The 67,036-nt window shown below is 40.8% G+C and overlaps 1 protein-coding gene across 4 annotated transcripts; it reads right to left on the minus strand.

Annotated features, from left to right (window-relative positions):
• Positions 1-7,483: 7,483 nt before the first annotated feature.
• On the minus strand, positions 7,484-52,991 carry Ubxn2a (UBX domain protein 2A). 4 transcript variants are annotated; one of them, XM_029553951.1, is made up of 7 exons: positions 52,795-52,990; positions 41,976-42,027; positions 35,431-35,527; positions 25,511-25,617; positions 19,923-20,060; positions 18,555-18,713; positions 7,484-8,420 (listed from the first exon to the last, which is right to left on the minus strand). In XM_029553951.1, the coding sequence occupies exons 2-7, from the start codon at positions 42,014-42,016 to the stop codon at positions 8,231-8,233; spliced, it is 732 nt and encodes a 243-aa protein (XP_029409811.1). In that variant the 5' UTR covers positions 42,017-42,027; positions 52,795-52,990; the 3' UTR covers positions 7,484-8,230. The 4 variants fall into 4 exon arrangements, with proteins under 4 accessions (XP_029409811.1, XP_008847069.1, XP_008847067.1 ...); XM_008848847.3 differs by having other exon boundaries at positions 35,389-35,527; positions 41,976-42,024; positions 52,795-52,988; XM_008848845.3 differs by having other exon boundaries at positions 35,389-35,527; positions 52,795-52,987.
• Positions 52,992-67,036: the final 14,045 nt, after the last annotated feature.

The following is a 67,036-nucleotide window of genomic DNA, read 5'->3' on the forward strand; positions in this document are numbered from 1 at the left end:
GATATTGTTTCTAGTGAAACTTAGCCTTGCTTGCCTCTATTTGGTCATTTTTATATGAATCTGGTGGTTATGGTATTTAGCTAATGTTGATAAATACAGTGGATACTTAGAACTGTGGTACTAATAAAAAGAAATACTATCTCTAAGAGTAAATTTCGTTTTTTGTAATTTTATTATTATTATTTTAGGGTATGAGTGTATTGCCTGCATATGTGTATGTGCACCTGTGCCATTCAATGCCCTTGGAGGTCAGAAGAGGCCATCAGATCCCCTGGAACTGGATTTATGGGCAGTTGTTAGCCACCATGTGGGTGCTGGGAACTGAACTTGAGTCCTCTGCAAGAGCAGCCAGTGCTCTTACCCACTGAGATGTCTTTCCAGGCCCTAAGAACACATTTCTTACAGAGCTGTATCCTTTGGGCCCTCTGTTAGAAAAGTAAAATCAAGTCTCAATGGCTTTTAAATTGTACCCTCTAGTATTACAATGTAGTACACTACTGTATAATACCTCTATGAATGTAAAATATCCTGTACCATCTTTATGATGCATAGTAGTGACCCTGCTTTATCAGAGTTGTTTTTAATGCTGCTCCTCACAATGTTTTCTTTGCAGACTATGATTGAGAAGCTTATTTTTAAAAATGGTGCCAGGGACTACAAATGTAACAGAACTGTGCTGTTTTCTGGGATTTTGATTTTCACACTTTTTTTTTAATAGAGTGTGCTGGATGTCTTCAATTTTGTTCAAATAATTGCAGAATCAATGAACGTTGTTGCTGTTATTGATATATAACATACTGTTATTGTTGTTCTTTTTATATAAACATATATGCATATATAGAGTATGAATTTTAAAAAAATTTGTGCTATTAGCTTTGCAAAAAAGTATCCCACTTTGCTGTGTTGAATTGGCATTGTGCAGAAATTAACAGCCATAAAGGTTTAGAAATGTTAAACTAGATTTTTTTTTTCCATTTGTACAGTGGTAACACACTGTATTCAATATCTAAGGTCTTATCTACATGAGCTTGATTACAGAATAAAGCATTCTATAAATCAAAAAAAAGACAAGTGTGTTCTCTCACAGCATAGGAGAAAATATCTGCAAATTATATATGCATTTGTATTGGGATATATAAGTAACTTTCATAACTTTAAGAAATTTTTATTTTAATTTTATGTATGTGAGTGTATTGCCTGCATGTATGTAAGTGCACTGGTGTTGTGTAATGCCAGTGGAGGTCAGAAGAGGGTGGTGGATCCCCTGAAACTGGAGTAACAGATGGTTGTTAGCTGCCATGTGGGTGCTGGGATTCAAACTCAGGTCCTCTGCAAGAACAGCCAGTGCTTTTAGCTGCTGGGTCATCTCTTTGGCTCGGTAACTTTCATAACGTAATAACAGAAAAACAATCCAATTTAAAAATGGATAAAGGAATATTTATCTAAAGATAGACAAATAAACTATAAGCACATAAAAAAGGTGCTCATGTCCCTAGGGGAATACAAATCAAAACTAAGGGTATTCCTCCATTGGAACTATTCCTTCTCTCAGTTTTTGTCATTTTTCCTTAATCAAGTCTACTTCTTTCAGAAAATGAAGTATCCTACTCCAGGCTGTGTAGTGTACTTTTTGGGATTAGATGGAGTTATGATATAAAATCCAAACTAACAGTTAAGAATAAATTTATTTCCAATGTAAAAATCCAGAGAAAAGGAGTTCATGACTTGTATGTTAACTCTATGAAATTATCCCATATTGTTCATCTCAGACTTGGGGTGGCTCAGCAGGTAAAGGCACTTAACCACCAAGCCTGATGACATGAGTTTGATCCCCTGGACACATGATGGAAGGAGAGAAAATGGTCCTCTAATCTCATGTGTGTGCTGTGGTATGGGCATAACCACATATGTACACACAGATAATAAATGTAATAAAATGTTTTCTTAAAAATCAGAACTATAAGACATACCATTTTACAACAACTAAAGAGGGTATAATAAAAAGAAAAAGAAAAACAGGAGCTGGAGAGATGGCTCAGCAGTTAAGAACATTGGCTGTTCTTGAAGACCAGGGTTCGAATCCCAGCACCCACATGGCAGCTAACAACTGTCCATAACTCCAGTCCCAGGGGATCCAAAAGCCTCTTCTGATCTCTGAGGGCATTGCATGACACCGGTGTACTTACCTACATGCAGGCAATACACGAATACATATAAAATAAAAATAAATTTTTTTTTTAAAGTTAAAAAAAAAAAGAAACAGATAACAAGTGTTGGAAAGGATGTGGAAAAAGCAGAATCCCGCTGGGCGTGGTGGTGCATGACTTTAGTCTCAGCACTTGGGAGGCAGAGGCAGGCGGATCTCTGTGAGTTCAAGGCCAGCCTGGTCTAGACCATAGTATGGTCTACATAGTGAGTTCCAGGACAGCTGGGGCTACAGGGAGACCCTGTCTCAAAAAGATAATAATAATAATAATAAATAAATAAATAAATAAATAAAATAGAATCCCTATAAACTGTTGGTGGAAATGGAAACTAGTGCAGGCCCTTTGGAAACTTGTGGCAGTATCTTTAAGATACTACGCAGTTACCACATGACTCAATCCATGTCTATATCTATATATAAGATCCTAGAGAAATGAAAACACGTTCACATAAAAACTTCAAAAGGGGGCTGGAGAGGTAACTCAGGTTACGAGTGCTTGATGCTCTTGCAGAAGACCAAGGTTCAGTTCTCAGCACCCATACTGCTGCTCACAACGGTCAGGCATTCATGTGGTGCATGTACATGCAGGAAAAACACTCATATACATAAATCTTAAAAAATACTTCAACAATCCAGGTGTGGTGGTGCATGCCTTTAATCCCAGCACTTGGGAGGCAGAGGCAGGCGGATCTCTGTGAATTCCAGGCCAGCTGGGGCTACAGGGAGACCCTGTCTCAAAAACAAACTTCAACAGGAATGCATAAATGGGCACATTTCATATACATATATAATAGCCAAAAAGTGACAACAACCCAAATGGCCATCAGGTTATGAATGGATAAAATATAATACATCCATAAAATGTAATACATCTATACAAGGGACTACTATTGAGCAATAAAATCTAATGAAGTCTAGATATGATAATGTACAGCTGTACTCTCAGCACTCTGGAGGTTGAGGCAAGAGGATTTCTGTTTTAGGCTAGCCTTGACTACAAGAAAGACTCTGTCTCAGAAACAACCCAGCATAGTGGTTCATGCCTGTAATTCTAGTACTAGGGAGGTAGAGGTAGGAAGACCAGGAGTTCTAGGCCATCCTCAACTACATAGTGAGTTTCAGGTCAGCCTGGGCTACAGTGAGATTCTAACACACACACACGCACACACGCACACGCACACACACACACACACACACACACACACACACACACACACACACGGGTTGACAGATGCTATATACCACAGATTAATCTTGAAGACATTCATTAAACTAAGTGAAAAAAAGTGAGTCCCAAAGACCACATATTGTTATGATTGCACTTGAACCATCTAGAATAAACAAAGACTGTAGATTGGTAGTTGCCTAGCGTTGGGGCAGAGTTTGAATAATAGGTATGGAATTTCTTTTAGAGGAATGAAAATTTCTAAAATTATATTATGGTAATAATTATGAATATATAAAAAAAATCACTAACTCCCCCACTTTTTTGTGTTCCTGGCAATGCAACTACCTTGAGATCCCAAGTCAACCTATGCTAAGAATACCTTCAGAATATATGTATTTTATAACTTTCTATAATATTAAAAATAAATTTAAAACAAATTACAAGAGCCAAATATTAATCTAACGAATAAGCCACTTCTAATTGAGTATTTAGTGTGAGGAGCAACTTTTTCTTTGAAAAAGAAAAGAACAAAGGAGTAAACACTATTAATAAGCCTTCATGCTAAGACACAGAGGATGATTTTAAAAATAAACACCACCATTGGATTGGTACTAAAAATAGCACATTTTTACATTTCTTTAAGTGAAAATAACATTGATTAAAACAAAGCCATCTAATAAATATTTGTTGATTTTCAAAGTGAATGACTTGGCCAAATAAAAAAATGACAAATGCATCCACATGTAGCCATTTTATAACAAGTGTAAATTATTTCACAGATCCCTTTAACAAACAGTATTTTGTCCTTAAGAGAACAGTTTCTTTAACCATTAGTAAAATATTGCATTCAAAATACTTTTAAGGCACCAAAATAAATACATACATCATCAAAATACAGGAACATCATGAAAATTATGTTGAATAAACTGTGAAAAAAATGAGATTTTTTTTTGCTTTGACAATGCATAGTAACTTAACCAGAAAATTAATCTTTGTAAAATTAGATATGTACTTCTATATATCCATCTTTTTTGCAAGAAATAGATGGCAGTTTTGAAACAATGACTTATGTCAAATTGCATTCTAGTCCTAAGATGTTTGCTTATTTTCCCGTTTTCTTTCCCCGGCAATTTATGATTTCCAGAGTCCACATGCAGTAAGTAGTCAATACATTAACAACTTCACAACTTTTAAATCTTCATGTAAACAGCTTTATCAGATGATTATCTTTTAGAAAACTTTTGAGAGCATTCTTTACACTAGCAAACATTTTCACAGTTTAAAAAATGCAAGTTATTGCTGGTGAGTACTTCCTCAACTGGAACCCCCCCTTGCATGTGTCCTATGTGGACACACAAGAAACCCTCTTGTGTCTTTTGGTTAATTATAAACCAGGAAATCCAAAGGAGACTTTTTTTTGTAGATACAAGAGAAACAGTCTTGTCAGAGGCCCCTCATAAAAATACACAGAGGATTCGATATTGATAATTATGTAAATAAAATCATTTAATGATAGGCCTTTGTGAAACATTTTCTTATAGATTCCTGAACATATTAACAATTATTTAAGTGACTACATTTGAAAGATGTTTATTTTAATTTTTTTTTTTTTTTTGAGACAGAGTCTCCCTGTAGACTCAACTGCTCTGGATTATAGAGATCAGCCTGCCTCTGCCTCCCAAGTGCTGGGATTAAAGGCATGTGCCACCACGCCTGCCTAATATCCTTTTTCTTATGGTAAGAAAATTATTTCAGTTTCACTATAGAGGGCTCTCATACTGCTGTGTAAACATTACTGCAATAAATATTTTATTTTTTATCAATCACGTACCTGCTCATTTCCTAGGTAACAGGCAAAATGAAAATTCTCTCCTTTGTCCTCTATTCCAATAAAAAGACAGAACTCTGGCATGTGGAAGGCTGGGAGCTAAGAAAGCAAGCATCCTTAAAACAGACTGCAAAACAGAGGGCTAAGCCAGTACATCAAGTCATAAACATAGGTTCCCTTTTGTTATTCCTGAGCCTTTAGTAAAAAGCTCATTCAAATGCTCCAGCCCTGTCTCATCTGTGCTGTGGGAGACAAGGCACAGATTTATGCTATGATTAGTTTAGGTTAAAGGGGGCACAGCCTGAGTAAACTATGGAGCGAAGATAAAGCTTAGAGGTGAGGAAGCTACATCTTGGTGGAGTCTTCCACTGTCCATGGACACACACACATATTTTCAAATGGCAGAGGCCTAGTGCACAATTTTTCTGCAAAGTGGTAGATATACTACATCCCTATGACTCACTCAAGATTCCAAACAGAGCTGGCACCCATGATGTTTGTGGTAGGTAGGAAGCAAGAATAGACTTTATTGTTTTGCTTTTCTAAGCATCTCTTATTCTGTAGCTAAGGCTAGCCTTGATCTCATGTTAATCCTCTTGTCTCCACCTCCCTCCCAAGTGCTGTAATTACACATGTGAACCACCAGTTGGGCCAGAAATTGGCCTTTCTGAAAAGATTCCCAAGAGATTCTTTGTCAAAACTTCTTTCACAATCATGTGTTATGTGATTCTTTCTCATTCTCATGAGTGTATGGTGGTGTCTTCCAGAGACTGATATGTGATTTTGCAAAAGAGTGAATACAGAAACAGATATGAGAATCCATTTAACTTCATTAAGTCAGACAGTAAAAATATCTGCAAAAGAAAAATGTCACTTTTTTCACTAAATCTTTCTATGCTTTGGAGGTTACTATTAAAGAGATGGGGTTTGGAAGTTATTGTAAGTAAATACAAATTTGAAAACTTTGATTTATTTTTTATTTTTATTTTTGAGACAGGGTCTCCCTGTAGCCCTAGCTAGTTTGGAACTATGTAGACCAGACTGGCCTCGAACTCACAGAGATCCACCTGCCTCTGCCTTCTGAATGCTGGGACTAAAGGCTGCACCACCATGCCCGGCTGAAAACTTTGAATTTTAATACTAATACATATAACCTACATAAAAGGTTTTAAGCATATATCCAGTACCCTATGAGCATTACTGCTGGTATGGGCCACTTAATCCTTGGCACAATGTATGCTTCACTTTTTTATTAATTTAAAAAATATTTTATTGCTGGGCGTGGTGGAGCACGCCTTTAATCCCAGCACTTGGGAGGCAGAGGCAGGCAGATTTCTGTGAGTTCAAGGCCAGCCTGGTCTACATGGTGAGTTCCAGGACAGAGGCTACAGGGAGACCCTGTTTCAAAAAGACCAAAAAAATTTTTTTTTATTTTTATTTTATGTGTATGAATGTATAGACTGCATGTATGTAAGTGCACCCATGTCGTGCAATGACTGAAGGTCAGAAGTGGGTGTCTAATCCCCTGGAACTGGAGTTAAATGGTTGTTAGCCACTATGTGGGTGCTGGGATTCAAACCTGGGTCCTCTGCAAAGGCAGCCAGTGCTCTTAACCTCTGAGCCATCTCTCCAGCCTGATTTTTTTACTTTATATTGTAAACACATCACTTTAAACTTAATTCAACAGATCATTTGCAAAAAATCTCATTAAGCTTATTTCAAAGCATGGGGATTTAATCTGTGAACTGAAGCATAACTAGCTTTAGTTAAGAGTACAAGACACACAGCATATTTTCCTTTGTGACATCAGGATGTAATAATACTTTAATGTATACACAGATTGGAGACATGAAACAGGAAATTCATACTTTATGATAAATTTTAAAAGCACTCACATATGAGTAATATGTTGGATTAGATTCTAAGTGAGTGGCAGCAAATGGATGGCTAGTCCCAAATGTTAGCTAAAACCAGAATTTTTAAAATTTTTATTTTATATGTATGAATGTTCTGCCTGCATGTATATATGTGCACCCATGTCATGCAATCCCTGTGGAGGCCAGAAGAGGGCATCAGATCCCCTGGAACTGGAGTTGTGGTGGGTTGTTAGCAGCCATGTGGGTGCTGGGAGCTGAACACAGGTCCTCTGCAAGGGCAGCCAGTGCTTTTAACTGCTGAGCCATCTCTCCAGCCTTAAAAATAAAATCTTAATTTGGGGGTGGGGGGAGTAGAAAAAAAATTAACTGTTTCTTAGAGAATTTTCTGTTTTTTAAAAATTACATAATTAAAGGATTTCTTTTTGGAGGTTGTGCTGGAGATTGAATCTAGCCTCATACATGCTAGGCAAGCACTTTACCACTGAAGACACATCCTCATTCTATAAAATTACATATTTAGAAGGTACAAAAATGTGTGTAGGCAGATGAATACCAACGTCATACTAAGCTACACAAATTTACCCTTAAATGATAATATATCTTAGATATTGTTGCCAAATGAATACTTGAATCTATCTTGCCAACAGAGTGAATACTGAGAATGCTTTGGAGTTTAGGCACAGCCGGAGTGAAAATAAGTCTTCCTAGCCTTTATTATATCTGAGTTTTAAAATAATTTCATTGATGCTTCTAACTTGCCATGTATTTTAATGTATTGCTATTTAAAAACCAAGATAGCTAAGATTTATATATATACCTGCTGTTTGGAAGTAAACTTTGAATGCTAATGTTGCAAACACTTTTGCTAATTAAGACCACATTAAGATTCTAAATGCTAATAACAGCTGTTTAATATATCATATTAACCAGTATTTTCAAATACGCGTTTTTCCGAGTAGCTTTTTGAAAAAAGTGCACTGAATACAGTCATATGTTACACTATCTTGTGGTTATTAAAAATCTTCTGATCAGGAGTTAAACAGCACTCAAACCACAGGTTCAGTGAAACTGACTTCTGTCTCCCACTTTAGCACATCCACTTCCAACCATTTCTCTGCAAAATTCCTTAAGTTCTCAAAAAATCAACACCATCAAAGTCTTCTAAAAGGTTCGGCAGTTTTCTTGAGTCTCTGAATGATCACAGCATTCTGCAAATCTGCTTCTTCCAATGTGAGTGTCTCATCCAGCAATCTGAGGAAAGGAAGAGCTGTTGCCAGGCAAAAAGGAGGGCTTCTCTGAGATCCCTGGTATTTCTCAATGAAGTCCTTGATGTGGCTCACTCTGTAAAATACCACAAACTATTAATTTTATGAAAATCTGAACTAGTTCACTGAAAGTAATACCAACTTGTGTAGGTATTTAGATTTGTTAAATACAGAATAAATTAATCATTTGGGCTTTCTTTTTTTTTTTTTTTTTTGAGTGCTGGGATTACAGGTCAGTGCATAGTTTATGGGTATGTGCCACCATGCCTAATTTATGTGGTGCTGGGCACTGAACCCAGGGCTTTGTGCATATGAGGCAGGTACTTTACCAACTCAGCAACATCATTACATCTCAAGTTCCCCATTCTTGTTTGTGTGGGCTGTGGATGAAACCCAAAGGCTCATGCATGCTGCATGCTACTCAAGAAATCTACTACTCGGCTAAAATTCAAGCCCTTTTAAAATTGACCCCTATATGTTTATAAGAATGTACTCTACCAAATGAGCTACATTCCCAGCTTATAATCATTACAATTTTGAATGTAGCTCAAAGTTATTTATCCTCACCTTTGTATGTGTTTAAGAGATTGCACAAGTAACTTATCAAAATTAAGATTTCATTAACTTTTACAACATATTATTATTATTATTTTTTGTCTTTTTCTGAGACAGGGTCTCTCTGCAGCACCAGTTGGCCAGGAACTCACTATGTAGACCAGGCTGGCCTTGAACTCAGAGAGATCCACCTGCCTCTGCCTCCTGAGTGCTAGGATTAAAGGCATGCACCATCATGCCCAGCCTAATTTAATTTTCTTGTTAATTTATTATTTTGCATGTTTATGTGTTACTGGGGTATGGATTTGTACATATGAGGTCAGAGACAACTTTCTGGAGGTGGTTCTCTATTCACTTTTACTTGGAGTTCTAGGATCAAACTCAGTTTGTCAGGTTTGTACAGCAAGTGCTTTTATCCACTGAGCCACCCCCTAGCTCTATTAATTTTTTTTTTTTTGTCTTTTGAGACAGGGTCTCCCTGTAGCCCCAGCTGTCCTGGAACTCCCTATGTAGACCAGGCTGGCCTTGAACTCACAAAGATCCGCCTGACTCTGTTTCTGAAGTGTTGGGATTAAAGGCATGCCACCATACCCAGCTCTATTGTTTTTAAACCAAAACTATGACTATTTTCTTTTCTTTTTTTTTTTTTTTCCTTTTGGTAATGGTGGGGATCAACCCAGGGCCTTGTGCATGTTAGGCAAGTGCTCTACCACTGAGCCACATCCCCAGTCCTCAGAATATTTTCTTACCACTTGTAATTTCTGTCTTTATGTTTATTGAAACTGTGTGCTTTTAGACTTAATTTCACAAACATTTATCAAATCATATAATTTCAAAAATGAAAAATAGAAGTAGACTTAATAAGCAAGCTGATTGTTCCTTACTCTTGGATATTACTCACACTCATCCCCAGAGTCATTTTTGGTTCAGTCATCAGTGCACGTTTTTCCATATACAGGTATGTTAGTGATACAAACTTTCTTTTGTATTTTTCAATACTGGGAATTGAACCAAATGTTTTGTGCAAGAATTGTGCCACGTAGTCACACTCTTAATATGATATAAAATAGATTTTTTTTGAGACAGGAGTTCATGTAGCCTAGGCTGGCCTCAAACTTGCAAGCAGCAGAGGATAATTCAACTTCTGATTCTCCTGCCTCCAATTCCTGAGTGCCTGATATATATAAGATTCTAGCCGGGCGTGGTGGTGCACACCTTTAATCCCAGCAGAGGCAGAGGCAGGTGGATCTCTGTGAGTTCGAGGCCAGCCTGGTCTCCATGGTGAATCCAGGACAGCCTGGGGCTACAGGGAGACCCTGTCTCAAAAAGACCAGAAAGAAAAAAAAAAGATTCTATTGCAAAAACAAACGAACAAAGAAAGAAAAACTGTATAAAAGATGAGAGAAGGTAATGAAAAATTATAAATCTGAGTTTTGTAGCACAAGATTGTAATCCCAGCTACTGGGGAGGCTGAGACAGGAGGACTGAAGCAAGGTCAAGGCCTGCCTGGGCCACTTTGTGAGACCCTGCCCCAAAGTTAACTAACTCATGCAAGTTGTTCCACCCATACCTCCACACCCATACCCACTCACTCTCTAATTACACACACACACACACACACACAAACACTAAACAGCTATAAGAGGATGAAAATAGTAATGCCTGTTAAATAAAAAGAATGTAAGAAGAAATTTTTTAAAGAAACAAGAGAAACCAAAGAGAAAAGATGGTAACTCTAGACCCCACTTACTTCAGGAAATTATGATCACTTGGGCTGGCAGGATATCTCAGTGGGCAAGGATACTTGTTATATAAGCCTGACACACCATGAGTTCAATACTCAGAACCCATATAAAGATGGAAGGAGAAAACTGAGTCCACAAAGTTGCCCTCTGACCGCTCGACATCCTCCCCATCATACACAAAGATATAGAGTAATAAAGTTTAACAGGTTGTGCATGGTGGTGCACGTCTTTAATCCCAGCACTTGGGAGGCAGAGGCAGGCATATTTTTGTGAGTTAGAGGCCAGCTGGTCTACATAGCAAGTTCCAGGCCAGCTAGGGCTTCAGGGAGAACTTGTCTCAAACAAAAGACCGGAAAAAAAAAGTTTAACAAACAGACCAAACATTCTAATGGAGGGGGTATCTAAAGCTGGGTATGGTGGCACATAACTCTAATTCATCTAATTCAGCATTCAGAAGGCTGGGGCAGAAGGATTGCTACAAGTTAAAGGCCAGCCTGGACTATATAGTAGACTACAGAGTAAGACTGTCTTGAAAAACAAACTAAAACAAAAAACTAATTTTATCTGGGCATGGTAGTACATGCTCATAATCCTGGTACAAGGGTGTTGAAGCAGGATTGTGAGTTCAAGGCCAACAGGGATTACACAGAGTTTCAGGCTAATCTAAGATACCCACCAAGCCCCTATCTCAACAAACAAACCAAACAGCCCAAGCAAGGTGATTAATCATCACTTAATAAAAACTATAGGCCTTTTAAAAATTGTTATTTTTTTATATGTATGAGTGTTTTGCCTGCATGTATGTAAATTCACCTGTATCATGCAAAGCCTGCAGCAGTCAGAAGAGAATGTGGGATCCCCTGGAATTGGAGTTATGGGCAGCTGTTAGCCGCCATGTGGGTGCTGGGAATCGAACCCAGGTCCTCTGGGGAAGAGCAGCCAGAGCTCTTAACTGCTGACCCATCTCTCCAGCCCCTCTCACCCCCTTTTTTGGTCTTTGGAGACAGGGTCTCATTTGATAGCCTGGAACTTACTATGTATACCAAGTTGGACTTGAACTTACAGAGATCCACCTGCCCCAATCTCCCAAGTGCTAAGATTAAAGATGTGTGCCACTACACCAGACTCAACCAAGAAATTTTTTTAAAAACTTTGAGAATTTCATACATGCAAATAAGGTTTTGATCAAATTCATGCCCACTCCTTCCCCTCCAACATCTCCCATATCTCCCTATCACTTTATTCTGACAACTTTGTGTATTCTTTTTTCTTTCTTTCTTTTTCTCACTTTCTCTCTTTCTCTCTCTCTCTTTCTTAATGGAGCTTTTTGCTACTCTTAACATCCTCCCCTCTGAAGAGGTAACCCTAAAATCTTTTAGGAATTAGATAAGAGCTCCCAAATACTTTTGACATTTTTGGCCTTTGGAACAGAGTCTGTTCCCAAGGACATTTTGATTTTTTAAAAAACATTTTATTTATTATTTTTATGTGTATGAGTGTATTGCCTGCATGCATGTGAGTGCACCCGTGTTGTGCAATGCCATGGAAGTCAGAAGAGGGCTTTGGATTCCCCTGAAACTGGAGTTAAGGACAGTTCATGTGGGTGCTGGGAATCGAACTCGGGTCATCTGCAAGAGCAATCAGTGCGTTTAACTGCTGAGCCATCTCTCTAGGCCCCAGACATTTTTATTTTTAGCTAAGAAACTAGTTACTTTTCTTTGGAGTCTTTTTACCCTAACTGCCTAGCCAATTCCTACCTCCTATTCTTATCACACCACCCTCTGAAGTTACCCAGCTTGTCACAAGATAGGGAATCGGGACTCAGACCACTCTGGCTTCTTCCATGCTGAACAGGGAGGGAGGCAGGGTGAGACAATTGGAGTACCCCTTCAGTGGGTCTATCTAAGACTCCCAAATTGCATAACTCTTATCACCACGTTGGGGCAGGACCCAGGCACTCTCAAGAGGATCCCTAAGTTCTCAGCCGCTAGCCAGAGGAAGGCTGGAACAGGCACTCTGGTGGTCTGCTGAGATCTCAGCTTTAACCTACCAACCCTCTGCCAGGGGCCTTGGAAGGGGCCTCACGTAGTCCCAGTTAGGGGGTTGGGTACAGGGCAATTTGGGGAAGCTCACCACCACGTGGGGGCAGGATCCTGGCCTCTCAGGTGGGTCCCCTGATTTCTCAACCCCTAAGCTAGAGGGAGGCCAGAAGAGGCACTCTGGCAGTCCGCTGAAATCTCAGTTTTATCCTACCAAACACTCAACCAAAAATTTTAAAGTAGACATATTACCCATGAACCTATTTATGGCTGAGGAAGAAATAGTGTCTCCACTATAAGGTAAAGTAATTTAAAAGTTACTAATTTTATCTCTGCTGAACCTAATTATATAACTTTAGATCTATACAGCAAGCTGGGTGTGGTGGTATACTTGTAGTTCCAACTACACTAGAGCTGAGGCAGGAGGATTACTTGTGTTTAGGAGGTCAAAACCAACCAGGGCAAAATTGTGAGACCCTTGTTCAGAAAAAGCCACACAGACAGAGATGGGGTTGAGGGGAGAGAAAGAATGCTTCAGCAAACAAAGAGACTAAAACATAAAATAACCAAATCCCTAACTATTGTAGGAGATTTTAGTATAACCTTGTGCTGGATAGCTTTAGTGTCAACTTGACAAACCTGGGTTGAGGGAGCCTCAATGAGGGAATTGCCTCCATTGGACTGGCTGTGGCCATGTCTGTGGGGCATCTTCTTGATTACTGAGTGATGTGGGAGGGCCCATCCCACTGTGGGTGCTGCCACCCCTGGGCAGATGGGCCTATGTTGTATAAGAAAGCAGGCTGAGCAGGGGCCAGGGGAGCAAGTCAGTAAGCAGCGTTCCTCCATGGCCTGTGCCTTAGCTCCTGCCTCCAGGTTCCTATTTGAGGTCCTCCCTTGGGCTCCCTGATGAACTGTGACCCAGATGTATGCCAAACCTTTTCTTCCCCAAGTTGGTACTGGTCAGAGTATTTTGTCACAGCAATGGAGAAACAAAATAGAACAACCTTCTTGTAACTGACAAAATAAGCAAAAAGTGATGGATATATATCATATATGATATAGCATGATATATGATATAGTACGATCTAGTTCTAGGGGAAAAAGAAAACTTACAAAGCAATGTGGAGTTGGAGCTGACAAAAGGAAAGACAGACCAATGAAATACAGAGTGGAGAGTCTAGAACAGATCCAGACATTTGATTTACGAAAGGATGCCAATGGGTGAACTGAGGACCCAGGTTCGGTTCTCAGCACTCATATGGTGGCTAACAATTACCTGTAACTCCAATTCCAGGGGATCTAGCACTCTCTTCTAACCTCTATGGCTACTGCATGCACATGGTGCATGAAAACATTTATACACATAAAAAAACAAAAATAAATATACCAATGGGCCCCAGGGAAAGGAGTCTTCTGTACAAATAGAACATGGCCAGGTGTCATATTGTGGCCCAAGGGCATTATCAAGTGACACAAGTAAACTCTTCAATGGGGACCTGCCTCTTGTGCTTCTGGTCCTTTGATGGTTAAAGAAGGTGGGAGACACAGTAAGGACCTGCAGCCCTACAAATGAGTCCTGCTAAGATTCATATAGCTGTATCCAGAAACACAGGAGAAAGAAAGACTGATTATTCTCTGGCACAAGATTTTTATGATTTTACTGAACAATAGGAAAACTGGCATATTCATATAAACAAACATGGACTGTTACCAATAAAAATAAAGTGAATAAATAACATGTGTGAGGTCCCCAGCAATGACGAAGGGGGAAGAGGGAGGGGGAGGGGACCTAGCTGCAGTAAATACATTGTTGAGTGCCCGAAACATAATACTAAGTTCTATAAAGTTATAAATTACATACTGTATTTTATATTGTTAGAAGAACAATTTTTGTTTCTTTCCTAATCAATTTAGTTCAACAACCTGGCAATGTTGGTGTATGCTTGTAATCCTAGCACTTGGAAGGCTGAGGCAGGAGGATCAGGAGTTGGTTATGTAGTAAGTTTGAGGCCAGCCTGGGCTAAATCAGACCCTTATAAAAAATAGGGAAAGGCAGGTGGATCTCTGTGAGTTCAAGTCCAGCCTAGTCTAAATAGCAAGTTCCAGGCCAGCTGGGGCTACAGGGAAACTCTGTCTCAAAAAAAAAATAAAAAATAAAAAATAAAAAAATAGTAGGAGGCTGGAAAGATGGCTCAGTGGCTAAGGGCACTTGTTCTTCTTGCAGAGGACCTGGGTTCAGTTCCCAGCACCCACATCACGTGGTTCAAAACTATAACTCTAGTTCCAGGGATTCTGACATCCTCTTCTGATCTCTTCATCCATTGCACACGTGGTGTACATTCACACACTTGAACACGCACATAAAATGAATAAAATTTTTAAAAGCAGTGATATGCTAAAGGTAGATCAATGTTAAGAGTGCTTATCTAGGGACTGGAGAGATGGCTCAGTGGTTAAGAGCACAGAAGACCCAGGTTCAGTTCCTAGCACACATATGCAGCTAACAACCACTTGTAACTGAAGTTATAGGGGATCCAACATCCTTTTCTGGCCTCTGCAGGTACTGTACACATGGGTACAACTTAAATACATAGAGGAAAGGCACTCATACACTGCATATTTTAAAAGAAATTGAGCTAAAAATACAGCAAAATGAGTATTCTTTGGAAAGAAATTTGACACCAAATGTTGGTTTGCCACTGTGCAAAAACTATTAGAATATTTCTTTCATATGTACCAAAGAGTTATTATTTTAAATTTTTCTTTATTATTTTTATGTATATGAGTGTATTGCCTATATGTAAGCACACCTGTGTTGTGCAATGCCTGTGAAGGTCAAAAGAGGGCATCATCAAATCCCCTGGAACTGGAGTTACAGGTGGTTGTTAGCCACCATGTGGGTGCTGGGAATTGGAACCTGGGTCCTCTGCAAGAGCAGTCAGTGCTCTTAACTGCTGAGCAGAGCCATCTCTCCAGTCTCTAAAGAACTATTTATTAAGTTAAAAAGATTTCATATACTTTGTTACTATAACAGTGATTTAAGACCTATTGTGCTGTAATCAACATCATTTGCCTGATAATTGGTGGTAATGGCTCTTCCTTCACAGAACTTTCTGACCTTGGCCAGAGTCTCCTGCTTTAGGAGTTCCTTTAGTGGTTTCACTTTGCTTTTTATTTATTTTTATTTTATCATAAAGTGTCGGTCCCTGTCCATCCCCCCCAGCCCCGCCCCATTTAACCTAAGACCTTGAGCAACATTCTCTAGATTCATTCATTCTCAATGCAAAGCTTCATCAATTGAGTCTTGGGAGTCTAATAGGTTTCTCTCTCTTTTTATTATTTTTTGACTTTTTAAAAAATTTTATGTGCATGAATGTTTTGCCTGCATTTATGTAAGTGTACATGCATACAATGCCTGAAGAGGCCAGAAGAGGACATTGAATCCTTTGGAACTAGTTAAAGACAGTTGTCATGTGGGTGCTGGGAACCAAACCTGGGTCTTCTGCAAGAGCAGCTAGTGCTCTTAACCACTGAATTATCTTTCTAGTCCCTCCTCCCTTTTGGGACACATGTAAGGCTGGCCTTAAACTTGCTGTGTAGCCAAGAATGGCCTTGAACTCCTCATCCTCCTGCCTCTCCCACCTGAGTACTGGGATATAGGTGTGCACTACCAAGGCTGGCTGCCTTCTTCATTTCTTTGTGAATTAACTTGAGGTGCATCACTTTTTTTTTTCTGTTTGTTTGTTTTTGTTTTTTTGAGACAAGGTCTCCCTATAGCCGCAGCTGGCCTGGATTTTCTAATGGAGACCGGGTTGGCCTCGAACTCACAGAGATCTGCCTGCCTCTGCCTCCCGAGTGCTGGTATTAAAGGCATGTGCCACCACGTCCGGCTATTTTTTAATATTTTATTTATTTTTTTTTAATTTTTTTTTCAGTCTTTTTGAGACAGGGTCTCCCTGTAGCCCCAGCTGTCCTGGAACTCACAGAGATCCGCCTGTCTCTGCCTCCTAACCACTGGGATTAAAGCGTGCACTACCACATTAGGCTTATTATTTTATTTTATGTGTATGTGTGTATTGCCTGCATGTGTGTAAGCGTATCTATGTTATGCAATGCCTGTGGAGGTCAGAAGGTGTTGGATCCTCTGGAACTGGAGTTACAGATGGTTGTTAGTTGCCATGTGGGTGCTGGGAATCGAACCCAGGTCCTCTGTAAGAACAGTCTGTGCTCTTAACCATTGAGCCATCTCTCCAACCTCCATACATCACTTTTATATCAAGAGTAACAAACAGCATTTTTATGAAAGAATTCAGTTTGGGCTACAAATTACCAACATTTTCTTTCTTCACACTCCTTGAAGTTTTCTGGTTTTTCTTTTGCCTCTTTTTGTTTTGAAACAGTCTTGTTATGTAACCTATGCTGAACTTGAACTAAAGATTCATCTTGGTCTGGTTAGTAATTGGAACTTACTTTTCCTTTTCTGGTTCATGTGAAGGATATTACAAAGTTAAAGATGAAGAAACACACAGTTTTGGTATGAAGCAGGGACACAGAACTTCATACTATGTATTGCAGGCCGGCCTCATTATACCACAGTAAGTGGTACAACTCATTATGTATCCCAGATGGCCTCAAACTTGTAATTCTCCTGCATTAACCTCCTGTTGTTCTGGAGATGGCATGTCACTATGTTGTCAAGTTGGCCTTGACCATCTGGGCTCAAATGACCCTCCTGAGCATCTGGGACTAAGGTGCATGCCACCATACTCACCTTGCAGATAATGCTAATGACTGATTTTAAAACATATTAAAAACTGGGGCTGGCATCACATCTTTAATCCCAGAACTCAGGAGGCAGAGGCAGGCGGATTTCTGTGAGTTCCAGGCCAGCCTGATCTACATGGTAAGTTCCAGAACAGCTAGGGCTACAGGGAGACCCTGTCTCAAAAAGACAAATTAAATAAATAAATAAATAAATAAATAAATAAATAAATAAATAAATGCTGGGCATGGTGACACAGGCCTGTAATCCCAGCTTTAGTGAGACAAACACAGGAGGACTGCTGTAGGTTTAAGGTCACCTTGATCTATATATGACAAATTTTAGGCCAGCTAAAGCTATATACCAAGATTGTAGGGGCTGGAGAGATGGCTCAGCAGTTAAGAGCACTGGCTACTCTTGCAAAGGACCTGGGTTCAATTCCCAGCATCCACATGGAAGCTAACAATTATCTGCAACTCCAGTTCCAGGGGAATCTGATGTCCTCTTCTGACCACTGCAGGCATTGTACAACACAGGTGCACTTACATACAGGCAATACACTTATACACACACAGCCTGGGTTACATAGAGCCTGTCTCAAAAAAAAAAGCAAAAAATAATTATTTTCAAATTACATATTTAGAGATGGGTATAGTAGTACATGCCTATGATCCATCTACTCAAGAAGCTAAGGCAGGAAGACTGAAAATTTGAAGCCATCCTGAGAAAGATCTCATGTCAAAAACATACTAAAAGCAACCAAATTTTTCATATAAATATAGTTAAACAGAAACTAATCAAATGGCCAGAAAGAAAATACATAAAACAGACTGAGAGCCAGGCACGTTGGGTCATGGTTGTAATCCTAGCACTTAGGAAGCCTAGGCAACAGAGTAAGATCATGTGCCGCCCCCCCCAAAATCTCCCAAAATAAAACACCCCAGATATAAAATATATCAGAGAATTCTATTTTAAATTGACACATTAAGTTTAGAGAGTTATTAAAAATCCTTCATTAGTTCTCAAAAATCAGTGTTTTCTAAACTTAAGAAATAGATCTTAACACTTGGGGGAAAAAAATCTGACAAATACAGAAAAGGAAGACTCACCTATGAGAAATGTTAAATTTCTGGATGATTCTTTTCCCATTGGCTAGCCAGATCTGTACACTGGTGATGGGTTCCAAGTTGTTCAGTGAAACAGTAGACATAGCATTTTTATTTTCAACTTCAATATTCTTTGCTTTAGAAACAATTTTTGGTGTAGCACTAAGAAAATCCAGACAACAATATCAGATACATACTGTTACATTATTATAAAATTTTTACAGTAGTTTTTAGGAAGTCATAACTACTTCCTCAATAATAATATGTTAGTTGTGTCCACAATATATAATAATTCTAGGAATCTAACGAAGTTATGCTCATCCAACTAATCTGTAAGCTTACAAAATGCTATGTAAATTAGCTTTACCTAGGGTCCAAGATAGATTCCTGTTCTCTATAGAGGTTAGTCCTTGAGTTATAAAGGAATAGAAAGTAAACAAAGTATTTTGAAAGGTATTTTCAGATATTTCTGTATGCAAAGTTGAAAATGTATGCACCTTACTACAGGGAAGTGTAATATAAGAATTCATTAAGACCAAAAAAAAAGTGAAAAGGTCCAGGTGTGGTGGCCCATGCCTTTAGTCCCACCCAGCACTCAGGAGGCAGAGGCAGGCAGAGCTCTGTGAGTTCAAGGCCAGCATGGTCTACATAGTGAGTTCCAGGACAGCTGGGGGCTACAGGGACACTGTGTCTCAAAAAGAACAACAACGAAAAAAATTACTTTTTCCAGTGTTGAAGAGAACTTTCATGTTCAAAAGTCAGCAGAGGTGCCCTAGCACTAACAGCAAAGCCCCAGTGCTAGGGAGAAAAAATGATTTATCCAATTTTGTCCCCAGTAGGCACTTTTGATCTAATAAATCCCCCCAAATACCCAGGATTAGTGTTGTCATATGTTAATATTCACTAAGGTATATATGATTTAGGAATAATCACAAAATTAGTAAGGGGCTAAGGCTAAATGTACACCTCAGTTGGTAGAGTACTTGCCTAGCATGCATAAATCCTGGATTCAATCTCCAGCACTCTTAATCTCATCTGGGTGCTGGGTACCTCAGCAGTAAGTACTTGCCTAACAGGTATATGGCATGGGTCTGACCCCTGGTATCAGAAAAAAATTTCATTTCTAGCCGGGCGTGGTGGCACACACCTTTGATCCCAGCATTCAGGAGGCAGAGGCAGGCGGATCACTGTGAGTTCAAGGCCAGCCTGGTCTACATAGTGAGTTCCAGGACAGCTGGGGTTACAAGGAGACCCTGTTTCAAAAAGACCAAAAAAGAAAAAAATTCATTTCTAATAGGAAAAATAAGTTCTGCATGGCTAGAATAATGACAGAATGTTTGCTATGGAAAACAGACAAAAAAATATACTAACCTTCCTAGTCTGTGACCCTGTCCTGAGAAGGGCTGGAACACAGGCTTTGTAGATATACATATTTCATTTTTTTTATCTTCAACTTTAACATCCACCTCCTCTTTATCAAAAACTCCCTGCAATTCTGTAGGTAATTCCCTTAGAAAGAAAAAACACAAAATGATAAAGCTTCTGATGTTTTTCCTTTCTCTGAAATATATCAACTATGGGCCAAATGAACTGATGAAAACATAGGTTGAGGATGTAGCTCAATTGGTAGAGTGCTTGCCAAGCACGCACCAGGTCCTGGGTTTGATCGCTAGTACCACATAAACTAGGCATGGTAGTGTATGATGTAATACCAGAACTTGGGAAGTAGAGGAGGGGATAGGGAGTTCGAGGTCATCCTTGACCACATAGCAAGTTTGAGGCCAGCCTGGATTACAAGAGACTGTCTCCAAAAAACAGATAGAGGCCCAAAAGATAGCTCAGCTGGTAAAGGTGGAAGGAAGGAATGCAACAAGAAATAGAAAAGAGACACATACTCTATACAATGGCATAACTGAATGTATTTACAATATCAAATATTATGAACAATACCCAAATCTAAAGAGTATAAAGTAATTTTTAAGACCATACATTGAGTTTTATGGTACTATCTAGAAAATTACTAAATGCATGAAATAGTGGATTACATACTGCTAAAATCAAAGTTTTATTTATTTTTATTATTATTTTTATTGCCAGAACATGAGGTTCCTGTTTTATTCACAGCCATGCACAATTTGAGTGTTTTCAATTTTTCATTTTTTTTGCTCATTTTTATTCTGTTTTACTTTGTTTCCTATTCTTTAAAGTATTTTATTTATTATTTTTATTTTATGTGTATGCATATATTGCCTGCATGTAGGTAAGTGCACCCCACGGAGGACAGAAGAGGCTGTCGGATCCCCTGAAACTGGAATTATGGACAGTTGTTAGCTGCCATGTGGGTGCTGGGATTCGAACCTGGGTCTTCTGCAAGAATAACCAGTGTTCTTAACCGCTGAGCCATCTCTCCAGCCTAATTTTATTATTTTTAAAAAATGTTTTATTTATATTTTTATTTTATGCATATGATTGTATTGCCTGCATGTAAGTGCACCCATGTCATGCAGTACCCATGGAGGTCAGAAGAAGGCATCAGATCCCCTGAACTGGAGTTGAGCTGCCATGTGGATGCTGGGAATCCAGGTACTCTGCAAAAGCAGTCAGTGCTCTTAACTGCTGAGCCATCTCTCCAGCCCCTAAAGCTTTATTATTTGTGTGTGTATGAGTATATGTGTTTGGGTGTGTTTGTAAAAATATCAAAAAGCAAATTACATACTTCCAACATACAATAGAACTGAACATACATTCCCATTCCGAAAGGGAGGAATCAGGGTATGGTGAGGAAATACCAGACCAAAGCAAGATCAGAAACCAGGAAGGCAAACACTAAATCCTATAGTGCCATGTTTGATGCCTGGGACTTTAGTTCTAAAGTGCTTAGATGGTTCAGCCCTCTCCAGCTTTGCTTCCTGCAATATACACTTCTCTCAGGCTGGTTCCACTCCCAGTATGCACCTTTCCTTGGCAGATGTCTCCCAGCTCTGGCATCTAACATCTTGGATCTCCACTGTAACCCAGGCTTTACCTTCACAGCTTCATGCAATGAATGGCCTCTCAGGGCTTCTTGGCCTGTCAAGAGCCTTCTTTATGCAGGGACTTTCCGACTACAAGCTGCCTGGCCTCAGCAACTCTCTGAAAACATGGAGGAAGAATTCATGACCTCCTCATTCTTGCATCTTTCATGCCTCTAAAGCACCAATGATACTCCCAAATTTGGCTGCCAGCTTAGGATGGACCTTGCCCTCCTTCATTCACATTACCAGCAGCTTTTATATGTGGAAGTGATTGCTTCCTAGGAGCAAAAACCCCTTAGGCTCTCTTTCACAAGCTGAAAGCTTAGCTGGGCGAATTCTTTCTTGAGGGTACTCTTTCCATAGTTCAAGTACAGATCAGCAGGTCTCTTCTTACTGGGGCTAATCTACTTATCAATTATAGCCTCTCTTCTAGGACACTCCTTGGCTGCAACATTAAGCTTCACAGTGCTCTCTTTCTCTCCAAACTGCACATTTTGTATTTCTTTCTACTCCACTTACACCTGCATAAAATTTATCAGTAATAGCAAAGCCACATAATCAATATTAAGCTTTCTTTGAAATTTCCTCCACCAAAAAAATTAGTCCATTATTTTTAAATTTAATCTCAGGCAAGTTCTTAGGCCTTGGGCAGAAGACAATCAAATTCTTTGCAAAAATATCCCAGTTATTGTTTTAAGTCCTTGTTTCCCTCTGGAACTACATTGCTCTCAGCACTACTTTCTTCCCAGTTTCCTATTAGAAACGCCCATAGAAATCTCTGCTTATAGCATTCAACAGCTTTTCTAGTCCAAATTTCTGAAAGTCTTCCATATTCCTCCAAAAAACAACACAGTCAAGTTTTTCACAGTAACATCTTACTCTCTGGTTCCAAATTCTGTCCTAGTTTTGTTTTCTGTTGCTATGATAAACACCATGACCAAAGGCAACTTGGGAGGAAGGTGTTTATTTCACCTTATAGGCTGTAGTTACTCACCAAGCCAGGGTAGGAACTCAATCAGGAACCTGGAGGCAGGAACTAAAGCAGAGACCATGGAGGAATATTGCTTACTGGCTTGCTTCCCCCTGACTTGCTCAGTGATCTTTCTTATACATTGCATAGTGGCATTGCATAGTGGGCTGGGCCCTCTTATATTAATTAACAATTAATAAAATGCCTCACAGATGTGGCCACAGATCAATTCAATGGAGGAAATTCAACTGAGGTTCTCACTTTCCAGGTGACCCTAGTTTGTGTCAAGTTTACATAAAACTAAACTGCATTGGGAACTTAAAATTATTGTTAATTTTCAACTTTTTTAGCTCTAGGTTGCATTAGAAGCTGAAGATCAGGGCCAGAGTCATAGTTCTGTGAGTGAAAAAGATACTTGCCAATAAGTCTCAGTTTAATCTCTCTGGATCTACATGGTAGGTGTGGTGGTTTGAATAAAAAATGCCCCCCATAGGCTCAAATATTTGAATACTTAGTCCTCAGTTGGTGGTTGTTTGGGAGGTTATGGAATCTCTAAGAGGTGCCATCTTGCTGGAGGAAGATGTCACCAGGAGCAGGCTTTGAGAGTTCAGAGCCTCACCTCTGATAAAATGTATAACTTGCAATAAGGACATGTATAACTTGCCATAAGGACATAAATTCCTCAAGGTAGCCAAACAGCCCAAACTGGAGGGGTGGCCTTTGATCAGGCCTTATCAACTAGTCACTTCCCTGGCTGACAGAGACTGGGTACAGGGGTGGCTTACCTCCTGCTGTGCCATAGCCTGCTCTGGTGGCCTGACCTTATCAACTTATCACTACAGAGACTGTTTGCAAAGTCAACCTGCTGTGCCAAAAGATAACTAGTGCCTGCTTATCCAGAGAAAAAAGCCTCAGGAAGGAGACCCTTAAGTACCCCAAGGACACTGACACCTGACATGGAGCCAATTCCTACAGCTGTATTCAGCAGTGTTCCTATATAAGACCAGATTGTTCTGCTTATTCTTGCTGATGTCTGTATCCATAAACAGAACTGGCCCTTTGCTATGTTCTCCTGAATTAAAGAGGACATATTCCTTGCCTGTTGCAGATCTGGCTCTGTTTCTTATTTCTTAACCTTAAACTCCTTCCTTATTCTGCTCTCCTAAATCTAACAACCTCACTTCCAGTTTTCTCTCTCTTCTTCATGTTTGGGGCTCAAGATGTGAGCTTCCTGCTCCTGCCACTTGCTGCTATGCCTCCCCACCATGATGGACTCTTACCCCTCTGGAACCTAAGTCAAAATAAACTGTTCCTTATTTAAGTTGCCTTTGGTCACGGTGTTATCACAGCAACAGAAAAGAAATTAAAACAGAAGTAACTCCTGGTACCAATTTCTGTCTTAGTTTATGTTACTATGATAAAACACTGACTAAAACTAGCAGGGAAGGAAAGGTTTATTTAGGTTTACATATTACAGCCCATTATCAAGGGAAACCAAGGCAGGAGCTCAAGCAGAGCCCTGGAGGCAGGAACTGAAGCAGAGACCATGGAGGAATGCTGCTTACTGGCTTGCTCAGTTACTTTATCTTTTTCCTTTTATTTTATGCATATGAGTATATTGCCTGTATGAGTGTATTGCCTGCATGTATGTAAATGCACCTGCTGTGTTGTGCAATGTCCGTAGAGGTCAGAAGATCACTGGAGTCCCCTAGAACTGAAGTTACGACTGGTGGTTAACCTGGTCCTCTGTAAGAGCAGCCAGTGCTCTTAACCATTGAGCTATCTCTTCAGCCCCTCAGCTACTTTTTTTTACATAGCCCAGGGACGGAACTGCCCATAGTAGGCTAGGCCCTGCTACATCAACTAGTTATCAAGAAAACGCCCTGCAGACATGTCCCACAGGCCAGAATGATAGAAGAAAATTCTCCATTGAGCATCCCTCTTCTCAGGTGACTCTAGTCTGTATCAAATAGACAAAAAAATAAGCAGCGTAGTAGGAGAGAACTGACTTCTGAAGTTTGTTCCCCCACCCTCTACATATGCTTGTACATAAACATATACACAAATCAGTAGTTGTTTTTTTAAAAAAAATTCAAGGGCCTGGAGAAATGGCTCAGTGTTTAAGGGCACTGGCCGCTCTTGCATAGGACCTGAGTTTGACTCCCAGCACCCACATGGTGGCTAATGGCCATCTATAGCTCTAGTTCCAGGGACTTTAACACCCTTTTCTGACCTCTATGGGCATTGCACAACATGGGTACACTTACACACATTCAGGCAATACCCTCAACAACAAAAATAAAAATAATTAAATATTTTTAAAAAATCATTCAAGATCATTTTTTGCTACATTGCAAGCCTAAGGCCAGCTTGGGCCACATGAAAACCTATCTCAAACAAAAATAATTCTCCCATAACCCCACAATTTTAGACAAACCATGCATAACACTTATATTCATAATTTTAAACTTTGGTTAATCAGAATCCAAGTTCCTAAATGTTAAGATTATAGTTGTGAGCTGGTGGTGTTGTACACACTTGAGGCAGAAGCAGGTATCTCTTTAAGTTTGAGGCCAGCCTGGTCTACATAGCAAGCTCCAGAACAGCCAAGACTATATAGTGAGACTCTGTCTGAGAGAGAGAGAGAGAGAGAGAGAGAGAGAGAGAGAGAGAGAGAGAGAGAGAAAGAGAGAAAGAAAGATAGAAAGAGGGAAAAGTATGTCTCTAAAGGTAGATGTGATGACTTACACACCTTTAATCCCAGCACTTGGGAGGCCTATGTGGTATCAGATTTAACTGAAACTTGTTTCAAAACTAAACAAATCAACTTACCTGTTCCATTCCCCCAAAAGGAAAAGATGTGAATTCATAAAATAGTATGTCTGTGAATGTGTAAGTCAGCATGATCACCATTACAAAAGATTCTTCCATATGAAACATGTCTATTAATATAGCCTACTACAAAGACTGCTTACCCATTTTTGATGGAGTTCAGAAACTGCTGACTTGCACTATCAGAGTAACTTCTAAAATCATCATTGACAGTGAATCCATTTTTCCACAACTTTATATTTACATCTACCTGCAAAATGGTAAAGAAACACAGTTAATAAAGGGTAGTAGTAAATAAGCCCTTTGAAATGTCTATCACTATGTTTCATGAGTTCTTAAGAGCAAACTTCAAGTGTAAAATATAAAAAATAAGTGTAATGTTCTTGCAGAGGATCTGAGATCAGTTCCCAGCACTCCCATTAGGTAGCTCACAATCACCTATAACTTCAGTTTCAGGGAATCTTATGCCCCTCTCTGGCCTTTACTCTGTCTGCTGGGATTAAAGGCATGTGCCTACATTCCTGGCCCTAAATAAATCTTTAAAAGTCATTAGCAGGGTCTGGGTGTGCTGGTGGGTGGCTTTAATTCCATCACTCTGGAGGCAGAGGCAGGCAGATCTCTGAGTTTGAGATCAGCCTGGTCTATATAGTCAGTTCCAAACAGCCAGAGCTACATAGTGACAGACGCTGGTTAAAAAAAAAAAAAATGTACAGAAGGCAGATATGATGATACATGCTTATAATCCCAGGACTCAAGAGCCTGAGACAGGAGAACTTCAAGTTCCAGTGTCTAGCCCTGGGCTATGTATTGAGTATCAGGTCAGACACAATGTGAAATCCTGTTTTAAAAAACAAAGGACTAGCCGGGCGTGGTGGCACACGCCTTTGATCCCAGCACTCGGGAGGCAGAGGCAGGAGGATCTCTGTGAGTTCAAGGCCAGCCTGATCCACATAGTGAATTCCAGGACAGCTGGAGCTACAGGGAAACCCTGTCTCAAAAAGACCAAAAAAATAAAAAACAAAGGACTGGGCTGGGAATGGTGCTGCACCCCTTTAATCTGAGCACTTGGGAGGCAGAGGAAGGCGGATCTCTGTAAGATCAAGGCTAGCCTGGTCTACATAGTGAGTGCCAGGCCAGTTGGGGAGACCTTGTCTCAAAAAGACCAAAAAGGGGCTGGAGAGATGGCTCAGCGGTGACTGCTCTTGCAGAGGACCCGGGTTTGATTCCCAGCACCCATATGGAGCTACGAACCGTCCTTAACTCCAGATCCAGGGGAATCCAAAGCCCTCTTCTGACCTCCGTGGCATTGCATGACATGGGTGCTCTTACATACATGCAGGCAATATACTCATACATATAAAATAAAAATAATAAATAAAATATTTTTTTTAAAAAGACCAAAAAAACAACTCCAAAACAACAACAAACAGCTGGAGAGATGGTTCAGCAGTTAAGAGAACTTGCTGCTCTTGCAGAGGACCAGAATTCAGTTCCCAGCACCCACACCACACAGCTCACAACCCCTTATAATTCAGCTCCAGGGGATCCAACACTCACTTCTGGCCTCCACAGGTACCTCTCCACAGATGTGCATTCAGGCGAGCATGCACACACGTGCGCAAACACACACACACACACACACACACACACACACACACAAATTAAAAAAATATAAATAAATCATTTCTGCTTGTAACTTCTAACAACCACCTCTGAACTGTGTGCATATACATTCACATGTGCACATTCCCTGCATGACAAAAATATATACATAATTAAAAAAATAAATCTTAAACAAAAATGAACAATATTCAAAGAAACAAGGTTAACTCGTTATATAAATATAGAAAATTTCAGGATTACAGCAAAATGTAGGCATGTTTTAGGCTGAACACAAGAGTATAGACTGAAAAACTGCTTAAAAAGATAACCAGGGGGCTGAAGACATGGGTTAGTGGTTAAAAGCACTTGCTGCTCTTGCAGACGACCCACGTTTGGTTCCCAGCATCCACATGGTTGCTCAAAACAATCCATAACTCCAGTTCCAGGGGATCCAAGGTCCTCTTCTGGCCTCTGGGCATTGTGTGCAAGTGGTGCACATGCATACATACAGGTAAAATTCTTATACACATTAAAAATATTTTTTAAAAAATTTTTTTGTTTTTTTTTTGGTCTTTTTGAGACAGGGTCTCCCTGTAGCCCCAGCTGTCCTGGAACTCACTATGTAGACCAGGCTGGCCTTGAACTCACAGAGATCCACCTGCCTCTGCCTCCTGAGTGCTGGAATTAAAGGCATGTGCCACCACGCCCGGCTATGTGTATATTATTTTTAGCATGTACACATGTGTACATATTATGTATACACACATACAGAGTCCTTGTGTATGTATTTAATATACACTAATCACTGTTTAAGGTACTTTGTCTACATAAACATATTCCTGTCAATATTTATATAAGGTGGGAATTATCTCTTTATAGATGGAGAAACAGAAACTACCCATAATTAAATTATCCTAAGCTACACAGGCAGGGAGAAGTGAAGTCTTGAACCTAAAGAGTCTGCATCCAGAAGATACCTTAATTCAAAAAACACCTAAGTTTAAAAAAAAAAAAATCTAAGTAATTATCTGGCTTGGTTCTGTATTGAATAAATGAAAAAGGACTCATATCAAGGCCCCAAAGAAAATCAAGTTAAAGGGCAGAGTCTAAAGGCTTGTAGGGAACAAATACCACATACAAAGGCTGTTGGTTTTGTGACAGCCTTACACGTAAGCTCAGGCTGGCCTTGAATTTGCTATATAGCTGAAGCTGACTTCCTGCCTCTACTCCCTAGTGCTGTGATTATAGGTGTGTGCCATCATACCTGACAGGGCTGGAGTGTTCTATATCAATCAAGTATAAAGACAGAATAAGACAAGTTAAGACTCAAAAGATTTTAACTAATCTGCTCCCCCATGTACTTTTTCCATGCCCACTTTCTTTACTAAATTACAAGATTGGCATCATAAAAATGAAAGCATAAAGAGGAGAAACTGGCAGAGACACAGAATTGAGTAATCAGGACAGAGAACACTATTCAGAATTATGGATCTAAGGCAAAACCAGCTTCCCAGCCAGGTATGGAGGCTTACACCTTTAATCCCAGCACTCAGGAGGCAGAGACAGGCAGATTTCTTTGAGTTTGAGGTCAACCTGGTCTGAGGAAGTGTTCCAGGCAAGTCAGTGCTATACACTATGAGACACTGTCTTAAAAAAACAAAACAATTAAAAACAAGGAAATAAACAATGTCCTCCCAAATCCCCCAAGCTCAGTTTCCCTAGCAAGCAATCAGATCACTGGAAAAAGGAAAAAAAATTTCATCTTAGCCATTTCTCAGGAAAAAAACTCAACTAGCAGGATTCACAAATGTAGATAGGAAGAGTGGTAGAGCTTGCTTAGCATGCATGAGACCTTAGGTTAAATCCTGAAGCAATGTAAAATAAATATTAAAAAATTTGAAAATTCACTCATGTGTTTGAGAAGAGATAGAGCTTTCTATCAGAGTTTCAGGGATGAATTAATAGATACAAAGAAAATTAAGACATTTCCCTGGAAGCCAATTAATAATTCTAGTGAACAATTTAAAAGTAGAAAGGAGGGACTGGAGAGATGGCACAGTGGTTAAGAGCACTGATTGCTCTTGCAGAGGACCCAGGTTCGATTCCCAGCGCCCACATGGCAGCTACGAACCGTCCTTCCATGGCACTGCAGGACACCGGTGCACTCACATACATGCAGGCAATACACTCATACACATAAAATAAAAATAATAAAAATTTAAGGCCAGGCGTGGTGGCCCACGCCTTTAATCCCAGCACTTGGGAGGCGGATCTCTGTGAGTTCAAGGCCAGCCTGGTCTACCTAGTGAGTTCCAGGACAGCAATTATCATAGTATATTACAATAATATATGACTCAGTTATACTGTAGAGTATTAAAAGTCACAAAAATATAATAGTTCATTTAATCCCTAATCATGGCATTTACTAATGTTTGAAGAATCAGTTGTTTGGGGAGAAGGATAAGATAGAAAAGGAGAGCCCCACAGCTTCTAGGAGCCAACAGCTTGCCTGGGTAAGTTTGGCTGCTGTGCCCACTGCACCTGACTCCCCCAGCCTCATTCACCCTCCCAGCTCCCCTACCCCATCTCTCCTGCTAGCAGGGGGACTGGCACCCCAGACCTCTGGACTGACCTCTTGGGCCAACTGCTTCCTGATCCTTAGTATCCAGACCAACCCAGTACCTCCCTCTAGTCCCCACCTCCCTTTGCATTTTTGGGCGGCCCAGCCCCACAGCTTCCTGGAGACAGCAGCTTTCCTGGGTAAGTTTGGCTGCCATGCCCACTGCACCTTGACTCTTCCAGTCTCATTCACCTTTCCAGCTCCTCCACCCCATTTCTCCTCCTAGTAGGGAGACTGGCGCATTTCCAGTCTTGGCACCCCGGACCTCTGGACTGACCTCTTGGCTGAACTGCTTCCTGATCCTTTGCATCCAGACCAACCCAATTCCTCCCTGTAGTCCCCAGGGGCCCTTGGGACTCTTCTTGCCCCCACCTCCCCTTGCATCCCTGGGGGCCAGCATCTTTCCTGGGCCCTGCTCCCAGGCCAGCCCAGCCCTCAAATTCCTAAGGCCAACATCTTTCCTGGAAGGATACAGACATTAGGAGAAAGCCCGAGAGCATCTGTTCCTCATCTGACTTGGGCCTCTGTGGGAACTCCTGAAGACAAAAGGAATCTGGCTACTCCAATATAAAATCAAAAAAGCCTAGACCAATCAGCTTTTCATGCCCAACAAATAAACCACAACGGCACATAAAGTTTACAAAAAGCAGCAGATCTAAACTCAACAATGGCAGACTTGAGTCTCAAACAAGAACCAAAAACTACAAAAAAAAATCCACATGTCAAAGTCAGAGAAAAAATAATAACATGAAAAACCAAAATAATATACCCCACCAAGTACCAACAGTCCTCTAGATGAATACATTGAGAACCCCCTAGAGATAACACAGGACATGGAATTCAAAAGAACAATTAAAAAGAACAATGATGAATATGATAAAAGAATTCACTGAATTTAAAGAACACACAAACAAGGTAATCATAGAGCTGAAGGAAGATAGGGATAAACTTCTGAATGAATTCAGAACAGAGCTAGAAATATTGAAGAATACTCAGGCTGAAATAAAGAACGAAGTGAAACACTCCATAAGCCAAGTAGAAACGACAGGAGAAAGCCTCAGCAATAGGATGAATGAAATGGGAAACAGATATCAAGACTGGAAGATGACGAACTAGACCACTCAAGCAAAGATAATAAAAAAATTAAGAAATCACAAGAATGGAATATGCAGGAATTGTGTAACACCACAAAAAGACCAAACTTACAAATCATGGGCATACAGGAAGGAGAAGCTTCTTAGGATAATGGTATGGACCAGGTCTTCAACAGGATTGTAGAAGAAAATTTCCCAAAATTAAAGAAAGATATGCCTATATAAATATAAGCATATAGAACACCAAATACACAGGACCAGAAAAGAAAGTCTCCAAGACACATCATAGTAAAAACACTAAACGTGGGACTGGAGAGATGGCTCAGTGGTTAAGAGCACTGACTGCTCTTGTAGAGGACCCAGGTTTGATTCCCAGCACCCACATGGCAGCTACGAACCCTCCTTAACTCCAGTTTCAGGGGAATCCAAAGCCCTCTTCTGACCTCGGTGACATTGCACTCACAAACCCATTGCATGGGTGCACTCACATACATGCAGGCAATACACTCATACACATAAAGTAAAAATAATAATTACATCTGACTTTTTCAGTGCAAATTACGAAAGCCAGAAGAGCCTGGACCAAAGTATTCCCAGTTCTAAATGACCACAGATGCCAACCCAGATTACTTTACCCAGCCAAAATGTCTATTATAGTTGAAGGGGAAAGAAAAATCTTCCATGACATAAATAGGCTGAAAGAATTCATGTCCACAAAACCAGCCCTTCAGAGAATTCCTGAACTATACACAGGGGTTACAGAAAGAGACTTAATGAAGGTATAACTGGAAATGGACAGCTACATCGAGAATGTGAACAGAAATAAAAATGAATCAATACACATCTTTCATTAATAACTTTAAATATCAACGGACTGAACTCCCCAGTCAAAAGACACAGACTAGTTGAATGTATTAAGAAACAAAACCCATCTTTTTGTTGTCTGCAAGAAACTCATCTCACTTTCAAAGACAGGCACTACCTTAAGGTGAAAGGATGGAAAAAAATATACCACACGAATGGTACTAAGAAAAAAGCAGGCATTGGAATTCTAATATCTGACAAAATAGGCTTCAAACTAAAACTAATCAGAAGAGATAAAGAGGGCCACTTCATTCTGATCAAAGGAACAACTGACAGGAAGGTATTACAATCATGAACATATATTCACCAATCTCTGGTGCACCCAACTTCATAAAAACAGTACTACAGGACTTTAAGACCCAGATTAATCCCAACTCATTAATAGTAGGGGACTTCAATACCCCATTGTCACCATTAGATAGGTCAACAGGACAGAGAATTAACAGAGAGACTTCTGAATTAAACAATACCATACATCAAATGGATCTAAGAGACATCTACCAAATATTCCACCCAAGCAACAAAGAATATACTTTCTACTCCAAACCCCATGGAACTTTCTCCAAAATCGACCATAAACTGAGGCACAAAACAAGCTTCAACAAACATGAAAAGATTGAAATAATTCCATGCATTCTATCAGACCACAATGCAATAAAGCTTAAAATCAACACCAGAAGAAGCCCTAGTAACTACATGAACACATGGAGATTACACAACACACTCCTGAATGATGAATGGGTCAAAGGAGAAATTAAGAAAGAATGAAAAGTATTCCTGGAACTAAATGAAAAGGACAATACAACACAACAAAACCTCTGGGACACATTGAAAGCAGTCCTTAAAGGGAAGTTTATAGCTCTAAGTACCTACATTAAAAAATCGGAAAGATCACAAATAAATGACTTAACATCGCAACTCAAGACACTTGAAAAGCAAGAACAAACCCAGCAGACAAGAAGAAATAACAAAAATGAGAGCAGAAATTAATGAAATAGAAACAAAGAAAACAATACAAAGAATCTCAGAGATGGTTCATTGAAAAGCTAAAAAAGATAGACAGACCCTTAGTCAGCCCAGCTAACCAAAAGAAAGAAAGAGAAAATCCAAATCAACATAATCAGAATGAAAGGGGAAACATCACAGCACTCACTCCAAAGATCCAGACCTTTATAAGGGAATATTTTAAAAATCTATATGCTATTAAATTTGGAAATCTAAAAGAAATTGATGGATATCTAAAGTCATGGGAACCACCAAAGTTAAACTGAAAAGAGATCAACCTTTTTTAAACAGACCGATACCATATAAGGAAATCGAAACAATAATACAAACCTCCCAACTAAAAAGATCCCAGACCCAGGTCGATTTACAGTAGAATTCTACCAGACATTTAAAGAAGACAAAAAAGAAAACTATAGACCCATGTCCTTAATGAACGTAGATGCAAAAATTCTCAACAAGATACTTGCAAACCGCATACAGACACCCATCAAAAAGATCATCCACCATGATCAAGTCAGCTTTATCCCAGAGATACAGGGCTGATTCAATATACGTAAGTCAATAAACGTCATAAATCATATAAGTGGGCTCAAAGACAAGAACCACATGGTCATCTCAATAGATGCAGAGAAGGCCTTTGACAAAATTCAACATGCATTTATGGTCAAAGTCCTAGAGAGAATTGGACTCGAGGGAACATACCTCAATATAATTAAAGCCATGTATAACAAACCCACAGCCAGCAACATTCTAAATGGAGAAAAACTTGAAGCACTCCCATTGAAATCAGGAACCAGACAAAGCTGTCCACTATCTCCACATCTCTTTAACATAGTGCTTCAAATTCTTGCAAGAGCAATAAGACAAGAGTAGGAAATTAAAGGAGTAACAATTGGAAAAGAAGAGCTCAAATTATCCCTTTTTGCAGATGATATGATAATATATCTAAGGGACGCCAAAAATTCCACGCGAAAGCTCCTAGAAATTATTAATACATTCAGTAAAGTGGCAGGTTACAAAATTAATATACAAAAGTCTGTAGCCTTTCTATATGCCAATAACAAGCAATCACAGAAAGAGCACATGGAAACCACCCCTTTTCACCATAGCTTAAAAAAAAAAAAAAAAAGCTTTTTGGAATAACCCTGCCCAAAGGAATTACAAAGACCTCTACAAGGAAAATTTTAAATCTTTAAAGAAAGATTGAGGAAGACATCAGAAGATGGAAGAACCTCCCATGCTCATGGATTGGAAGAATTAATATTGTGAAAATGACCATCCTACCAAAAGCCATTTATAGATTCAATGCAATGCCAATGAAAGTCCTCATAACATTCTTCACAGAATTAGAAAAAAAACATCCTAAGATTCATATGGAAGCACAAAAAACCTTGGATAGCCAAAGCAACCCTGAGAACTAAGAGCAATGATGGGGGAATTACTATACCAGATTTTAAACTGTATTACAGAGCTATAGTCATAAAAACAACATGGTACTGGCACAAAAATAGACCCATAGATCAATGGAACAAAATTGAAGACCCAAATATGAGTACATGTAATTTCAGTCATCTGACATCTGACAAAGGGGCCAAGAACATTCACTGGAGGAAAGACAGCATGCTCAGCAAATGGTGCTGGCAAAACTGGATCTCTACCTGTAGAAGAATGAAACTAAACCCCTATCTTTCACCTTGCACAAAAGTCAACTCCAAATGGATCAAAGACCACAATGTGAAGCCTGAAACTCTTGAAACTATTAGAAGAAAACACTGGCAATATCCTACAAGATACAGGTATAGGAAAGGAAGGAGTTTCTAAACCGGACATCAATTGCTTAGGAAACACAGTCCTGAATCAACAATTGGGACCTCATTAAACTAAAAAGCTTCTGTACATCAAAAGAAGCAACCAAGGAAGTGAAGAGAAAACCCACAGAATATTTCTCCATTCATGACATTATAGTGGTTTAATCACCCATTTTTGTTTTTTGAAATGGCGTCTCATGTAGCCCAGGCTAGCTTCAAACACTTTATATAGCTGAAGATGGTCTTGAGTTGATTCTCATGCCTCTACCTCCTGAGTGCTAGGCTGACAAGCATGTGCCACTCTGCCTGGTTTTCTATTGGTATTTATTTTGTATTTCATTGTATAAGAAATATACATCTGGGCATAACATTCATACACCTAAAATAAAAATAATTAAGCCGGGGGTGGTGGCACACACCTTTAGTCCCAGCACTCGGGAGGCAAAGGCAGGAGTATCTCTGTGAGTTTAAGGCCAGCCTGGTCTACATAGTGAGTTCCAGGCCAGCGGAGACTACAAGGAGACCCTGTCTCAAAAAGAAAATAAATAAATTTTTAAAAGAAACAAATTTACGTGATTTGGTTTCCTTATCTCTAAGATGTGGATACTGGGGATACAGCTCAGTTGGTAAAATGTTTGCCTCACATGCTTATAATCCTGAGTTCAACTCCCAGAACCCATGTAAATATGAAAGGAAAATTTGTTGTGACTGCTTTGATTCCTGCTAACATGCCAGCAGTTTCACCCACCATTGCTTTTACAACATTTATACAAGTTCAACACAATGAAAATAGCAAATATTATTATTATTATTATTATTATTTTTGTCTTTTTGAGACAGGGTCTCCCTGTAGCCCCAGCTGTCCTGGAACTCACTATGTAGACCAGGCTGGCCTTGAACTCACAGAGATCCGCCTCTGCCTCCCGAGTGTTGGGATTAAAGGCGTGCGCCACCATTATTTTTAATATGACAATAGCAGTTTTGACCTTAGAGTTCCTCATAAAGGCCAATACTCAACAGACATTTACCTGCTTCCTCTGTTCAGTGGGGGACAAGCATTTGGCACCAACCTTCTCAGCTTCCTCAAAAAGGCTGTCAACAAAATATTCACAATTCCTTTGTTGATTATCATTGAGGGGTTGGTTGTCAGATCCTGTTTCACAAACCCTAAACAAAGAAGAAAAATAAGCTATCAGTTCTCTAAAAACTAACAAATGTTTTTCTAATTAAAGGATGTTAAGTTCTAATTAGAAGATGTTACCACAAGCCCATAGTTTAGGCTCTCTTCTAACATAATAAATACGTAATCGTGGGGGAGTCATTGGACACTTTTTAGTCTACACCAGCTCTACAGACATTTGGGGAGGGCTAACACTTTGCTATGTGAAGGATCCTTTCAATTTTAGGATGTTTAGCAGGACCCTTGGCCTTTTATCCATACAGTACCACTAACTGCAAGAGCAGTGTTGAGGACAAATGATAACAAGGTATAATGACACATATGTATGAAAATGCCATAATGAAATCATCTATTTATTTATTTATTTATTTATTTATTTATTTATTTTTGATACAGGGTCTCCCTGTAGTCCCAGCTGTCCTGGAACTTGTTATGTAGACAAGGCTGGTCTCCAACTCAGAGGTCCACTTGCCTCTGCTTCCGCCTCCTGAGTACTGGAATTAAAGGTATGTGTTGCCACATCTGGGTGAAACCCACTACTTTGTATACTAGCTTTAAAAAATTTATTAAAAAAAAACTATAAAATTCTGTCCCCTTCCTCTCTTCCCTCTGTACATATGGGCCATGACATTCTTGTAGAGGTTGGAGGACAACTTTCTGGAGTTCCAGGGACTGAACTCAGCTCATCTGGCTTGGCATCAAGGGTTTTTACCCAAAAAGCAATCGTACTAGTGCCAGAATTTAAAATATTTTATTTATTTTTATATGTATGACTGTACTGCCTGCATGTATGTAAGCACACCTGTGTCATGCAATGCCCTCAGAGGTCAGAAGAGGGCATCAGATCCCCTGGAACTGGAGTTACAGATGGCTGTTAGCCACCATGTGAGTGCCAGGAATTGAACCTGGGTCTTCTGCAAGAGCAGCTAGTGCTCTTAACTGCTGAGCCATCTCTCCAGTCCCCAGTCCTAGAATTTAAAAATCCAAAAACATTTAATTCCACCACTTGGGAGGCAGAGGCAGGCAGTGAATTCAAGGTCAGCCTGGTCTATACAGTGAGTTCCAAGACAGCTGGGGCTACAGGGAGACCCTGTCTCAAAAAGACAAAAAAAAAAAAAAAAATCTAAAAAACCCAAAACCAAAAAAAGTCAGGCCTGGCATGGTGTGCATGCCTTTAGTCCCAACACTTGGGAGGCAGAGGCAGGAGGATCTCTATGAGTTCAAGTCCAGCCTGGTCTACATAGTGAGTTTCAAGACAGCTGACACTACAAGGAGACCCTATCTCAAAAAAGAACACTCACTCCCCCTCAAAAAAGTAAAAAAGACGTCAACAGGGGACTGAAGAGATGGTTCACAGGTTAAGAGTGTGTATTGCTCTTGCAGAGAACCTGAATTCAGTTCCTAAGCACCCATGTCTGGCAGCTCACACTGCCTGCAATTCCTGCTCCAGGAGATTCCACACTCTTCTCCCCTCCTCAGGCACCTGCACTCATGTGCCCATACCCACAGATAGACATAAACACATACACAAAATTAAAAATAAATCTTTGGGCCCAGCATGGTGACACACATCTTTAATCCCAGTACTCAGGAGGCAGAAGCAGGTGGATCTGAGTTCAAGATCAGCCTGGTCTACATAGCAACATCCAGGCCAGCCAGTGCTACATAGTGAGACCCTGTTTCAAATACAAATTAATCTTTGAAAAAAAAATTTTTAAGATGTGAGTAGCATATAAAAGCATTACCCAATCTCTACCAAAAATGTTAAAATAACTAAGCCGGGCATGGTTGTGCATGCCTTTAATCTCAGTACAGGCAGGTGGATCTCTGTGAATTCAAGGCCAGCATGGTCTATATAGCAAGTTTTAGGACAGCTGGGGCTACAGAGAGGCTACCCTGTCTCAAAAAAGACCAAAAAACACTCAAATGTTACAACAACTAAAAGTATCTTTGTAAATGCCAAAAAAGTGTCTGGGGGGTAAATCTCACCAGATTTAGAACCATTGGTCCAGAGTATAAAACTTTTTTGCTTTTCTTTTTGAAACAAGATCTCATATATCACAGCCTGGCCTCAAATTCCTTATGTAGCTGAGGATGACCTCGAACTACTGATCTTCCTGCCTCCATCTACCACGTGCTAGAATTACAGGCGTGTGCCACCAGCTTATAAGATGCTGGGGATTCAGTCCAGGGCCTCATGCATGCTAGGCAAGAACCCTATGAATTAAGCTACATCTAGCCAAAATGTTATTTTTGAAGGGCTCAAAAATAACCTTTTTTTTTTTTTCAGAGAGTCTTACTATTTTGCCAAAGATGGCCTCAAACTCCTGGACTCAAGCAATCCTGACTCAGCCTCCCATGATGCTGGGACTAAGAGGCCCACTGTGCCACTGTACTCTGCTTCAAATGACTTCAAGAGAAATTACTACATACTCTTTGGTGACAGAAACAAGCATATTATTTTTGCCTTTTCACACTCAGAATATTTCTCCATTGATGACATTGTAGTGGTTTAATCACCAGTTTTTGTTTTTTAAATGGAGTCTCATGTAGCCCAGGCTAGCCTCAAACACTTTATATAGCTGAAGATGGTCTTGAGTTGATTCTCATGCCTCTACCTCCTGAGTGCTAGGCTGACAAGCATGTGCCACTCTGCCTGGTTTTCTATTGGTATTTATTTTGAATTTCATTGTATAAGAAATATTACCTGAGTTTTTAATTTGCCAGAAATGGTTTCTGGCTGAACTTTTTTGTTTGTTTTGTTAAGACATGGTCTCACTATGTAGCCTGACTACATAATGCTGGAACTTGCTATTTAGATCAGGCTAGCCTCAAACTCAGAGACAGTGCTAGGATTAAAAGCATGCATGGCCTCTGGCTGAGCTTTTTTTTTTTTGGTCTTTTTGAGACAGGGTCTCCCTATAGCCCCAGCTGTCCTGGAACTCACTATGTAGACCAGGCTGGCCTTGAACTCACAAAGATCCGCTTAAACTCGTGTGCCACTACACCCAGCCTGGTTGAGCTTTTGAAAGCTATGCAGATGATTTATGAAAGTGATGAAATCTCAACACTTTTCTATCTTACATTGACAGGAATCATAAGGTAGATACACTTATTAATCCTGCTGTTAATCTACCCCCCAAGTCTATGCTTCGAACCACAATACTCTATAAAAAACTATTCTAAATACTGTACATGTGCCAACTCATTCAATCTTCACAATGATCCTAAAGGTTTTATTTTTTAATCTTCACTTAATAGATGAACTATTAGCCTATTGGCAGGCAGAGCTGGGAACTGAATTCAGGCTTACTAGGCTAATGTTCTTTGTGGGGTTTTTTGTTTGTTTGTTTTATTTTGTTTTGCTTTGAGACAGAGTCTTACTATGTAGCCCTGGCTGCTCTGCCTCTGGAGAATACAGGATTAAAGGTATGAGCAACCATGTGTGGCAAGCCTATGTTCTTAATCACTATGTAAGACAATCTCTCAAAACAGACATCATTATATTGTTATTAAAATGTTGATACTCAGGTTTGGGGAGACAGCTCAGTTGGTAAAGTACTTATAAGGCAAACACAAAGACCTGAGTTTGAACCTCATAAACCACATTTTAAAAAGCCAGGTGTGGCTCAGTGTGGTGGCGCACGCCTTTAATCCAGGCACTCGGGAGGCAGAGGCAGGAGGATCTCTGTGAGTTCAAGGCCAACCTGGTCTATATAGTGAGTTCCAAGACAGCTGGGGCTACATGAAGACCCTGTCTCAAAAAGGCAAAAAACAACAACAACAACAACAACAAAAAAAAAGCCAGGTGTGGTGGTACACACTTACAAATGCCAGTGCTGGGGAGACTTTGTCTCAAAAAAAGGTGTATGATGCCTAAGGAACAACACCTGAGATTATCTTCTGGCTTTCACAATCACCTGTACTTACATGCACTTGTACACATACATAAAAACAAGACACAATGCTTATACTGAAGGTAATGTTTTAAGTTAGTGTCATCTTTTTACTTCCCTAGATCATTTGTTCTACATATCTACTGCTTCAACACTAATATTATCAGTATTAATTATACTTGTTCCAAAACAAATAGAAGATAGCTCTCATACAGAAATAATCATACTGTAAAAGGGTTTTCTTATAGAAATGATTTTCCCTTTATCTGTACAGCTGTGTAGTATAAATATAATACTATTTACAAGTCCAGGCTCTGTGGTTTATCTTTAGATACCTTCGTTAGTTACAGTAAGAAAAGCCAAGTCATAGTAAGAAACTTAAATTTAGGACTGGAGAGACGGCTCAGTGGTTAAGAGAACTGGCTGCTCTTACAGAGGAACTGGGTTCAAATCCCAACACCCACATAGCAGCTAACAATCACCTATAACTCCATTCGAGGGGATCCAATGCCCTCTTCTGACTGCCTCAGGCACTGCATGACAAAGATACACTTATATACATCCAGGCATAACATTCATACACCTAAAATAAAAATAATTAAGCCGGGGGTGGTGGCACACACCTTTAGTCCCAGCACTCGGGAGGCAAAGGCAGGAGTATCTCTGTGAGTTTAAGGCCAGCCTGGTCTACATAGTGAGTTCCAGGCCAGCGGAGACTACAGGGAAACCCTGTCTCAAAGAGACCAGGAAAAAAAATACACACACACACACACACACACACACACACTCACATAAAATAAATAAATTTTTAAAAGAAACAAATTTACGTGATTTGGTTTCCTTATCTCTAAGATGTGGATACTGGGGATATAGCTCAGTTGGTAGAATGTTTGCCTCACATGCTTGTAGTCCTGAGTTCAACTCCCAGAACCCATGTAAATATGAAAGGAAAGAATTGGCTCCACAAAGTTGTCCCCTGATCCCCACACTCACATAGTGGCATGCAGATGCTTATGTGTAAACACACACATACACACACACAATAATGATAATAATAATGAATTATATTCAAATAGCAATTTTAAAAAGAAACAATCATAGCTAGGTGTGGTGGCGCACACCTTTAGTCCCAGTACTTGGGAGGCAGAGGCAGGTAGATCTCTGTGAGATCAAGGCCAGCCTGGTCTACATAGTGAGTGCCAGGGGAGCTGGGGCTACAGGGAGAACTGTCTCAACAAAACCAAAAACAAAACAAAATAAAAAATCATAGCAAGACCTGGTGGTCTAGGCCTGTATTCCCAGTTACTTGGGAAGCTGAGGCAAATTTGCAAATTCATTGACTGCCTAACTACAGAGTTCAGGCCAGGCTGGGCAAAACAAAAAGCAAAAAGAAAGCTAGAGATGTAGCTCAGGGACAGAGTATTCGTCTAGCATGTGTGAGGCCCTAGGTTCAATTCCTACAAAAGAAAGGAACAATAAAATAGGAAAGGAAAAAGGAAAGGGGAAAAGAAACAATAGAGAAAGAAAAAGCAATCCCAACCTTAACAATGAAGATCTCTAGGATACAATTAAGGGAACAAACTTTTGCTACAATCTGTTCAGTGTAAGTATGGTTTAAAAAAAAAAAGAAAACCTCAGCTGGGCATGGTGGCATATGCCTTTAATCCCAATACTCGGGAGGCAGAGGCAGGCAGAGCTCTGTGAGTTCACAGCCAGCCTGGTTTCCATTAGCGAATCCAGGCGGCTACAGGGAGACTTTGCCTCAAAAAGACCAAAAAAAAAAAAAACCTCTGTGCTAGATAGTTTTAGTGTCAATTTGACACACCTGGGTTGAGGGAGCCTCAAATGGGGAGTTGTTTTCATTGGACTGGCCTATGGCCATGTCCATGGGGCACCTTCCTGATTGTTGAGTGATGTGGGAGGGCCCAGCCCTGGGTAGGTAGGCCTGTGTTGCCTAAGAAAGCAGGCTGAGCAGGGGCCAGGAGAGCAAGCCAGTAAGCAGAGTTCCTCCATGGCCTGTATTCCAGCTCCTGCCTCCAGGTTCCTGCCCTGAGTTCCTACCTTGGGCTCCCTGATGAACTGTGATCCGGGAGATGTAAGCTAAATAAACCCTTTCCTCCCCAAGTTGGTATTGGTCAGTGTTTTGTCACAGCAATGGAGAAACAAAGTAGAACATAAATTACTACTGGGTACTTGCTGAGGAAGTTATATAATAACCAAGTTACTTGACTATCTCTGCCAGTGAGATGCAATAAAAACAGAAAGAGACTAACAGAGACATAAAAATTCACTGCTTATGGGCTGGAGAGATGGCTCAGCAGTTAAGAGAACACAAGTTCGGTTCCCAACACCCACATGGCCGCTAACAACCAACTGTAATTCCAATGTCTGGGGATCTGATGCCCTCTTCTGACCTCTGAGGGCACTGCACAACACAAGGGCATTGCACAACACAAGTGTACTTACATGCACACAGAACACTCAAATACATAAAATAAAATTAAAAAATTTTAAACCTTCATTGCTTGAATTAACTTACCATTCTTCTTTTATACTTTCAAGATTATCTACTTCTTTCATTCTTTGTGCTACTGTAAAAGTAAACAGAAACAAAGGTTAAGGTTCTAAATAGCATTTAAAAAAATCATTCTCAGCACTTGGGAGGCAGAGGCAGGCAGATCTCTGTGAATTCAAGGCCAGCCTGGTCTACATAGTGAGTTCCAGGACAGCTGGGGCTACAGGGAGACCCTGTCTCAAAAAAACAAAGAAAAAAAAATCATTCTTAGCCAGGTGTGGTGGCACATGCCTTTAATCACAGCACTTGGTGATTAAAGTGGTGGGTAGAGGCCAGAGGATCTCTGTGAGACAGAGGCTAGCCTGGTCTACATAGTGAGCTCCAGGTCAGCTGGGGCTACAGGGAGACCCATGTCAAAAATTTTTTTTGCATTCCTATGTGTATATCAGTATACTTTAAGGGATATAACCATAATCATGTAACCATAAAATAGCACTAAAATGGTTTGAACTGATGAAATTTTACGCCCTCATTTTCATCCAAAAGAAAAAAAAAAACAAAACCCAAAACACACCAGCAATATGTAGTAGGAAAATGCCTGTAATCCCAACACTTGGGAAGTAGAGGTAGGATGATCAGGAGTTCAAGATCAACCTTGTCTATGTAGCTGGAGACCAGCTTAGGCCACATGAGACTGTTTTAAAAAATGAAAAAATGACAGGAGAAATGGCTCAGTGGTCATGAGCACTTGCTTTTCCAGAGGACCCGGGTTTGGTACCCAGCACCCACATGGCAACTAACCGGCTGTAACTCTAGTTCCAGGGACTCAAATGCCCTTTTCTGGCCTTTGCAGACAATGCCTGCAGGTGGTGTACACACACACACACACACTCAGGCAAACCACTCATACATATTAAAAAAAAAAAGATGGAAAAAAAAGCCAAAACAAAAAACACCAAAGACACCAATAAACAATAACAGATGGTAATTAACACAGAAGTCAATATACAGAGAACAAGAGGTCACAGAGTGCTTATCCCTGAATACAGCACCTATTTCAAACCTCTGCCTCCCAAGGCTCAGAGATCATTGCAGAAGAGGAGGCAGAAAGATTGTAAGAGCCAGAGGGGGTGGATGACCACAAGGAAACAGTCTTCCAGACAGCTAGTTATTCATATAAACTCAGAGTAATGTTGACAGCATACACAAGTCCTATGCAAGCTTAAACCAGACAAAACCCCAGCACAGACATGGGAAAGTAGGTAAAAAAAAACTCAAACCAACCTAAGGGACTTTGGGCAATTGATGACTGCTGGGAGAGATAGTGTCTTACAGGGATGCAACTCTTGGTGGGTACAGTGGGTGAACCCACACTGAAGGACATATGGGGATACAAATCAGACTCTATAGGGCACACACACACACACACACACACGTAAGAGAGTATTAAATTGGGCAGGGGGCAGTGGGGGGAGGTGTGAATAGGGGAGGGGATCTAAATACCATTAAACTATATGGTATGAAAATCAACCAACATTCAATAAACAATAAAATTTTGTTTAAAAAGGTTTTTTAGCCTGGCGTGATGGCGCACACCTTTAATCCCAGCACTCAGGAGGCAGAGGCAGGCAGATCTCTGTAAGTTCAAGGCCAGCCTGGTCTACATAGTGAGTTCCAGGACAGCTGGGGTTACAGGGAGACCCTGTCTCAAAAAGACCAAAAAAAAATTTTTTTTTAAAAAGTAAAAAGGTTTTTTGTGTATGTGTTCCTGTCCACACATGCATTGTGTGAGCACGGACATGTGAAAGACAGAGATCAATATTAGGTATCAATCTTCCTAGATGCTTCTCTACCTAATATTTGTGTGTGTACATGTTCACGTGTCTGAACATGTGCAAGCATGAGGAGGCCAAAGGACAACCTTAGGTGCCATTTCTCCTCTCACACCATCCACCTTATTTTTTCGAACAGGTTTTCCCACAGAATCTAGGGTCCACTGATTCAACTAGGCAGGCTGACCAGTGAGCTCTTCCAGAGGACCCAGCCAAACTCTGGTCCTCAGCCTTGCACAGAATTCAGTTTTGATTGAGCCTTCCACAGCTTCCAAACCAGCCAATACAAGCTCATGGTTTGGTTTTTTTTTTTTTTTTTTTTTTTTTTTTTTTTTAGACAAGGCCTTACTACATTGCTGCTCTGGATGGACTGGAATTTAGTCCCCCAAACCCTCATCTTCATCTGTCTTTAATCAAACCAGTTTCTATACAGCAGTCAGTGTGAGCTTTCTGAAATAGAAATCCGTGGTTGGACTTCCCTGCTGAAAACTCCCCAATGATTCCCAATGCTCTCAGACTAAGGTCCAAATCCTTGGGCAATAATTACTGGGAAACTTTATAGTTCACTACTTCTTTTTTTTTTTTTTTTTTTTTTTGGTCTTCCTGAGACAGGGTCTCCCTGTGGCCCCAGCACCTGACCTGGAACTCACTATGTAAACCAGGCTGGCCTTGAACTCACAGAGATCCTCCTGCCTCTGCCTCCCAAGTGCTGGAACTAAAGGTGTGTGCTACCACTACATTTTTACCATAGCTGCAGTGCAGTAAAAGTATTGTCTCTTAATTATATCCTAGAGGTCTTCATTGTTATGATCATACATAATTAAAAGTTACTTTATCACTGCTGAAACAGAAAGGTAACAGGCATTAACAAAGAAACTCATTGCTTGAAATAATATACCTTTTTTATTTTTTTTTTGGTCTTTTTGAGACAGGGTCTCCCTGTAGGCCTGGATTCCTGGATTCATCATGGAGACCAGACTGGCCTTGAACTCAGAGCTCCACCTGCCTCTGTCTCCAGAATTCTGGGATTAAAGGCATGTGCCACCAGGCCTGGCTCAATATACCATTGTTTCTCTAAAATAGTTTTTAAAAGAAGAAAAAACTGTTCCTAAACCCTTAACTTAGCAAGCCCCCACAGGGCTGTCTAGCCCCAACCTTTTACTCTGCCACACAGTTCCCTTTTGCTTTCCATCCTCCACATGTGACCTTTCTGTTTCTGAACTGGCTACCTTCCTTTCTAGCCTGTCTATCTATTTCCTTTGCCTGAATTTTTCTCTCCTTTAGAAATCAGTCATCACTTAATCTCTATCTACCAGGAAAATCTCAGCTCAAAAATTACTTTCCTTAGGGGTTGGAGAGATTGCTTAATGGTTAAGTGATTAAGAGTGTATATTGCTCTTACAGAGGACGAGAGTTCAGGTTCCAGCACCCACATGGTGGTTAACAACCTTCTGCTAACTCCAGTTCTATTCAGCTTGGTTCCCAGCACTCACAGTGAGTGGCTCACAACCACCTGTGACCCAACTCTAAGAAGGATCTAATGCTTCTGGCTGAGGGCACCAGCACTCACATGCACATACCCACATGCATATGCATAATTAAAAATAAAAAATCTTTAAAAAATTATTTTCAGAGCTGAAGAAATGGCTCAGTGGTTAACAGTGCATACTGCTCCTGCAGAGAACCTGAGTTCAGGTTACAACATCCATGTCAGGCAGCTCACAACTACCTGTAACTCTGGTTCCTTCTGGCTTCAGCTGGTCCCCTATACACTCATGCATATTCTCTCTCTCCCTCTCCCTCACGCACTCCTTTAGCCCCAGTACTCTGGAGGCAGAGGCAGGTGGATCTCTATGAAATCAAGGCCAGCCTGGTCTACACAGGGAATTCCAGGCCAGCTGGGGCTCAGGGAGACCCAGTCTCAAAATGACACAAGAAAAAAAAATTAGTTTCCTAGGAAAATTTTACATTATTTTTTCAACTGGGGATAAGTATCTTCATTAACATTCACTCACAAATACCTTATACTTCTTCCTTTTAGCTTCAATCTTGGTTAACTATCATTTATTTGTATTAATTTAATAATTCTTTGCCTAATGATACCATATTTCTAATGGTAGACTCTATAATTATCATTATATAGTACTCAGTATATAATATATATACTATTTTTTTGAGACATAGTCTCATTATGTAAACCAGGTTGGCCTTGAACCCACAGAAATCTGCCTGCCTCTCTGCTTCCTGAGTGTACACAGTATTTTAAAAACTGCATAAAATTAACTAAGATATAAACTAATTACTACCAAGCATTATTGTTGTGGAATGTTGTCCTCTGAGCATAACAACCATTACCACTTTCATCAGAGCAACTATGAATACTTGTAAGTAGATTCTCGAATCAGGCCTGTTGCTGGGCTTGGTGGTACACACCTTTAGTCCCAGCACTCTGGAGGCATAGGCAGAGGCCTCTTCTGAGTTTGAGGCCAGCCTGATCTACATGGCAAGATACTGTCTCAACCTCCACCCCCTCCAAAAAAAAAATCAGGGCTGTTGATATTCCTTCCTAGAACAAGGTGGTCATTAGATGATTCCCTGAGATCTCACCCACTCCTTCCTGCACCTCCCAGCCAGCTGAATGGAATTCTACCCCATCTGTACTTGATAGGCCTCCTGAAGTACTGGAGTACATAGAGTATGGAAGGTTAAATGAAGTAGGTAGAGAAGATTCCATCTATGCAACAATGAGGAAGTCATTGTCCATGCTGGGGTCAGACTTTGGTGGTGAGGCTGCTCTGGGGTCACCCATACTCCGTAAGTAAGCCCAACAAACTTACTGGTTCACCAAGCTGGGCTTTGGTCTGTTGTGGGTGCCCTATCTGGAGGTGAGTGGACATTTGTTCATGCCTCCTCAGGAAAAGTTCGATTAATAATTACTAAGGCCAGGCATGGTAGTGCACGCCTTTACTCCCAGCACTTGGGAGGCAGAGGCAGAGGCAGAGGCAGGTGGATCTTTGTTAGATGGAAGTCAGTCAGGTCTATATAACGAGTTCCACAGGCTACAGGGAGACCCTACCTCTAAAAACCCAAATTATTATTAAGGTAAGTATGTATGTAGAGCTAGGGTGGGGGCTCTGTGGTAGAGCATTTATTTAGCATATGCAATAATATTCTGGGTTTGATCCCCAGGAAGGTACCAGAAAAAAAAAGATATGCAAATAAAGGAATCAGCACAGTGCCCAACTAAGAGTAAGCAAGTGCTACCAATATTCTTCCTCCTATGATTATGGTTAGTGCGAGTAACCATTCCTCAACTGCACACAGTTCTGACTTATATCTCCCACCATGCCCACCTTTCAGAATGCCTTTCTGGAAAAGCCTTTACAAAGTGAATTTTTTTGCATAACCTTGTAACTAAGATAATCGTATGTTTTGAGAACATTTAAAACCATGTACTCATTCTGTTCACATAGTTGAGTACTCAGCTTGTTTAGAATTAACTGAACTTCTATGAAAAATATAATCAGTTCTACGATTTGGAATCCTGATGAAATTAACTCTTACAAGCTAAGCTAAACGCATAGCTTTAAACTTATACCATGTTCCCTATTTGTGACTCAGTTATGCCTCTGACAGAACAATATATTTCCCATGAGATATGACAGTGATGACTAAAAACAATGTCTTCTTCACAAAGGTTGCAAGCAACAAGAGGGCACAGATTGATCTGTATATTCCTTTGTTGCTGAGTCAGAAAAACAATTTTTTCCTTTGTAAAACTGTTACCAAAGATTGTTCATGCCTTTCTGATACCACACTTGATATGCTGATCAATAAATACAAGAGGGGGCACTTTACTTGAGAGAACAATTCTGAGAGAAATCAGAACAATTCAAAACAAGATTAGGCCCACTATCAGGCAAACTATTTCAAGAGTGAAGTTTCACATTTAATATGGCACCACCTCACCCACCACTTTAGTGTCAAACAAAATGCTTGGTATTCAATGAATTCAGTTGTTTTTTTTAAAATAAAATACAACTTTCAGCTTATCTAGAGGGCATAACAACTTTCAAAGGACTTTCCCCCACAAAACCAAAGCACATAGTTGTGCTGGATAGCTTCAGTGTCAACTTGACACACTTGGATTGAGGGAGCCTCAATCGAGGAATTGTCTCTATTGGACTGGCCTGTGGCCATGTCTGAAGGGCATCTTCTTGATGAGTGATGTGGGAGAGCCCAGCACACTGTGGGTGGTGCCACCCCTGGGCAGGTGGGCCTGTGTTGCATAAGAAAGCAGGCTGAGCAGGGGCCAGGGGAGCAAGCCAGTAAGCAGGGTTCCTCCATGGCCTGTGCTCCAGCTCCTGCCTCCAGGTTCCTGCCCTGAGTTCCTACCTTGGGCTCCCTGATGAACTGCAACCTGGGAGATGTAAGACAAATAAACCCTTTCCTCCCCAAGTTGGTATTGGTCAGAGTATTTTGTCACAGCAATGAAAAACAAACTAGAACAATAGTTTACAGTACCATATTGATTTTTCTTACATTAAAATCAATATATTTCAGGGGTAACACACCTGCATTTATTTATTGATCAGCATATCAAGGATGGTATCAGAGAGGAATGAACACTATTTGATGTTTTTTTAAATTTTTATTTACTGAGACAGTCTGAGAGGGTGGGTTCTGACCTTCATTGGTACAGGGGCTCTGATCTCAGCAGACCTCCAGAGAGAGCCTATTTCTGGCCTCCCTCTGACAGGGGTTGAGAACACAGGGGACTGCCTGAGAGCCCCCAATTCTGCTTCCATGTGGTGGTTTTTTTTTTTTTAATTATTTAATAACCACATGATTAGAAGCATTTCATTACAGCATTAACATATTCAATAACAATTTCCAGAGCAAAGATGCTTCTCTTTCAAAATTAGCTGTAAATTTTGAGGTTCACAGTTAAATAATACAGTTATACAATATTGAACTCAGTATAACCCTTATAAGACATAAAATTGAATGAGGTTTTAACTTTTTTTTTTTAAATTACAACATAGAATAAGTAGATTTAATAAATGTTTATAGCATATTTCATCCAACAGCTGTGGAATATACATTCTTTTCAGCAGTCCAGGTAACTTTTTCTAAAATAAATCACATTTTTTTTATTCTTATTCTTTTATGAAGTTAGTTAAAAATTAATGAACAAGAAATTAAAGAGACTGCGCTGCAATTAAGTTAGAATATTCTAACTGGAAAACAATTACTGTGAAACTATTTACATTCTCATAGAATTATAAACATTTCTCAAGGAATACTTTACAGCACAACTTTTTTTTTTTCATACAGAAGAATTCATTCCAAAGCAATTGACATTGAGACGTTTTCACATGCATTTCTAATCTCTATATAAATGACTATTGCTGGTCGTAGTCGCCCACCTTCTGAGCTCCTCGGCATCTGAGCCAAGTCACTAAACATCATCACAATTGTGCTTGTTGACAGTTGTGCTCATTCATTAAAGGAAGGCCAAGCAGGGTCAAAGGACCCTCACTGCATTACCCAGCCACTCTTCCCAGCCAACTCTATGTAATTTGACCCTAATCACACATGGCCTCCTGATTTGGGGAGGGCTAAAGTATACAATCTGGGGAAGGCTAGGAAGAGAAGGCATGATCCATACTGGATAAAGGTTTTCCAGTGTGCATACCCTCAGGTCATACCTACACCTCAGCAATCCCTCAGTTATCTTGGTAAATAAGCTCAATAAATTCATTGGTTCCCCAGTAAAACTTTAATCAAACATTGGCTCAACACTTAAACCTTGAAAGGGAATAAGCATTGCTTAGCATCCCCAGGAAAAGAAGTCTCGTAACAGTAGGAAAATTTATTTGTTAATGCTATTATGTCTCATAATTATTTTTTTAAAAAATGAATATACAAGATGTCAAAAGGATATGGGAATGGAGATATTTTCCAAAATAGAAAAAATGAGAAAGCCTAAGCAAGTGATAAAGGTTTGGTTTGTTATGATATATAAAGGATGAGACAAAAATAATACACCCATAATCTTAAAATGTCTATGGTCATAGTTTAGTCAACTAATTTACAGAACAAAATATATATATATCTAGTCAAAGTTTATCTAAGAATATTTGGTTTTTTTAACCAAACCTTAGCTACATAGCATATGATAATTAAAAGTACCAGTTCCACCAAGGTGGAACTAACCTTACTGGATATTTAACAGCCATAGTTTAAGGTCTATACTAATGTGGTCAGAGGGACCTAAAGGACAGTTTTTGCCCCTTGCCCTCCAAGGTTGACTAAGTTCCAGGGTACTATGGAACATCTCTCAAAATGTCCTGTAAATGTGGTGAGTCGCCTGTCCTCTTGTTCAGGGAGGACATGGAGACCCCACAAGATGGAGGGTCAACTCAGAGGAAACATCTCATTCATGCTTCCAAGTGAAGCCAGACATGTTGAACAGGACCTTTGACTTATCTTCACATAGATGGAACTGGTAAAAGAAAGGAGCCAGGAGCTCCTCCCAAGCCCATGTGTCCCTAAGGAACATATCCTCAAATGACCTTACGTGTAAAAATAAACTGATTTATTGGGGCCAACTGTATGGTCTTAAACACCCAAAAGGAAAGTATAACCAAAGAGTAAAGTCATCAGCATATTTCTTTACGAGTTCAAAGGATTACACTTCCCAGACATTAGGCTTAAGTCTAAAAAAAGTTACTTAGACAATTATTTTTCGTTGATGATTTTGTTCCTAACCAGAAAGTGCTGCTCCAGATGTAAGACTTCAAATCTTGGTTTGCAATACTGTAGTGCCCACCTGTAGCTAAGGGAGACAACCACTACTGTTCTAAAATGATGGATAAATTTGTTTTCTCCCCCTATCTAGAAGCCTTTGAGAGGGAACTGACACTGATTCTAACCACTCCAGCTATCAAAATACCTGAAAGCAAATCCTGATTCCATCACTCAAGTCCAGCCTTGGAAGACAAAAGAAAAATGAGGAGAAACCCAATAGAGGAATGCTTTTGGAAGCCCTTGTCAAGAAATTCCAGCCGGGCATGGTGGTGCATGCTTTTTATCCCAGCACTTGGGAGGCAGAGGCAGGTGAATCTCTTTGAGTTCGAGGCCAGCTTGGTCTACATAGCGAATTCCAGGTCAGCTGGGGCTACAGGGAGACCCTGTCTCAAAAAGACCCCCCCCAAAAAAATTCCAATGGACTCTCATACGAACATTTGAAAATTGCCCTGTATTGACTTTTTTTTTAGTTCCCTGTCTAGAACTTGTAGGGCTAATTACTCTTGCCTTTACTTCTCCTTCACATCTCCTATTCACAATTCAAGGGCTTTCTTTTTCCCCTAGAGATAAGAGTTATGCAATCTGGGAGTCTTTTGGATAGATCCACTGAAGGGATACTCCAATTGCCTCACCCTGTGTCCCTGTTCAGCATGGAAGAAGACAGAGCCATCTGTGTCCCTATTCCCTTTTGGCAATTTGGGTAACTTTTTCAGAGGATGGTGTGATAAGAATAGGAGGTAGGAATTGGCTAGGTAGTTATGGTAAAAAGACCCCAAAGAAAAGTAGCCAGTTTCTTGGCTAAAACTCATAATGTCCTTGGGCCTCTTAGCAACCTACTCGGTTCCAAAGGCCAAAAAATGTTGAAAATATTTGGGAGCTTTTACCTAATCCTTAAAAGATTTTAGGGTTACCTCTTCAGAAGGTGGAATGTGAAGAGTAGCCAAAAGCCCCATTTAAAAAAAAAAATCAAGTAAGAAAGAGTATATGAAGTTATCACAAAAAAGTGATGGGGAGATATGGGAGGAGTTGGAGGAGAGGGAGTGGGCGAGGATTTAATCAAAACACCTTATATTCATGTATGAAATTCTCAATAAATCATTTTAAAAGAAGAAAATTTTACTTATTTTATGTGTATGAGTGTATTGCCTGCATGTGTTTAAGTTCACCCTTGTGCAATGTCCACCGAGGTCAGAAGAGGGGGTAAGGATCCCACGGGAATTGGAGTTATGGGCGGTGGTTATCTGCCACGTGGGTGCTGGGAATTGAACCCGGGTTGTCTTCCAGAGCAGCCAGTTCTTTTAACTGATGGACCATCTCTCCAGTCCCTTTGATAACAGTTTTACAAAGGAAGAAAAACAGTGACTGAGTAACACACCTGTAATCCCAGCACTTGGGAGGCAGAGGCAGGAAATTGCCTTGAGTTTGGGGCCACACTTGGCTATATAGTGAGTTCAAGGCCAGACAGGGGTTATAGCAAGATCCTGTCCCTCCGAAATAAAACCAGTGCTGCACACCTGTAATCCCAGCACGTGGGCGGCTGAGGATCCGGAGTTCAAGTCCAACCAGGGCTGAGACCCTGTTTAACAAAAACAAACCACCTCAATATTGACCAGCACTTTCCTATTTTTATTCCCACTCAAATCACATAAACGAACCAACACTGGCGGCCACTCTAAAGCTCATCTCTGCTGACAAGCAATCACCGTGAGTGAAAACAAAAAGGACAACAACAAAAAAACAACTTGGAAAACAGTAAACATCAGAGTTCAGAAATATCAAAGAACGTGAGTCAGGGAAGACTGGTGGAGTCAATTACGAAACGTCCAGCTAGACAAGATGTACTGGGTACTTCTGGAGCACGATTTCGCAGCGGTCCCCTTCGAAATGGCACGGTCCGGACAGCACCTAACTCAAGTTTCGGAGCGCCCAGAGAGACAGCCGCGACGCGCTCCTGCCCAGCTCGCGAGCCCAGCAAGGCAGCTCGAGGTCCGCACTCACCTGGGCTGGGCTGGGCAGGGGCCGAGGCCTCCGGGGCCAGCGTCCTTCCTCGGCCGCAGAGGCGCGGTCCGAAAGCCCCGGGGCCGACTCCGCAGAGACCTGATCCCCGCCTCCGGAGAAACACCCGGCCCAGCCCGCGGCGTCGCCGGACTTCTCGGCCGGCCTAATGCGAGCAGGAGGCGCGACGCCGGGAAACTCACCTTAGGGCGCGGCCTCACGGCCTAGTCCTCAGTTCCCTCGGGGCCGGTAGGCACCGCCACAGCTGGCGGGAGCCGCAGTCCAAGAGCACTGGACCCCAGAGACCCTTTTGGGTTCAGCCGCGGTGTACGCAGACCTGGCCCGCCTCCCTCGGGGTCCGGGCGCGCGACGGGGGCGGCTCCGCACAGCTCCGGGGAGCGCGCCGAGCTAGGGCGCGGGAGCGCGCCTGGAACCACCCGCACTGCACTGAAGAGCGCGCCGGGCTGGGGGGCGGGAGCGCGCCTGGGATGATTCCGCGCGGTTCCGAGGAGCGCTCCGAGCTGAGAATGAAGCGCGCAGGGGCCGGGCTTCCTCCGGCAGGTCTCCTCAGGACCTGGCGCACCGCGCTGTAATGGCGGCGGTCACTTGGCCTCTGGAGCCGTAACTCGTAGCCTTTTTACACCGCGCGGAAAATGTCAGAAGTCAGGTGGGCGTTCACCTGAAAACCCAGTGTCTGCCTATTTCCCTCTATACCTCTTCTTCAGGGTCTGAATCGTTGGAGAGGTTTCGTTGCTTTCTGTCAATGAACTTCACCGTCCTCTGAAGAATGACAGTTAAGGAAACCCAGCCCTTTGCATTCCCGAAAGGACTCTACAAGGACTACCCTTCCCTGTAGGATTTAGACCGGACTCCCGGAAGTCCCCAGGTTCACCCAAGGCAAGGTCTGCCAAACACTCTCCAATCCGCCCCCCCCCCCCCCCCCCCCCCCCCCCCCCCCGCCCCAGTGGTCAAAGTACCAGCTTGACTAAATTTAAACATCTCGTCTCTGGGTTCCTAAACTTCCACCCACCCTCAGCCTCAACCAGGAAGCAACTCCTGCCTATTTACCACTCCAGAAAGAACGTTGACTTCAGGGCAAACAAAACTAATATCCTGTCTGGTTCACTGTCTCCTCTACTGTTGGTTAGTCCCTCTTTCCTACACCCAAGCCTTTCTAGCTTTATTTCTCCCTTATACAAGAAAAGCTCTTGCCTACCTAAATCTAGATCTAGATGAGATTTCCCCAAATGCAATTCCTCAATGCAAAAGTCTCCTCTGCTTCTAGAGTAGCATTTTCTACTGATATTTAAATCTAGAATTGATATTGGAGATGAAACCATGTACTTGCTGAACACTGTCTCTGCCACTGAACTACACTCCCAAACTATCTTAGATGTATTTTATTTTTATTTATATGTATGAGTGTTTTGCCTGCATGTATGTAAATGCACCATGTGCATGCAATGCCCATGGAAGTCAGAAGAGGGTGTCATATCCCCTGGAACAGTTGTTAGTCGCCATGTGGATGCTGGAAACCGAACCTGGGTCCTTTGAAAGGGCTCTTAACCACTGAGCCATCTATCCAGCTGCTTAGATTTATTATTTATCTGACATTCGAACATTCTCCTTAAGGCAATAGTATTTTTTCTTGCAATGGGTCCTCCCTCCCCCACCCACTACCATAATGTTTTTACATATAATCTCTATTTCCCTAAATCAGGATTTATTTTTTATTTGATAGCTGTTATTGCCTGGAGTCAATCTGAGATTGGGCCTCGCCTACAGACCTTTCCTACCCAGGTAAAGACAACTTGGGAATCTTTTGAACTCCTGTTCAGTAGCTCCAGGATCCAGTATTCAAAACAGTATTCATAGCAGGGTGTGGTGGCACTTGCCTTTAATCCCAGCACTTGGGAGGCAGAGGCAGGTGAATCTCTGTAAGATCAAGGCTGGTCTACATAATGAATTCCAGGCCAGCTGAGACTATAGGGAGACCCTGGCTTTAAAAAAAAAAAAAATCCCCCAAAAAACAAAAGAAAAAAGAAAAATCCCGGACAGCTGTTAAGAGCACTGGTGCTGAAGTCTGGGCTTAGTGGCACACGCCTTTAATCCCAGTACTCTGGAGGCAGAGGCAGGCGCATCTTTGTGAGTTTGGGGCCTGCCAGGTGTCTACATAATGAGTTCCAGGACAGCTAGGGCTCCAAGGAGACCCTGTCTCAAAAAGACAAAAAATAAAAAAGAAAGAAAGAAAAAGAAAGAAAGAAAGAAAGAAAGAAAGAAAGAAAGAAAGAAAGAAAGAAAGAAAGAAAGAAAGAAAGAAAGAAAGAAAGAAAGAAAGAAAGAAAGAAAGAAAGAAAGAAAGAAAGAAAGAAAGAAAGAAAGAAAGAAAGAAAGAAAGAAAGAAAGAAAGAAAGAAAGAAAGAAAGAAAGAAAGAAAGAAAGAAAGAAAGAAAGAAAGAAAGAAAGAAAGAAAGAAAGAAAGAAAGAAAGAAAGAAAGAAAGAAAGAAAGAAAGAAAGAAAGAAAGAAAGAAAGAAAGAAAGAAAGAAAGAAAGAAAGAAAGAACGAACTTAGGCCAAAGAAATGGCTCCACAGTTAAGAGCCCTTGTTGACCTTCAAGATGAGTCAAGCTTGGTTCCTAGCACCCATATCAAATGGCTCACAAACACCTATCATTTTAGCTCTAGGGGATCCCATGCCCTCTTCTGGCCTACAAGGCACCCATATACATGTGGCATATACTCACATAAACATATACATACACATAAATAAAAATAAAAGTTTAAAAATCAAAAAATAAGCAGAAGAACAAACTGAGATACCAAGTGTTGACACCTTGTCCAAGGTCAAGTCCAGTCAGGGGTACAGAGATGTGTCAAGTTTCCTTCCAAAATCCTCCTTTCTATTCAGGTGTCATTCTGCCTTTTAAGGGAAAGGAAGACAGAGGAGTTGCTGTTCACCACTTGTCATTCCTCCAAATTTAGGCATGAAAATTGATTCCAAACAGGAGAAAGAAAGAATGCTCTCCTCATTTGTGGTCCTCTTCTCTGGATGCTCCTATGTCTGGAAGGAGCCAGCCAGCATGGAACAGAAAAGCATCAGACACTGAGATCTCAGAAAAAGCATTTCATAGTTGAAGGATGGTTTCCTTGGGATACCCTCTCAGATGGCTGCTTATGAGATACTTGACTATCTGTGAAAGGAAAATGTGTCCTTCTTACAGATCACGTTGCCACAGATCTCAATGCAAAGCTGTGGTGGAAATTCCCAAGACCCCAGTAGGGGCCTCCCTCACAAAGTGCCTTCATCTCTCAAGACTCACTTTCCTCATATGTACAACACCAGTCATTGAGACACTTGGAGCCTTGGTGCTGTGGGCTAGCGCTTCTTTGTAATTTAACATCTTTTCTACTTCCCCCCAAGGACAAGGCGTGACAAAAACCCCAGCATGTGTGCTGAGTGGGTAGTTAAAGAGGAGTCAGCAACCACGCAGCGAAAGAAGAGATAATTTTGCTACAAACATAGATGAAATAATTACTATAATTGAGCAATAAATAGCATTGCAATTTATCTAGGGCTTCAATTAATTAGTCTTTGGTGTGTGTTGTCAGTTTGCTGCAGTTCCAGTTTTGTATATCACGATAAAGAGGGTACAGGGACCTGGCCTTGAACTAAAACACAAGACAAATGGGCAGGACCATCCCTGACTGACAGTCACTACATCTCTGGTCACATTCCATGTGTGAACTGAGTTCAAACATTTGCAAAGTTCAAAGTGAAAACCAACATGCATCCCATAACTCTGAAATCATTGCCCTATGTGGGGGGAGGGGGAGAGCTCTTCTTATAGGATCCTGTGGTCTGCACTTCCTTCATCCATAGGTAACCCTGTGCCTCTCCTTTCTACCTTGGTTCATGCTTATGTCCACTGCCTCTCCCACTGGACATGAGTCCGGGGGCCGTGACTACTGGCTCATTTTTTGACTGATTTAAAAATCAATGGTGTCTGAATGAATGAATAATGGACAGAATTATATGATATAGCCAACTGAAGCATATTTTACATTTTCCTGATTCATACATTGCTTTATTTCACAGACAATGATATATCCTTACTATGAGTCCAGATCTAGGCTAGGCACAGGGTAGCTCCCCATTTAGGAAGACAGGAAGCTATCCCTGGGTATGTACAGGTACAGTAGCAGAGTGGCCTTTGTCCTAGTCAGTGCGCTTGACATTTGGGAAAGGGTAATTCATGGTTGTAATAGCTTTCCTGGGCATAGTGACTTGTTTAATAGCAACCCAACCTCACTAAATTCTTGGAGCACCCCATCTCCCAGTGGAGACTTTCAAATAATAATGAATTCCAGGCCAGCTGAGACTATAGGGAGACCCTGGCTTTAAAAAAAAAAAAAAATCCCCCAAAAAACAAAAGAAAAAAGAAAAATCCCGGACAGCTGTTAAGAGCCCTGGTGCTGAAGTCTGGGCTTAGTGGCACACGCCTTCAGCTGTTAAGAGCACTGGTGCTGAAGTCTGGGCTTAGTGGCACACGCCTTTAATCCCAGTACTCTGGAGGCAGAGGCAGGCGCATCTTTGTGAGTTGGAGGCCAGCCTGGTCTAAATAGCCAGTTCCAGGCCAGCTGGAGTTACAGGGAGACCCTGTCTCAAAAAAAAAAAAAGTAACTTAAAGACTAATGGGATCAATCCTTAACTCCAGATCCAGGGGATCTAACACCCTCTTCTGGCCTCCATGGGCATTTCATGCACAGGGCAAACTTACATACATGCAGGCAAAACATTCATATACACAAAAATTTTTTTAAATACATAAGATTAATTTTCCTAATATACTAACACAGACATATATACATAAATAAAAATAAATATTTTTAAAAATTTAAAAAAGCACTCTTGGTAGTATGATTTGGTATAAATTTTTAAAATATATGCTCTATCCATTAAACTTTTGGAAAGTTAATGTATTAGTCAGGATTCTCTAAAGAAACAGAACCGGTAGAATACTTTTTACATATATAGGAATTTATCAGATTAGCCCACAGGATAGAGTGAGTAGTCCAACAATGGCTGCACCACACTGGAGAGGCTGAGAATCCAGTAGTCACTCACTCCATGAGGCTGGATGTCTCAGTAGTCCCAATCTGAAGGTCTGATGAATTCCAAAAGATCAGCTAGTCCAGTCTATAGCAGCAAAACGAACTCACCAGCAAGAGAGAAGTCAAGTGACAAAAAGTAAGTGCTCTCCTCTGTTGTGGCCTTTTATACAGGCTGTCATCAGAAGGTAACACCCACATTTAGAGTGTGTCTTCCAGCTTCAGATGATCCAATCAAGAAGATCTCTCTCATTTCAGTTAATCACAGATCCAGTCAAGTTGACACCCGAGATTAGCCATCACAAGTCCACCCCTTGTCAACTTGACACCCAATAGCATCTCTCTATGTCATGCTTAATTTTCAAATGAAAACAATGGTGAGGTCATAATTTCACCTAACATGATATGACTATCCCATCACACAATGACCAGTGCATTATATATCTTAGAGTAGGTGATATGGTCTTCAAGGAATGCTTAGTCCTTCAGTACCTCATAAACCATTATGATCATGGTTCACAACACTTAACCACTTAACAATTATCTCAATTATCCATAACCTAATATGATCATATAGGTTCATAACACTTAACCATTTAACACATCTCGATTACACATTCAAAAAAGAATAAGTATCTGTTTAACATATGTGTATATATGCACAAGCCTATTCTTAACCAAATAGGACAAAAACATGTCAATTACAATCCATGTCTCTGAAACTGGTCATGTCACATGGCCTAAGTTGATATTTATAACTATCTTCCCCTACCCATTTTGTAGTTTCTCCACCATCGGCAAGCACCTCTGCAGGTCTTGGCTCTTTCCCTGGAGGAGTGACCCATACTTTCATCCCTGAAGGGTCTGGGCCATTTGTTGTCCAGTCTGGATTGGGTTGCAGTTTCCCATTGACCTTAACCACAGGACATGGTAACACCAAAAGTGCCCTAAGAAATCTCCTGCCTTCCAGATATAATCTTCATTACCTCCATTGTGGAGAATCAGTCCAATTTCCCACTGGTAGTCTGGGTCAATCACCCCTCCTAATACTGTTATCCCTTTCTTAGCCTGTTGATTTAAGGGCTTCAGAAGCCCAAAGTGTCCAGGGGGAAGTCTTAGCTTCCCATTCAAAGGAATGTTTGTTGTGTCTCCTGGCAGAAGTGCTCCCTCCTCTGGAACCAAAACTTCTAAGCCAGCAGAGCACAAAGTCACAGGTACAGGAAACAAAAATTTTCCTAGTGGGTCACTAGGGGTGATAGTGAGTGGAATCATTCCCACTTCTACCCCTTGATTCCTGGACCTGTGAACCCTGGCTACAGGAGAAACAATACCATATACTGGATGCTAATGCCTTACTCCTCTTTTCTACCCTTATATAGTTTTCAGATGAACAGACAAGTCTGCAAGGCTGATGATATGGAGATGACATTATACTGAAGAAAAACATAGCAATACGCTGGGTTGGCCATGTTGATTATGGGGGGTCTTGTGCCTTTAATGGTTGAACAGATCACATGATCTACTACTGCTCTATAGCCTCCAACCACTGTGTAGTTGGCCATTTTTTTCTCTATATTTATCTAACCTACTTCACTTTGAGTCTTTTCTTTTTTGGTGACAGTGGTCACTGTGTTAGCCAGGCTAGTATCCATCTGAAGATCCTCCTGCCTCAATCTGTTCAATGTTAATATCATAGGCATATGCCATCCTGCCCAGACATTCCTTTGATCCTTCTGTGAGGCTCTTCTGGTATTTTGTTTATTTTTTGTTTTGTCTCTAGTCCTGTTATAGGTTTTGTTCCAATATCATTTGAAAAAAGGATTCTGTCCCTTCTCAAAAACCAATTTACCAGCCTGGTGTGGTGGTGTGTGTCTGTAATCCCAGCACTGAGGAGGAGAATGCAGAACAATGAGTTTAAGGTCAACCTGGTCTACATATCAAACCCCCCCCTTTTTTTTTTTTTTGGTCTTTTTGAGACAGGGTTTCCCTGTAGCCCCAGCTGTCCTGGAACTCACTATGTAGACCAGGCTGGGCTTGAACTCACAGAGATCCGCCTGCCTCTGCCTCCCAAGTGCTGGGATACAGACATGCCCAAGCCCAGCTCAAAATCCTTTCTTAAAGCAATCAACTAAAATCAACGGACCATAGATTTATTTTCTATTTATTTTCTTCCTTTTTTCTTTCTTTCGTTTTTTTTTTTTTTTTTTTTTTTTTTTTTTTTTAGCTCCACCTGCCTCTCTGTAGCTCCAGCTGGCCTGAACTTGTAAACCAAGCTATCCTTGAACTCACGGAGATCCACCTGCCTCTGCTTCCTTAGTGCTGGGATTAAAGGTGTGCACCACCACGCCCAGCTTTTTTCTTTCTTTTTTTCTTTTTTTTAGACAGAGTCTCCTATAGCCCAAGTTGGTCTTGAACTTCTAGTCCTCCTGCCTACACCTCCTCCTGAGTACTGGTTTTATAGGCATGTACCACCACATTAGATTTATGCAGTACTGTCAATCAAACCCAGGGCTTTCTGTATGCTGGGCACTCTACCACTGAGATGATGTACCTGGAGCTCTGTTGTAGGTATTGGACTTTTTTTTTTTTTTTTTTTTTTTTTTTTTTTTGGTCTTTTTGAGACAGGGTCTCCCTGTAGCCCTAGCTGGCCTGATTTTGCTATGGAGACCAGGCTGGCCTCGAACTCACAGAGATCCACCTGCCTGTGCCTCCCAAGTGCTGGGATTAAAGACATGCGCCACCACGCCCGGCGGTATTGGGCTTTTTATTGTTGATGTTCTAGTTTGCTTTCAATTGCCATGACAAAACACTCTGACCATTACTAACTTGAGGAGGAAAGGGTTTATTTAGCTTGCATTTCCTGGGTCACAGTTCATCACTGAGAGAGTCCTAGGTAGGAACTCAGTGCAGGAACCTGCAGGCAGGAGCTGGAGCACGGGCATGGATGAACGCTGCTTACTGGCTTGCTCCCCTAGCTTATGCTTTCTTATACAATACAGAACAACCTTCCCAGGAGTGGCACAGCTCACCATGGGCTGGGCCCTCCTACATCACTCAAAAATCAAGAAAATGCCTCAAAGACATGGCCACAGGCCAGTCCAATGAAAGCAATTCCCCAGTTTAGGCTCCTGCTACCCAGGTGTGTCAGATTGACAACTAAAGCTATCCAGCACAATATTGTTGTTTGAGACAGGTCGTATATAGCCTAGGTTGACCTTGAAATTGGTATGTAATCAAGAATGATCTTGGACCTATTTCTACTGCTTCCATCCTCCAAGTGCTGGGATTATAGACATTGTAGGCTTATATGTGTCATGGCATCTAGCTTGTTGTAGGTTTTGAGTTCTGAAAGTGTAAAGCCTTCAACTTTGCTCTTTAAAAGTTTATTTTTTTAATTTCTTTTTTATTTTATGTGTGTTTTGCCAGCATGTAAGTGCACCTGTGTTATGCAATAACTACACAGACCAGAAGAGGGCATTGGATCCCCTGAAACTGTAGTTGCAGATGGCTGTTAACTGCCTTCTGGGTTCTGAGAGCTGAACCCAGGTCCTCTGCAAGAGTAGCCATTGCTCTTAACCACTCTCCAGTCTCAACTGTGCTCTTCTTTTATGATTGTTTATATTCAGGGTCTCCTACAAATCCATATGAATTTTAAGACTAGGTGTTTAATTTCTTCTTTTTTTAAATTGTTAGCAAGGTATAGTGGTATACCCCTGAAACCCCAGAACTCAGAGGTGGAGGCAGGAGGATTAGGAACTCAAGGCTATCTCTGGCTATGTAGTGAGTTCCAGCCTGGGCTTAAAAAAAAATAAGTATTGTGGCACATGTCACTAATACCAGCAGTCAGAAGCTGAGACAGGAGGATAGCCCACATATGAGGCCAGTCTGGGTTTCAGAATGAGACCTTGTCTCAAAAAACTGAAAAACAAGTTGGGCTTGGTAGCATATACCTTTAATCCCAGTACTTGGGACACAGAAGCAGGTGGATCTCTGTGAGTTCATGGGCAGCCTGGTCTCTAGATAGTCAGTTCCAGGAAAGCCAGTGTTCCACAATCAAACAAATAAAATCTGAGAAACAAAACAAAATTCGAATTTGGTAGGAACTGTATTGATTTGGTATATCAATTTCAGGACTTAAGTCTCCCCTTCCACGAATGTGGAGGACTGTCTTGTTATAAGTCTCATTTTTTCAACAGTACCTTCTTGATTAAATTTATTTTAAATATTTTATTCTTTTTTAGTGGTTTTGGTCTTTTTGTTGTTTTGAGATGGGGTGTCATATATAGCTAAGGCTGTCCTGGAACTCACTAACAGAAGCTGGCCACGAACTCCTAATCCTTCTGCATCCCTTTCTGAGTGTTATGACTATAGGCATGCACCATCACACCTGGATTTGAGTTTTTCATAAATAACTTTTAACATGTTGAGGAAACTGTCTTCTATTCAGTTTGTTAGATGTCTCACCATCAAAAGATGTTAGGTTTGGGGCTAGGGAGTTGGCTAAGTAGAGAAAGACCTTGCTGGGCAACCATGAGGACCTGATCTTGATCTTTAGAACTCAAATAAAAAAGGTGGGCACATACCTTAATCACAGCCCTATAGAACTGAGAACAGGAGAAACCTTGGGGTTTACTAGCTAGCCAGACTAGCTAAATTGGTGAGCTCCAGGTTCAATGAAAGACCTGTCTTACAAAACAAGACAGCAATTGAAAAAGACAGCTGATGTTGACCTTTGCCCTCCCATACAGAGTATACACAAAGGATGTTGATTTTGTCAAATATTTTCTGTGTCAATAGAAATAATCATGTGGTGTTTCCTTCATTCTATTAATATAATATGACATATTTGGTACTAGGCATTGATTCCAAGGCCTTGTGCAAGCTACACAACTTAGCAATGACTATAGCATCAATTTTATGTGTTATTACTACTTATTAGTTTCATATCAATCTTTTTTTTTTTTGGTCCTTTTGAGACAGGGTCTCCCTGTATCCCCAGCTGTCCTGGAACTCACTATGCAGACCAGGCTGGCCTTGAACTCACAGAGATCCGCCTGTCTCTGCCTCCCGAGTGCTGGGATAAAAGGTGTGCACCATATCAATCTTTTATATACTTGTTTGTTTTGTTATGCTGAGACAGGGTCTACCTATGGAGCACTGGTTGGCCTGGAGCTCATTATATAGACCAGGCTGGCCTTGAACTCACAGATCCACCTGCCTCTGCCTCCCCAGTGCTGGGATTAAAGGCATGTGCCACCATGCCTGGCTAACTTGCTTATTTTTGAGACGGGTTTTCCTTTGTCACTCCTGGGCTCAAGTGATCCTTATGCCTGGTAACCTCTAATTGATGTTCTGTTTCTATGAATTTGCCTAATGTAGTTACTCAATTTATATTGAGTATATTTGTCCTCTTGTGTCTGGCTTATTTCACTTAGTGTTATGTTTGTGAGGTTCATCTAATGTAATCTGTTTCTGCATTTCCTTCTTTAATGAACAACATTCTGTTGCTGTGTATGTGCATACAAAATTGTCTTTATTCATTTTCCTGGGGCCATTTAGTCTTTGGTTATTGTGAATAATGTTGCTTGAGCACTGGTGTTCTCGTTTGCTTTTTGTTGCTGTGATAGACACAATGACCAAAAGCAACTTGGAGAAAAAAAGGGTTTATTTCATCTTATACTTCCAGGTCTCAATCCATCCTTGAGGGAAGTCAGGGCAGGAGCTCAAGGGAGAGACCTGGCAGCAGGAACTGAAGCAGAGGTGATGGATGAATGCTGCTTACTGGCTTGCTCACTTCTCTCACTGGCTCATGTTTAGCTAGCTTTCTCATACAGCCCAGATCCACCTGCCTAGGGATATTATCACTACATCCCCACGTCACTTAGCAATCAAGACAATGCCCCATATTATGCCCACTGACAAATTTTATTTAGGAAAACGCTCTTTTGAGATTTCTTCTTCCCTGGTGACTCTTGGTTGTATCAAATTGACAATAAAAATGAATCTTGACAATTGACATACAAGTATCTCTTTGGGTCCCTGCTTTCAAATTTTGTGGGAGTATACCTAGGAGTGGAATATGCTATGACTATGTTTAAGTTTCAGGAGAGTTACCAAACTGATTTCATAATTTAACATTTCCAAAAGCAATGTACAAAGGTTACAATTTCTTCATATCCTTCCTAATAACTTTCTCTCTGTATATGTATAATAGTCATATTGATAGATATGGAGTGATAGCTCATTATGGTTTTGACTTGCATTTCTCTAATGATTAGAGAATGTCTCTATTATCCCTCTCCTTTCTTTCTTTCATTCATATGTACGAGTGATTTCTCTGTATGTATGTGTACCATGTACATGCAATGCCTGTGGAAACCAAAGCGGGTATCAGATGCTCTGGAACTGGAGTTACTGATGTTTGTGAGTTGCCACATGGGTACTGGGAACCAAACCTGGATCCTCTGCAAGAGCAGCCAGTGCTCTTAACTGCTGAGCCATCTCCAGCTCCATCTCCAGCTCCATCTATTGTCCATTTCTGTATCTTTGATAAAAGGTGAAAATTCTTTCCTTGTTTTCTTTTTATTAAAATTTTTATGGGGCTGGAGCGATGGCTCAGCAGTTAAGAGCACTGGCTGCTCTTGCAGAGGACCTGGGTTTGATTCCCAGCACCCACATGGCAGCTAACAGCCATCTTAACTCCAGTTCCAGGGGAATCTGATGCCCTCATCTGACCTCTGCAGGTATTGTAGGACACATGTACACTTACATATATGTAGGCAATGCACTCATACACATGAAATTTAAAAGTAATAAATATTTAAAATTTTTTCTAGTGTTTTGCCAGCATGTATGGATGTGCACCGTGTCTGGTACCTGTGGAGGCCAGAAGAGGGGGGTCAGAGCCCCTAAAACTGGAGTTACAGGTGGTTATAAACTGGCATGTGGGTGCTGAGAACCCAACCTGGGTTGTTTGCAAGAGCAGAAAGTGATCTTGACAGCTGAATCATCTCCAGCCCCACTCCCCTGACTCCTACTGGGAACTCGATATGTAGACCCAGCTGGCTCCCTCCCCACTTTTTTGAGACTGGGTATTCTGTAGTCTAGACTGGCCTCAAACTTGCTATGTGGCTCAGCTCCAGATTCTCCTGCCTCCACCTCCCAAGTGTTGAGATTACAGGTGTATGCCACCACTATGACCAGATTCTTTACTTTGCTTTTTTTGTTTGTTTGTTTGAGACTGGGTTTCCCTGTAGCCCCAGCTGGCCTGGAACTCACTATGTAGACCAGGCTGGCCTTGATCTCACAGAGATCCACCTATCTCTGCCTCCTCAGTACGGGATTAAAGGCCTGTGCTATTATGCCTAGCTCTTTACCTATTGGTGAATAGTATTAATTTTCTTGTTGAATTATAGTTTTTGTTTTATATGTACTATGGATATTAATCTCTTTTTTAATTATTTAATGACCGTATAATTAGAAGAAGTATTTCATTACAACAGCATTGACATATTCAATAACAATACAGGTATACAATATTGAACTCAGTATAAGTCCTGTAAGACATAAAATTGAATAAGCTTTTACTCTTTAAAAAAGATCTCCATTTCATTTTAGAATATATTGTTCCTTGCAGAAAGACTCATTATTTTTTTTTGCTACTAACACTGAGATGCTGGCGCATGCATCTCTAATCTGTATGTATCTAATTATTACTAGTCATAATCAGTTGCATTTGGATCCTTGGCGCCTGTGTATGTAGTCATCCGGTAGATTTCAATGGTAATGTTTATCACCTCTACTAACTATCATGATGTAAATTTCCATGCTTCCTGATCAAATATAATACGTTTTTAAAGTTTGTTTTTTTCTGTGTGCGTGTGTGTGTGTGTGTGTGTGTGTGTGTATCGCACAGAACATCCCAAACCATCTTACTCAACTATATGCCCACTTCCCAGATGGCACCCTTCCATAGCCTCCCTCCACCACTAGAGCCCTTGTACTCTGTCATCCTTGCTACTGCTTTCTGTGTTGTTGGCACCCCCAGACATTCCCCACTACTTGCCCTTTTGGTGGATCTAGTCAGCCTATCTAGAGGTCTTTGTTTTAGGAAGGTCAGCTGTTACTCATCTAGCGGTAATCAGTTGTCAATATTCCTTTGGATAAGATTGAGGTCTGCTGTTCAATTTCCCAGTTCTATTCTGGGTTACTCTCTAGGAGTTTCTTGGGCCACCCTGGCCAACAACTCAAAGGAAGGTACTTCCTGTCTGGCGTTGTTTCTTGTTATATAGCCTTTAGCTATATGCATGGACTCTTAAAGATTTATATTGATCCCTTTAATATTTGGTTATACTTTCCTTTTGGGTGTTTAAGACCTGCAATTGGTCCAGTAAACCAATTTATTTTTACTCTTAAGGTCATTTGAGGATATGTTCCTTAGGGATCACATGGGCTTAGGGGGAGTCACTGGCTCCTTTCCTCTACCAGTTCCATATATGTGAAGATAAGTCAAAGGTCCTGCTTGACTGTGGATGGCTTCACTTGGAAGCATGGAAGAAATGCTTCCTCTTTGTTGACCCTCCTCTTTGTAGACTGAACACTGGTTCAAGTCCATCTGGTGGGGTCTACATGGTCTCCTTGATCAAGAAAATTATTATAGACCTCAAAGTATGTCTGTTAAACACCCAAGAAGGTTAGTTCCACCAGTTTGGTATTTTTAATTACTGTGTCATGTAGATAAATCTTGGTCAAAGATTAGTTGTTCTTAGATAAACCTTACCTAGACATATACTTCTCAATCTGCTATGTATAATTTGTCAGTAGGTCGTAGGAGTAACATGGTTCTCTCTGGTCTTCAAAACTAGCTAGGCATTGTTTATCTCTCACCCCTCCATCATGGTTTTCCCACTTAAGGTGCCCCCATTTCCTCCCTTCTCCCTTACTAATACCCTTCTCCTATGGTCCTCCCTTTCTTGAGCTCCTTCTTTCCCTTTATCCCCTAGGTTCCTTGTATACCCTTCCGTCCCCCCTCCATTAAACTAACCCAGTTTTTATCCATAGCTCCCTTGTTAAGGCCTGTTTCCTACTGTTCTCTTTCAGATTCTTTCTTTTCCTTTACCTCCCTGGTTCCTTTCCATTATCCTGGTTCCTGTAGTTATGTCTGGATACATAATCATTTATCAGGATTTGGTGCTAGGATCTACATATGAGGGAAAACCTATGTGGTTTTTACTTTTTTTCCTGAGCCCGTGTTACTAAAGTTAGTATAACAGTTTCTAGGTCCATCCATTTACCTGCAAATTTCATTATTTCTTCTTGCTTTACTGCTGAGTAAA

Source organism: Nannospalax galili, unplaced genomic scaffold (genome assembly GCF_000622305.1).
Source record: "Nannospalax galili isolate Female #2095 unplaced genomic scaffold, S.galili_v1.0 scaffold1191, whole genome shotgun sequence".
In the NCBI taxonomy this organism is placed as follows: Eukaryota; Metazoa; Chordata; class Mammalia; order Rodentia; family Spalacidae; genus Nannospalax; species Nannospalax galili.

Coding starts and splice junctions, on each gene's coding strand:
- Ubxn2a (XM_008848847.3), bottom strand. CDS start 42,016: ATGAAAGAAGTAGATAATCTTGAAAGTATAAAAGAAGAATG. Junction 35,528..41,975: donor GAAAGTATAAAAGAAGAATG/GTAAGTTAATTC, acceptor TTCTTTGTTTAG/GGTTTGTGAAACAGGATCTG. Junction 18,714..19,922: donor CAGGGTCACAGACTAGGAAG/GTTAGTATATTT, acceptor GGATTTTCTTAG/TGCTACACCAAAAATTGTTT.